Source organism: Rattus norvegicus, chromosome 9, assembly GCF_021556685.1.
Source record: "Rattus norvegicus strain SHRSP/BbbUtx chromosome 9, alternate assembly SHRSP_T2T, whole genome shotgun sequence".
Taxonomy (NCBI): domain Eukaryota; kingdom Metazoa; phylum Chordata; class Mammalia; order Rodentia; family Muridae; genus Rattus; species Rattus norvegicus.
In genome coordinates this window covers 69,118,019-69,190,107 of record NC_141542.1, presented here as the reverse complement: position 1 = coordinate 69,190,107, position 72,089 = coordinate 69,118,019, and the positions used below count along the sequence as shown (strand labels likewise).

The 72,089-nt window shown below is 36.5% G+C and overlaps 1 long non-coding RNA gene across 5 annotated transcripts; it reads right to left on the bottom strand.

Moving 5' to 3' along the window:
• Positions 1-12,450: 12,450 nt before the first annotated feature.
• On the bottom strand, positions 12,451-68,781 carry LOC120094847 (uncharacterized). 5 transcript variants are annotated; one of them, XR_015629965.1, is made up of 6 exons: positions 68,708-68,754; positions 68,333-68,514; positions 47,667-47,741; positions 17,405-17,501; positions 15,017-15,297; positions 12,451-12,632 (listed from the first exon to the last, which is right to left on the bottom strand). It is a non-coding gene; the product is annotated as an uncharacterized LOC120094847 (long non-coding RNA). The 5 variants fall into 5 exon arrangements; XR_015629963.1 differs by lacking the exon at positions 15,017-15,297 and having other exon boundaries at positions 68,708-68,781; XR_015629964.1 differs by lacking the exon at positions 47,667-47,741 and having other exon boundaries at positions 68,708-68,760.
• Positions 68,782-72,089: the final 3,308 nt, after the last annotated feature.

The following is a 72,089-nucleotide window of genomic DNA, read 5'->3' as shown; positions in this document are numbered from 1 at the left end:
TTTAATCTTAGTTATTGAGAATGAAAGGTACTGAAGTGCATCAACATCTGAAAAAGTTTGTTCTGGATGTCACTTCCCCACTTCTTATCTTTCATCCTTGGTAACAGTTGTGCGGAAGGTATCTTGTGGTAATTTTGTTCTACGTTAGTTAACATTGGGTGTTTCACATATCATGTCTTCATCTATCCTAATTATTTGTTCTGTTTTAAATCAGAATATTTATTTTTCCCCTTATTTAGTTGTCTGAGTTGCTGTATATTTTGGATAATAACCTATTGTTAGATACAGTGTTTCTAAGTATTTTTCCACATGCAGTCTTTTCAGTTCATTGCTTGCTTCCTATCTCACACAGAAGCTTCTTAGTTTGATGGGATTCTGTTTATTTACATTTAATTTTGTTTCCTGTCCTTTTGTAGCTATGTCCCAAGCCCTTTTGCACATTAATGTAATGAAGATTTTCTTGGAGTAGCTGGCTATTATTCAAACAGAAAGTGCATGCTTTCTTTTTTTATCTTGCCTGTGACAATATTTCTTCCAAATTATATTTGTGCAAATGTATTAGAGAAGTTCCCGAGTGTTCTTTGTATGCAGCCTTCAGATGGATTAATTCCAGAGATATTGCCTTCTAGTTGTGGTAAAGATATGCACCAGCTGCTGTCATTAAACTTTTCAACTGCTTGTAACACTCCGCCATAGTATAGAGTCATAGCAATTTAATAACATTTCTAGGTCTTTTATCCTTAGAACTCACAGTAAAAATGATTAAGTGCCAACACAGAGAATCTGGGAGACAATAGAATCCATTAATTATATAGTACTACTCAAGGGGAAAAAACAAACCCCAGCAACAAATAGACTTAATAGCAAGAATCCAGAAGGTATAGACTGCAGTACAGAGAAGCTAGACAGAGGAATTAGATTACACTGAGCATTAGTGATATAAAACACTCTGCTTAACTGATAGATTGTAGGACTTAGCCAGACAGGTAAGCCCTCCAGCTTTCTGGGCTTCTTTCCAGGTCTGCACCAGAGGATGTTCAGAAGCCTTTATTCTAATAGCTCAGTAAGTGATAGTTACCTGGTGTCTTAGGAACACAGTTGAGAGCTGCTATGGAGCTAAAGATGATTATAATGGCACCTCAGAGAAGATTGGGCTAGTACACTGATGCCCTATGGGCCATATACAAATTTGCCCTATGGGACCAGGCTTTACAGAAGTCTTAAAAATAGAATCAAAAGAAAGCAGATAGAGCTAAATTCACCTAACTTGAAAAGTTTGGAAATTCTTTGATTGCCAGTACATTCTTTGATTTGAAAACACTAAAAAATACACGGTACATTTATGTATTTGTGTCTCTGTTATAGACATAGCCTATGTGAAATTTCAAATCATGATTTGATTAAGAAAAATAGCTACTGAAATTATGATATGCTTTTGTGCCTCTTTTACTTTCCTTAAATCAGTGCTGCAATTTTATGTTAGAAAAATGATTAAACATGACTCATAGAAAAACTTTAACATATTTAAGTGTGTAATTATGATAGAAAACCATTCATATATATATATACATATATATACATGTATATTGAATTCAATTTATATAAAATCACTACATGATCATTAAATAAACTTGGTTATTACCAACGATCTGAGCAAACAAAATAAGTGTTTTGTTATCCCAAGGGTTATGCTGTCTGAGTGATCATTTTCAGTGTATTTAAAGAGTGAGATTTGCAGGAAGAAATATTAAGAACACTTAGTTGGTTCAGCTAGAAAATGGGACTTGGACTGAGACAGAGATCCCCTGGTCACACATCACAGGGTTTTCTCTGCTCTAAGTTAGAACACATAAGATACGAGTTTTTAGTACGTTCAAGAAATATATTTACAGACTGAACACTCAGTGTAAAGTTAGGGAGGGACTTTGAAATCTATGCATTTAGTATTGAGCATATATATGTTAGTGTATGCTCTTAACTATACATTTCTATATTGGGTGTCTGTCATTAGGAGAAAGTTTAAAGAGAAAGAATATTAATTTAGTATATGATACATTTAGTACCAGATACTTTAGACAAATTACATTATATCACTGAGTTTAACTAGAGGAGAAGTTTTGTGGGTAATGTGGTTTAAAGACTTAGAAGTGTGTTTATATTCCTTCAGCTGGCGTAACACAATTCTGTGTGTCCCAGGCAGAGGCAACATATACTGTATTCTCTATTTTTATAAGCAACAGTCATGCAAATTATTGATGTTACACTAGCTATAGAAGTAAAGTGGAAATCTATTGATGTGAATGTGAATACCAAAAGAAGGAAGGCAATACAAGGGTAAGGGTGGGGAGGAGGCCATTGAAGAGATTGGTGTTCTTCCTTGTCAATAAAATGGTCTGAAAGTCTTGCTACAGTGGTCCTTGAGATTTGTTTCTCCCTGGATTGGTTTAAGAACAAGACAGGGTGAACTGATTTCATATATTATTATCAGTGTCCAATATTTGGTACACACTTGTTTCAGGGTACAGTAAAAGGTATTTGTGGCATCTGAAAGTCATGAAATGAAATTATTACCTAAACCACAGGAAAAGTTAGGAATAAGTGAGTGAATTACCTATATACTACACTTTCCAGTTATCAATTTCAGATTGGTTAGTTGAGAGAGAGAGAGAGAGAGAGAGAGAGAGAGAGAGAGAGAGAGAGAGAGAGAAAGCTCCCTTATAGGTAATTACCAGCAGTATATCATTTCCTTTCAGTTTCCTAGACTCTTAAGATTTATGAGCACAGCTGAATAAGCCATCACATATGCATGGCTATTGCAGATATAATGCTTTAAACATAATGTTTTAAGCTAAAACTCTTCCAACTGGTTTATTTTCCTTGCTTTATTTTTATTAAATTGCTCAATAAACTTACAATGGATTCTGAAGCATATGCTTCTAAATATGTTGAAAAGTACTGAGGACATTCGAAATTGCTCAGGTGGAAAGAATCCATTAAGTTGTCTTTAAAATCAGTTAAAGCAAGGAAAACCCAACATTTTAAAGCAAATGACTGTCAAGTATTTTGTTATATATAGCAATTATAAATATGCTTACCTTAATCCAATATCTTAAAAATGCTTCCCCTTTTTCTTAAAACATAAACTCACTATGCAGATAGTCTCAAACACAATATATTCCTCCTGCCTTCATGGGCTCTGTTTTTACAAGTCAACATTTTTTTAGCCCAGTTCTGTTAGCAGAGCTTGTAAGGATCCAAAAAATAGGTACAATACTTCTACTGATTTCAAGCTGCTCAGTTAAGACCAGCATATCATGGGGACATGTTCTTATGAACAATCCTTTTGTCCTCACTTTCTCTTAAGAAATATCATCAAGGCCTTGTGGGGAATTAAATGACAGCAAACTGGCATACATTGGAGAGAGTCACAAACTGATGATGTGTATTGGTGAGAGTCAACCTTGATTCAGTACAGGAGTCTTTGGATGTTAAACTCCAATCAACTGTTTCAGCAAATATTGATGATGAAGCATCTTAGGAGTTGTCCATGCTCACAACTTAGTCACCTGCACTCCACAAAGGGTGTGCACATGTGTGTGACAGTGGAAAGGATTCTCAAGGCATGACAAATAGAGATTTTTAGGACTATCAGCACCAAGAAAAACCCCAGAGGGCTCCAAGCATCTTCATGCCTTTTCTCCTAGTCTTGTTTAGTTTATAGAGGTCATCTGATGTTATCCATGAAATTAATTAAAAATGAACTATCAGGAAAGAATAGTTGTAAGAATTCAGCATGCCTCTGTAAGCATTTAAGAAACAGACAAACAAACAAAAAGAAACAACAACAACAAAAAGATGGCCTTGAATACAAAACAATTCTCAGGTCACAAACCTGTGAACCCACTTACCTTCCCACACAGCTAGGATGCCTGGCCGGGGTTTATCAGGTTTGACTTGCAACATGATTTTAACTTCTTGGTTATGTTCTGTACATGGGTAAATAAAGACTAATAAATTTCATGTAATATTTGATAGAGGAACTGAGACATATGGCTTGTCCAGATCTCTTTCCTAATTCTACATTAACAGAAAATCCATACAAATATTTGTCATTTGAAAAAAAACACCCAACCTTGTTCAAAATGTAAACTATGGTAATATTTTAAATGTTTACATGCAATATTTTCTTTCAGTAACCTCAACTAGGCACACTGGCACTATTCTTGGTTCCCAGCGTAGGTGAACGAATACCACACAGAAGAATGATTTTTCTAAGGTCAGAGAAGAACAGAGCCTTTGGATAAAGCAGAACACCTGCTTTTACACACTGCTGTGATCCAACTTCCTGCTGTTTGAACTGCCTCCTGGGTGGATGAACTCCTAGACTCCTTTCATGCCTTTAATGGTCTGGGTCTCACATTAGGCTAACCTGTGTGCATATGTCATCTTCCTGAGTGCAGGAAGAATAACTCAGGTGTGTTTTTAACTCCTGTGGTATCATCTGTATGTCATTCATTTTGCACTTGATGAATGAATAATGAAGGATTGGATTTGTGGGAAAGTTTCAGCAAAAAAGAAACTTAGGAGAAAACCATACTCAGAGTAAAAGCAGCTCTACGACTGTCAGATGGGCTATTGTCTCAGGCTATTGCTAAGGTAAGATGACTTCCCAAATGAAGATCATAAAGTTTGAATAAAATGTCAAAATAACTAATATTATATTGGATACACAAATAAAATCTATCCTAGATGTTCAGATATTGGCTAATAGAAGCTATTTTTGTTATATAATACACCAATTCATGATTTGATTTATAATATGAAAAAGTGGAAATCATTAAATTTTCTGAGTGATGTGGTTTGGAAATGAAAAAAGTAAAAATGAAAATAATTCATAAAGTATTAGTATTAGTAAAGAATTATACTATTTCTAAATGTTTTACTTTTGATAATTTCCCAAAGTAGATAAGCAAATTATATTTACATTTTCATTTATAGAGATAAGAAGTTGAATTCAAAAGGAGAGATTAATTCTTATGTTTCGATTCACCTTTCTCCTAGGTTCTGGGCATCTGAACCCAGGATCTAATGTATACACAACCATCACTTTGTGTAATACCTCCCTAGCCTTCCTTTACTTTTAAATGGTAATATTAATTCAATTTTTGAAAATATACTGTAAAGACAAAATAACTCTGCAAGCTAGTTTAAATTTTGCTGTAGGTTTTGAAGTGTGGTTTTGAAAGTATTTAATTGTTCATAACACAGTTATTTTCTTTGTTCCTACATATTCATTTTTAAATTATTATTATTTCCCTTCTGTTTTGACATCTTTTAAGGCTTATAGTATTTTTTAGAGCACTTAATGTTATATGTTTGCATTTTATTTCCTTTGGTTGGAGTTCTCCATGTTCTGATGCCGTCAGTTTGGTGTCTTATGTTTGAGGATTATTTGGAAAACCAGCCCTAATATATCTTAACTAAAACTCTTGTGATATTAGATCATAAATTATACTTTCAGTGCCCAGCAGAATTTTGACTCTGGCCTTAACTTACCTGTGTATTTTATAACATTTTATCATTAAAAAACAGAAGTATAAACTCCTGAACAAAGATATCCAGTTATCCAGTTCCTCAGCCGTGCATAACAGTGCACTTAAGGATTCTATTTTCCTCGAAAACTACTACTACATAGAAAGCTCATCCATCATCTGTAATGAGAGCTGTCAAGAATATTTAGTGAGAAATAGCTGCTTGATATGCTAATAGCAGTCCCTTAGTGAATTCATTTTGTTCTGCTCCTTGACATTAATGGTTTTTATAATCTAATGAGTGATGTGTGCAGCAGGAGAAGGCCACAGTGAAAGACCACATAAAATTACAGTAGGGAAAGTCTTTATCAGTGTTTGCTCACATATAGCAGAATGCATCTGTGTGTGCCCACATGCTGCAGCTTTTATAGATTTTTATTTTAAGGAATCACTGGGCATTAGGTCTATTGTATACTCAATGCTCACTTATCTTCTATGCCACTGTGTTTACCTGGGCTCCTCAGTGGTTTTGCTTAGGGAAAAAAAACTGCGAGGAGACGTGTATATCTTCACAAGTGTATGATAATTCTGATTCCTTAACATAGTACTGATTTACAAGGAAGAAGCAGTTGGAGTCAGATTGGTTCTGTCAAGAGTGTCATCTTTAGTGCTCCACTTTCTAGAGCTACGTTTGTCATTGATTTATGAGAACTTCCTTTCTGGCATGGTTTTGAAAGTAGAATGCATGCATTTTTGCTGGGGACAGTGAAGGTAGATGCTGAGATGGATGCTTGAATGACTTCTCAAGGTCCCTTTCTAGTGTTGCAATGTTAGTAATATAAATGATGTCAACTAAGTCAGTAGTTAGGATTTGTAAGCTGTGTAAGAGTTCAAAATCTTAAACACACAATCAAACCTCACCATGGGATGGGGGCCCTAACATTTCTCAACAGCTTCACTTAAAATAAGTATTATGTGTTTTATAATAAAATTAGAAAAAATGTCAGACTTGTTTGGAGAATCAAACTGACATATTTGAAAACCCTAAATATGCTGTACATTGTGTGGGAATAGAATATTTTAAAATAAGTACACGATACATTTATTATTGAATTAGAGAAAAGGGGGATTGTTTTTTAAGCATCTGAAAAGAAAATTCAAATTCTGTCTAACAGATATTTCTATTTTTCAAATCATTTGTTATATTTAGGTAGGATCTTACTGTATGTCATAGGCTGGATTTGAACTACTGATCTACCTGCATTATATTCTAGTGTGCTGGAGTTATAGGGAGGTACCACCATTCATTGCTTGCTTCAAGATTTAAATTAACTAAATCAGTTCACTTTATAGGAACCAGTAGTCTAGTAAATTGGATAATGTATGATTTTTTTTGCAACCAATCATTTTTTCTACAGCAGATTTTGTATTTTTGTTTGGTTGGTTATATTTTATGGAGAGATTCCTGTGTGTATTAGTATTCATATGTAAGCACACATGCCATGGTACTTATATAGAAATCAGAGGACTGTTTTTTTAGGGATTTGTTTTTTCCTCCACCCTGTGGATTCTGGAAACCATATGTAGGCCATCAGGTTTGGAGGCTTCTATCTTTATTCACTAGATCACCTTGTCTGTTAGTTCATCACTTATATTTTTCCATGGTAACAGCGTAGGCAGGACAATGCAGTAATGGTATTTTCATTTACCTTTTATGAATTCCCCCAACCTCTTGTGCAGCACACTTGTCATAAATGGTCACAAGGCTAAACACAAAGCAGTTTATAGCATTTCTGAATAGCTACCAGTCATAGTCCTCAGCCTAAAACCAAAATTGTCAGCTCAATGGCACTGGGCAGTGTTTTTTTCTTTTTTATTATTTTAGGTTCTTACATAAACTGGATAGAAAAATGACAGTTCTATCAAGGAATTTATTAAATTAAAAAAGGAATTTCCTTGAACAAACCTTGCATATTTGTGCCTACTGCGTTCTGTCAGGTTTTAAACCACTTAACAAGTATTCTCTAAATGCTTAGGAAAGGGCCTTTTTGAGTTAAGTGTGGATATTTGCTAAATAAAATCCCTGATCTCAGAAATTTGCATTCTCATGGTGATAGAATATTTATTTGTCATATACATCCCCATACATGGGGCACCTTTCCGTTTTTAAAGAATTTTTAAATTTCTTTAAACAATGTTTTGTAGTTTCATGTACATTTATTTTAACCTTTTAATTCTTATTCTTAACTACTTTATGAGTTTCAATGCTATTGTGATCTTATTTTTTTTTCTTGTTTACTGTAAAAAAATAGAACAGTTAAACTATTGAATTGGAGTTGTATTTTCCATACTCATTTAATAATTCCGAAGTGCTGGTGAGAATGTGTATCTTGGATCCTAAGTACATAAATACAAACTTCTCCTTCTGTGTAACATAACTTGTGTTTATACATTTTCATGGATGATTAGTATTGAAAACGAATTGCTTTGCTCTTCCATGGAAAAGGCTATTTTCTGAGTCTCAGCATCCATGGATTGCTACAGTCCTTCTGAAAATGTACTATCTATGGTTTCAGTAACATGAAGTCAACCTAAAATTATTAGGGTTGAAGCTTTGGGAACTTTCCCCAGTCTACATTAGCCTTTCTATTGGAGTCATCTTTGCTCAGCTTATGTTCTGGGAGTCATGAGATTATATGGATGTAGATTCTAACATTCCTAGTGGACAAAAATCTGAAACGAAGTCTCTAATCCTCTGGATCTTACAGTCTTCTCATCTTCTCTTTCAAAGTTATCCTTTTCCCTTTGGCCCGGTAGCTTACCTGCACTTGTACTATTGGGACTGAGATCCACAATTCTAACTCTGTAGTTTGGTTGTGTAGCCCTTACTCTGTTACAAGGAAACTTTTCCTTAAATAGAAAATGTTGACCTTATACGTGAGTATAAGGACAAACATCTACAAATGTAGTTACGGATTGTGCTGGTTTAATGAATTGGTGACTTTAGCTTCTTCTCCAAGACACCCTGGGTATTTGGCTAGGTTTCCAGTACCACAACAGTAAGGGCACAATAAATCATATGATTAACCATGTGCCTAAAAATACCTAAAATATTTGTAAATTACTGTATAAATATCTATACATTGTTTAAATGAAAATTTCCCTTCTGGGCTTAAAATGCTTCTTCCAAGAGCAATAAATAGTCTACCAAAAACTCAAACAGCGGTCATGAGAAACATACTTTCGAGTTGTTTGCCAGGGTTGTCCAAAAGATTCCCAAGCAGGGACTAATGGTTTCTCCCCAGAGGTTGAAGGTAAATTCTTATAATTGAAGATACCATGCACTTCAGACACGGGACCCAAAGGCCCCTAAGCTGGAACTAACTTGAGAGCCTCCTTTATGACAGATACTTTTCAGGGTATTAGACATTTCCACATAGATTTCCAAAGGAGGAAGGAAACCTACACCCATATCCAGCTACAGCATGTATGAACCTCAAAGGCTACTTGCATAATAACAAGTATTAAGGGGGCAGTGGTAGCACACACTTTCCAACTTAGCACTTTCCAACTGTTCTGCAATGGAGTTTAAGACCTCCTCAACAAGAGGGAAATAATGCCTGACACAGGAGTCATTCTTCTGAAAATTTATTATCTATGGTTTCTGTAACATGAAGTCAGCCATGTTCTAAAATTATTGTGTATATTCCAGAAAGAAACAATTCATAACCAGGCAGTGATAGCACATGTCTTGAATCCCAGCATTCAGGAGGTAGAGGCTCCGAGTTTGAGTTCAGCCTGTTTTACAGAGTGAGTTTCAGCACAGTTATGACTACACAGAAAATCCTGTCTTTAAAAAACAGAAACGAAGCAAACCAACCAACTAACCAACCAACCAAACAAGCAAAAACAAAAACAAAAACAAAAACAAAGCAAGCCCAAACAACAACAAAAAAGCAATTCATAAGAATTAAATTCAATACTATTATGAGAAGCTTGATAAAATAGACTACATTCACTTCCTTTTATTACTAAATATTTTTTATTAGATATGTTTCTTTACTTAAATTTCAAATGGTATTCCCTTTGCCGGTTTCCTGTCCATAAGCCTGCATCCCCACCGCCTCCCCCATATGGGTGTTCTCCCCATTCACCTCCCTTAATCCCCCCTCCCCCTATACTGGCTTTCCAACCTTGGCAGAACCAAGGACTTCCCCTTCCCCTGGTGCCCCAACAAGGCTATTCTCTGCTGCATACTCAGTTGGAGCCTTGGCTCAGTCCATGTATACTTTTTCAGTAGTGGTTTAGTCCCTGGAAGCTCTGGTTGTTTGGCATTGTTCTTATGGGGTTGCCAGCCACTTCAGCTCCTTCAAACCTTCCTCTAATGCCCCTAAACGGGGTCCTGTTCTCAGTTCAGTGATTTGCTGCTAGCATTGACTTCTGTATTGGACATGCACTGGTTGTGTCTCTTAGGAAAGATCCATACCCAGTCCCTTTCCGCATGCATTTTTTAGCTTCATCAATCTTATCTAGTTTTGGTGGCTGTGTATACATGGGCTACATGTGGGGCAGGCTCTGAATGGCCATTTAGAGTTGCTGCTCTAAACTTTGCTTCCATATCCCCTCCTATGGATATTTTCCCCCTTTTAAGAAGGAGTGGGAGGATCCCCATTTTGGCCATCCTTTTTCTTGAGCTTCCTGTGGTCTGTGGATTACATCTAGGGCAATTCGAGCTCTTGGGCTAATATCCACTTATCAATGAGTGCATACCAATTGTGTTTTTCTGTGATTGGGTGACCTCACACAGAATGAAATTTTCTAATTCATTTCATTTGCCTATGAATTTCATGAAGTCATTGTTTTTGATAGCTGAGTAGTACTCCATTGTGTAGATGTACTACATTTTTTGAATCCATTCCTCTGTTGAAGGGCATCTGGGTTCTTTCTACCTTCTGGCTATCATAATTTAGGCTGCTATGAACATAGTGGAGCATGTGTCTTTGTTGTATGTGGGAGCATCTTTTGGGTATATGCCCAGGAGAGGTATAGCTGGGTCCTCAGGTAGTGCAATGTTCTTTAACACTAAGGTAAGTGGTTACTTTGTTTAGTGTGCTGTACTACCTCATTCTATACTATACTACATCACTTAGTGATCAATTTAGTTACTATAAACATTATCCTAATGTTGCAATCCTTGTGTTATTTTATCCAATACTAGCCTCAAACTGATATTGTTAATTTAAATATGCAAAAGAGAAGCTATTAATATCTTCCTTTCAGAAAATAAGAAAAAGTACTTCACCTAAGGAAAGAAAATGGAGACCTATACTCAGCTTGCTACATTCATAAATCTGTATGAAGAATTGTGAATTAGAAAGATGAAAGTTGTGCTAAGTTTCTATCACACTGCAGAAGGCATAACTGATTATATATATACATACATATGTATACATATGTACATATATACATATATGTGTGTGTGTGTGTGTGTGTGTATTCTTAGTTCAGATGGAAAAGGAATAAATTACCCTGTTTGAACTGTTTCTGGTGACTAGTAGAGATCTCAACACATACTCTCCTTGATAAAGTACCACTCTATTTTCAAATTATAGATTATAGGACAGAAATAATCAGAGAAAGGAGATTCTAGAGTTCAGGGAGTTAGCATAATTTTATTCTTCTATGTGGCATACGTCAATTTGGCTGATTGCTTGGTTCTGTCTGCAGAAGCTGAGCACTGTCTGTCAATATTTATTGAAAGTTCATAAAAGAAGAAATTTATGAATCTCTTTGATTGCTAATTTGTAGATCTTATCCGTTGTATCGAGATTTAATTGGTTATTTCACTTTCAATAAGAAATGTTAGGGGGTTGGGGACTTAGCTCAGTGGTAGAGTGCTTGCCTAGCAAGGGCAAGGCCCTGGGTTCAGTCCTCAGCTCAGGAAGAAAAAAAAAGACTGTAAAAAAAGAAATATTAGTTCAAAATTTAATCCATTTTTTCAAATATAAATTCTTAGTCGTTATTTCAACTCTATAAAATACAAATCTATAGCTTCTAGTTTATTCACTTAGACCATGAATTATCTAATTCAATGGAGAAAGTAATTAAGATTATGTGACATGGCTACTTTTCCACAAATGAATCGGGATTATTACTCATGTTTCTATGGTATTTCAATCATTGTTTTTTGGTTAGTCGATTATGAATGATGTCATATGCAAAAGAAATATGGATTTTATGCAGTCTAGGAATTTCCAGATAGTTACTTCTGAGCTCCTTTTGCTCATTGTAATTCCTTAATTTACTTGTTTTGAAAGCAACAAATAACGTATCACATATGAAAATTACAGTAAGTTATTTTTAAAGGTTTTTAGATTTATGTGTATATGTGTGACTGTGAGCATGTAGAGAACACGTTTGTAATGCTCTCACTGGCCAGAATTGAATTTTAGAACCACTTAAGCTGGATTTTGATATCATTTTCAGAGGCTGATGTGGGCACAGGAAAATGAATTCAGGCCCTGTGGAAAAGCATTAAACAGTCTTAACTGTTAAATCATTTCTCTAACCGCACTGCTTTTATCTTAAGGATTGGAAATTATTTGAAACCCATTGTTGTATAAATATTACCTCTTTATATCAAAACAAAGTCAATTAATGAAAGTGAAATATTGAGTGAGTATCATAGCCAAGAGTCGTGAGACCTACAAAGGTGGGGATGTTACTTCTGCCTCTGATCTTGTTAAATGTCCATGTTATTTTTAGAAATCTTTAATATATTTTATATCTTTATTTTAACTAATGGTCAGTATTGAATGTCTTACAGTAACTATGAATTTTGATAGTATAATGCACTTCTAATCACAATCAATATTGCCATTATAAACACATCAATTAATTGTATTATGTTATATTATTCCCCATTTTAAAGATTTATTCATTCAATTTTATAGGTATAATATTTTATCTGAAGGTATGTGCATCTATTACATCCATGATTGGTGACAACGGAAGTCAGAGGAGGGCATCAGACTTTTTTAAACTGGACTTATAGACAGCTGCGAGCCAAGATGTGGGTACCAGGAACTGATCTTGAATCCTCTGCAAGAAAAGACAGTGCTCTTAATTGCTGAGTCATCTCGCCTGTCCATATTATTCTTTTTAAAGGCACAAATCCTTGCATAATTATTTATACTTGTAAGAATTTCATGTGAAATATTCAAATTCTATTTCTACTGATTTGTTAGATTACTTTATACACAAATTTATATGTAAAACACATATACACCCAGTTATATTAATGACAGAATAAAGCAAGAAAGACAATGAGAAATGATTTCTCATTCTTAAGTTTAGATAAGTGTGACACACGTGTAATCTAAGTGTGGACCCTAATTCTGCATAAGGAAGTATAGTTATTGGCTATGGTGAACACATTAACCTCTCCTATGATTATTTTTACCTCTCATATCTCATAAGTATTAGGAAGAGATGATCCTCAATGATCGGGGTTTGATTTATCTCATTTTGTAGGGCTACTATATTCTTACTTTATAGCTAATTTAAAAAAATGAACCTAGTCTGTCACATTGACTTGTGTTTGAGGGTATATTTGTCTCCATCACCTTAGTTGGCCACATTTCCTAGAAATTTATTCAACATATTCTATGTATAAAAATTTCCTTAAGATTAAGTATTTTTGAATTTGTGAACATATGATAGAATATAAATATACTTTTCTTTAAACAGTTCTATACATACATTACTCCTACTGACTTTAAACAAATGTGAGTGAACACTGAAACAATTCAATAGCCTGTATTTTGACATACCTAATTTAATAAACATTCATACTATATGATAGATTGAAATAATTAGGTACCAGTATGTATATATATATATATGTATATATATATTCATAGTCAAAAACTGAGATGAAAACCTTCTATCTTACTTTGAGAATGTCTTTTAGCTATTGGATTTTTAACTTGTACATTTGTGCTGGGGATCCAATCTCAGCTAATTATGCTTATGTAGAGAACACTTCACCTTTGCTGACTGAGCCATGACCCCATCATCTTACATTTAGTGTTCCCAAAATGCTAAATTCTAATTTCCAAGTTAGAATTCAGTATTGGTACATTTTTGCAGTGAGTGGTCTCAGTTCTAAATAGCTCCTATTAGATAATGAAGTCCAGATCACGTGGATATACTACCTCTTCTGTAGATACTGATCCTGTTACATTGACTGTTAACACATTTCTTGTTCCAGGACTTTAGGACTCTTTAAATTTTCAAAATGATAGTCTGTGAAGGAGTCATTTACATTGAAATTGGATATTTATTATAGCAGACAGCTAATTTTTAAAGTTCAATAGCTCTCTAGAGGGTCTCATAGGAGATGTAACTATCCCTAAGTTATTACTTTGTAATAAATATGGAAATGAATGCTCTTATATCTTTTTCTTCTTTCCTGACAAGAAGTAATATTGTAGATTTCTCTACATCATCAGCATCTGGGATTAGATGAGGTAGATGTGCTATTTCACAGATTCTTCTGTAGGACCATAGGATACATATTCAGTAGCTCACTTACTGACTTGTTTGCCAGATAAAGGAAGATTAATTCATTTTCTTCACTAATGATAAAAATATAGCATGGCATTAAATTAAAAATATATTTGTGCTAGGAAGCGCAAGGCCCGGGGTTCGGTCCCCAGCTCCGAAAAAAAGAACCAAAAATATATATATATATATATATTTGTGTTTAGGTTATAAACCAACCCACCATGTTATATTGTAAAACTCATTTGTGTAACATGCAGAGTTCGAGTTTAAATCCCAGAATATGTGTGTGTGTGTGTGTGTGCGTTTCTGTATGTTTGTATATGAAATATATGTATATGTACATGTATATGTAAAGGTGTAGACACTGCAAATGTGTGTATGAAACAAAAATAAACATAGTTGGAGCCTTGGGACCTGTGGAGATGGAGTAAGTGGATAAAGTGTTTGCTGTGTTAACCTGAGGATTTGAGTTCAGATTCCTAGATCCCATCTACAAGATGAGTGTAGCATTGTAGTTCTATAAACCTAGTGCTAGAGCATTTCTCTGGAGCTCACAACCCAGCCAGCCTCAACAAATTGGTAAGCTGCAAGTTCAATGAGAGACCCTATCTTACAAAATACAGCACAGAATGATAAGCAGAAAGATCAAATCTCTGACTCTGGATTATATATCTGCACATACATTATATTCTTGCACATACATGTACACACAAAACAAAAATAAAACCTGGTTTTAAAGAGCCAAACAGAGTCATTAAGAAGTAGCCAAGATGTGACAAAGCACAATCAACCAAAGAGAACATAACAGTCAAGCATCTCCCTTTGGGTGTTCCTCATAACTTAGCTTATTTATGTCTGTGGCATATGTCATGGTTTCCTGTGCTTTATGACTAATATCCACTTAGCTGAATACTCACCATGTTTTCTCTCTGGGCTTAGGTTACCTCACTCAGGACAATCTTTTCTAGTTCATCATTTGCTTCTAAATTTCATGATGTCATTGGTTTTTGTAGCTGAGTAGTACTCCATGTGTAAATGTGCCATATTGTCTTTATCAATCCTTTGGCTGAGGGACATCTAGGTTGTTTCCAGTTTCTGACTATTATAAATAAAGCTGATATGATCATAGATGAGCATAGACAAGCTTCTTTTGGGTATATGCTCAGGAGTGGTATAGCTGTTTTTTGAGGTAGATCTACTGAGAAGAGGAAACATATTAGACAGGGGTTTGCTGGAGGTGACTGTATGGAGAGGGCATGGGGATGGGAACAGGAGAGATGAGGTAACCGAGGGAGAGAGTACTGGGTGTGGGCATTTCTGGGAGGAGCTAGCAACCTAGGACAATGAAAACTAGGAATCTATTAGGGTAAACTTAGCTAAGAGTCCTAGCCATGGGGGATCTAGACTCTGAACTGACCATACCCTGCAAGCAGGCAAATGAGACTTAGACCTACAGTTTACTCAGCTTAAAAGATATGCAGGGGTAAAGATAGAGCAGGAATCTAGGGAACAGGCCAACCAATGACTCGTCCACTTGAGACTCATGCCATGAGAGGGAGCTTACCTCTGACACTATACTTTCTATTCTTGCAAATAGGGACCTATCTTAACTGTTATCAGAAAGGTTTCACTCATAACTGACAGACACTGTGGCAAAGACACCCAGCCAAACATTCAGTGGAAGACACTGAATCATATGGAAGACGGAGACTATAGGGTCATGGGGTCCCATGACTGCTCTGACACAGGGCTTAGCCGCTCAGGGAGGCAGGACACAGGAAGTTTGACCACTCTTACCCCAACAAGTTCTCACCAGGCAGGTGTCAGGTTATAGGGAAGCTTCAGGACACTGCTCTGGGAGTGCTGAAGTGTGGTCTGAGGCACAGACTGCCTGAGCTGCCTAAGCAGTCCCTGGGGCTTGCAGCAAGGCCAGGCTGTCAGATTTTCAGGTTCTAGGGCATCTAGGTACCACTGAAAGGCTCGGAAGAACTGAGAATGACAGAATTGGGGCTGTGGACTTCATCTAGCCTGGACCTCAGGGGAAAAAGAAGGGAGACTCTAGCTGGTCCTGTGGGGAGTCCTTGACATTTTGAGTATAGGTTGAAGGCTTGGTGAATGCGTGGTGGTGGCTTGGTGGCTGCTGTGGCTGGGAGCACAGATAGGCCTTCTACAGCAGATTAGACAGCAGCTCTGTAGGTGAAGCCCTTCTTTGTGGTTTCCCATGGCTGATCGCAATGAAAGGAGGCAGTCCATGGTTTTAAGACATTTACTGTCATGGCAGAAGGTGGATGAATAAAACTGTACTCCACTTCTCAACGTGGGCCTGAGATTAAATACTTTTGTAGAGAGGAGTGTCTGGGAAGGAACGTTTATTGGCTATGTCTCCATGCTTTTAGGTACCTGTGGTTACATCCTCTACCTGTGGAGGGGCTCGGGGAGTTGCCCTTACAAGACTGATGGCCATAAATCTATGGAGGGCTGTGACTTATGACAGGGCCTGGTTCCCCGTGAGTCAGGTGAAATGCCTACCATCCTGTCTCTTCTGAGTCACCATAGTCTGTAGTCTTAGCTCAATCAGGAACCAGGCTACCTTTTACTATCCCACAGGGGAGGAAGAATTGAAGGAGCCAGAGGGGTCAAGGACACCATAAGCAACCCTATAGAGTGAAATATTTGGGCCCAAAGGAGCTCATAGAGGCTAAACTACCAACCAGAAAACATGCTTGGGATAGACCTAGGCCCTCTGTGCGTAAGTAACATTTTGGGCAGCTGGGTTTTCATGTGGGACTCCTAAGGTGGGAGCAGGGGTCTCGGACTACATTGCCTGCTTTTGGATCCCTTTCTTCTAACTATACTGACACTTTCACAATCTTTTCCTATTATGTGTTTTTCTAAAATATTTGTTCAGAATATAATGTAATTAATATACAATATATGATACATATATGTACATATATTTAGGAGTATATATTCATTTAGAACTTTATATATTCATATGTGTGAATATATATTACTAAATAAATAAATAAGTAATTTTCAACCTGTGAGTCATGGCCCTTTTGGAGGGTTGAATGAGCCTCTTACTCTCCTGCTGTCTTTTGACATCCGATACCATCTTCTCTCAAACCGAGAAATACCCAATAAATCTCTACTCCTTAACTTCTTCTTAGATATATTATTTTCATTATGTAAACGCTAATTATATACAAATCAAAAATAATTTTCATTATTCTGTCTCAAAGCCCTAGTGTACTATGACCCAGGATAAAATATGAAAGTGCCTTTCTCAGACTGGAAGCACTTACGTGAATCTTCTACTGCAACACTAGTGATGTCCACACCCAAGCGTCTACAAATGGTGGTCCTGCTGTCCCGAATAGATGATCTTTCCCATCACATTTCCTAAGTGGAAAGAAAGAATGATAGAAAGAAGGAGAGAAAGAAATGGAATGAAATTTTATATTTTCCAGGAAGCTTTTTATTTATCCTTTTAATCATTGCTTAATTTTTCTTTTCGGAGTATATTTATTAATTTGTATTTATAAGCACCTGGCACAAACCTTGGAAAGATCTGTCATAATGAAAATGTGTCACCAAAGTTGCACCCCCAGGATGGCATACAATAGTTTACATAGAACATAATTAGGAAGGAACTGTTGAATAAACAAAATCTCCCTAAGAGAGAAAAGAGATAAGTTTGGGAGGCAAGGAGCAGGTTTGATTCTTTGTAATAGGGTGCTTTAGAGAAATGATTATGACCAAAAAAAATATCGTTTTCAGGTTAGAAAGATTCGAGGAATATGTTTTATTAATTTATTTTATTTATTTACATTCCAAATGTTGCCCCCTTCCAAGTCTCCTTCTCTATGAGTTCTTCATCCCATTCCCCTCCTCTTTGCTCAAGAAATATTTTTAAGAAATTTTTGTCATATAGAACTTGAATTTCTGGGAATAAATAAATAAAAAGAAGGAAAGAGAAAGAGAGAGAGAGGGAGAGAGAGAGAGAGAAGAAGAAAAGAGCAGAGAATAAAGAGCTAGGCATTGTGGTGCTTGAATCTACTGGGAAAGATCAACGACTTAGGCTCAATTCAAATTTAGATTAAATAAATTTATTCTTAACTACCAGCAGGATAGCAGCCTTAGAGCCAGACAGCAGACCAGTGCTGAAAAGACTAAAGGAAGGTTTATAAAGGTGAACATCAAAGGTGAACATTATAATTATCTATGAAATTTGCTGCAGAGCAAGAAAATTGTTTTATTTCCCTAAGTTGTTTCTCTTTGGATAGCAATAAAAAGACCATTCCTCCTCAGTCCACAGCAATAAGCAGGTCTTTCAAAGCAGAAAGAAAATGATTAAATATTTCAGACTAAGAACATCACTATCTTATTTTTATCTCACTTCAAGCCATAGGGATCTTACAGGCATTCCACAACAAAGGTCAACAGTACTTTAGGGATGCCTGATACCTTATTAACTTTCTTTAGCCATCATGGGGGGAGTTGTGGTAAGTTATCACACTGGTCTCAGCACTCTGAACACAGCACCATCAGCTTACGGCTGACTGCTACAACCCCACTCAGGATGCATAAGTTTCTAGATGTTTATATTGAAATCAGGTAAAATAAAAATCAGATTACTAATAAAACAATACTACATGGAATTTCTTACCAGATTATACTTTTTAAGAAAACTTAAATTTTAGCAAAATCATTTAGAAAGTTAACACACAAACTAATTCTAAAAAGGTAAGAACAAGATAAGGTTAACTAAATAAAAATATTTACTGTGAAGAATTCATGATAGAAATTTTCTCACTGAAGGAGAATTATACTGCTAGCTTACTCACTCCAATAAGTTTGCATTGATTGGAATTTTATTGGAAAAGTGGTTCACAGAACACAAAATTTTATTTTATAAACATGCAATCATTGTATATAGAGTGTGATTAATTTTAGCATTGGTAAAGCATTAAAGCCATAGTGATAATAATGAATGATTTTTAAAAAGGACCTAGTTTGGAAATTACTTTTCTCATTGTATCAATGTTCCCTTCTCTTTTGAACATCATAAAGATTTGTGAATAAAAATATCAAAATAAAAGAAACTAGTTAAGTTTAATTAGATATTATTCTGGTTTGAAAGTCATACATATTTTGTGTCTACAACAGCAAACTTACGTTTCCATACTATGTGTCTATTCTACCTTCATAGTTCTAATTCCAAAGAGGTCATATTTTCAGTAGAAGCTACAGAAATAACAGAGTAGAATTAGTCTGCTCTTTAGCAAATTATGCTATCTCTGAGTAAAGAAATTATCTACTTCAAATTAAAGAGGTGTCATATATGGTTTCAGAAAACAAAATCAAACCTAGTGGTATGGGCGATAGGTGAGTGACTGGGTACCAGTCAGATCACAACTCTCAAAATGTAGTATGAATTCCTAAATTAATTTGAAGCCTGATGTTGTGGTTTGACTATGTTTGGCCCATGAATGGCACTATTTGGAGTTATGGCCTTGCTGGTAGAAGTATGTTTATAGGGAGTAGTTCTGATGCTTTGATAAGAATCTGTCTGTGAACATTGAATGTCCTGTTCCCCAATTGGTTCTTGATCAATCAAAAAGATGAGAGTGGCCAATGGCTAGGATATTTTAAGAATCTTATGGCTAGCATTTTCTTTACTCCTATCTCAACACTCAAAATCTGCCCTTAACTTAGTTGCCCAGCTACCTTCCCTTTGTTCAATATCCTACATCTGGCCTCACCTTTGTTGCACTTCTAATCCCACACCTGGGGAAACAGCCAGTGGCCACTCCACCTGAGATCTCACATAGATGGTGACTTTCCCTCTGATGCATGGTGAATTTTCTTTCCCCTTCTGCATCCCCTAGCTAGCTGGAACCTGGAAGTCCCACCTCTTCCACCTATCCATTAGCCACTAGCATCTTTACTGATCAAACAAGAACCAATTGGAAAACAGAACCCTTGGTGTTCACATGCAGATTCCTGATCAAACCATCAGAACTACCTCCTACATCTCACTTTTTATGTCCAATTAAAAGAAAATAAAACATAAAAACAAACTCTTCTCTCACACACAAATTGAACAAAACTATAACAATCATGGAAATTACAAAGTATGATATACAATTGACATCCAGTCCATCATATTTTTCAATTAGATAAAGTACTTTTCCATCATTCCTAACTTAAAGAGTTATAATTCTATCCCTGAATTTTGTTTAGATTTTAGCCTGTAACACCATCTGAATACCATGTCTTTTACTCTATAAAATGTCTTTCAATGGTAAACAACTTGAGCTTGATTATGGAACTATAGTCTTCAACCCCATCAGAAATCTAATAATGATTTACATATTGCCTGAGTATATAGGCACCTCCAAACATAGTTTCCAAAACTTAAACAGTTATAGAGACAGCTGACTAGCTGGAAAGCCCTTAATTTCTTATAATACTGGGATATCTGTCTTCAGCCTTCTGGCCGAGAACCACCTGGCAGACTTTTTATAGGGCAAGAAATATGAAGGACTAGCCTACCCTGTGTTGGCAGAGCTTAGTAGTAAACTATCCCACCAATGAGTTTGTTGTTTTTGTTGTTGTTGTTGTTGTTGTTGTTGTCATTTTGGACAGTATATTGTCTGCAGATGATATAAGCAATTTCTTTCTAGAGGCTACCAAGCCACAATAAGAGCAACCTTGTCCAGAGGTAAAGGTGCTCTTTTCTTTTTTGAAGAGGAATGATAAGTTGCTAAGAGATAGGCATGTCTCATGGTCAAAAGATCCATAATAATGAAATAAAATTAAATGCTACATTCTGTAGATTTCTGATGCTTTTGAAGACTAACTTATCTCTGAACTGTTAAACCCTAACATTCTTAGCCATTTCTATTGAGTAAACTGGAAACACTTTACTATAATTTAATCAAATCTATCATAACCATGATTTTGTTATCTGGCCCTTACACCTGTGTTACTTAATCATCTTAAATTATTTGTAAAGCAGCTACTAGAAGGACTGAGCCAAAGCCCTTTATTCCTAAATAAGTTGCATAGGCACAATGCCTACCTAGGAGTAGCAATGTTAATTTCAAATTTTGTATCAATATATAGATTTATACCAATGAAAACTTTAATTTTATCAGTATATAATTTCTATACCAATATAAGAAATTTTAACTTCAATTTTGCACCAATTTCAAAGATTTTGATCAATATAAGGCTATGGTTACACAATGCTTTGTTCAGGATAAAATTTAGTAATCCTTCCCTTCTTTTTCCTCCATGTTCAAACTTATGATTATTTCCAGATTATTCTTTAACATGACAACCTTCTTTAATTGGTAAAATAACTGTTTATAGACAGCCAAACCCAGGTAATTGGGCTGATGTCTCTCCATAGCTTCTTCCTGCTGAATAGGTGTGACAAGAAATTCTCTAAAGCGGAGGGTAAGCGTGGGAATATTAGAAAATTTGGTTAGACTTGAGAAAGCTAGCTTTAGCATCTGTTATCCAGTCTCTGCATGTTTGGAAGATTCAGAGCTTGACTGAAGTTTTTGCCAGATCTGTCTGCCAGGTTGGATGAAGCAAGATGACTTGTAAACAGTTGCAGTGTTCCAAAATGTTTTGGGCAATTATTGGAAGCAGGGGGCTAATCAGATCTGTTCAGCATCTCTAAAAACAATGACTTCATAAATTTTTTAGGCAAATGGATGGAACTAGATAAAATCATACTAAGTGAGCTAACCCAATCACAAAAGACCACACATAGTAGGCACTCAAGTGGATACTAGATTAAATGCTTGGGATACCCAAGACATAATTCACAGGCCACATGAAGCACATGAAGAAATAAGCCCAACATGTGAATGCTTTCAGTCCTTCTTAGAAGGGGAAAAATATAGTCATGGGAGGAATTATGGAGACAAAGTGTGGGGCAGGGACGGAAGGAAACGCCATCCAAAGACTGACCCACCTGGGGTCCATCCCATTTACAGTTACAAAACCCAGACACTATTATGGATGCCAAGAAGTACATGCTGATAGGAACCTGAAATAATTTTCTCCTGAGAGGCTCTTCCAGAGCCTGACAAATACAGAGCTGTGTGCTGGCCGCCAACAAATGGACTGAGAATGGGGTCCCCAATGGAGTAATTAGAGAAAGGACTGAAGGAACTGAAGGGTTTTGCAATCCTATAGGAAGAAAACAACAATATCAACTAACCAGATCCCTCAGAGCTCCCAGGAACTAAACAACCAACCAAAGAGTTTATATAGAGTGACCCATGGCTCCAGCTGCATATGTAGCACCCTTGTGTATCAAAGGCCTGTGAAGTCTGGATGCTCCAGTGTAGGTTAATACCAGGGTGGGGAGACTAGAAGGAATGACTGGATGGGTGGGGGAGCATTCTCATGAAGCAGGGGGAAGGGGGGTGCAATAGAGGGTTTCTGGAGGGGAAACCAGGAAAGTGGATAAAATTTGAAATGTAAATAAAGAAAATATCGAATAAAAAATGGATAAAAGATATTCGTATGGATTGTGTAGGGTTCACATTTTAGTTAAGGATGAAATTTTGCTCTTTGTTTGAGCAGGTAAAAGATAGCATTTTTTTATGAGTTAGTTTCATCAATAACTCATTTTAATAAGTCTTAATTCATATCATGTGAAGAATGACATGATTAATCTTAAACTGCCTTGTTGGATTTTCTTGAAGTTTTCTACTTTTTTGTGGGGGTCTCTCCATGGCATATCTGATCCACATGACTGCAATGCCCTCTCTCTTATTCTGTTAGCATAAACACAGAGTCACTCCCCCAAAATAACCTATCCTTGGTCCAGTAACTGAAAATCATTAAATGCTTACCTTGAGGAATTCCTAGATGAATTTTAATATAACCACCAAACTCATAATCATACTCATTTTGATACCTAAAACAATTCAAAGTAATAAATCAGTCTAAACAAATACTAACTGATGAGACAGTGCTTCTGCTTTCCCCTGTCCTGACCTTCATGAGATCATGGACTAAATTAAATTATTTATAAATTTAAATTTAAATTCCCTTCTGATTATGGTATAAGCCCATTTCCAGTCTCTCTCTTTATATAATTCTCGAGGCCTAAATTTTTATTGTCTGAGATAGGCTAGACTTCCTACCCCCTGTCTTCAATTTAATGTTTTTAAGATTGAATGTGTCAATATTTCTATTTCTCTGTAATTAACTTATTTAAATTTCCTCCTCCTTACTGTATCACTCTCCCTTAACTTCCCTCTTCTGCAAATCTTAACATCTGCATATTTAAGAACATTTAAACAATTAGCATTATACTTACTACTGTCCTTAAAAACAGTTACATCAAAATTTAAAACCTATCCTTTGGTATTTTGCTGGCTAGAGACAGGTAGCTTTATTATTTGTTTCTTATGGCCTCCCTCCTAGCATAAAGGGAAATAGTCAGCCTGCTGCTCAGCAGAAGTTCCCAGTCTCTTGGCTTAAGCACTTGCTAGCAGTGTTCCTATTACTTTGCTCTAGCTTTCAGGAGCTGGAGTCATGTGACTCTCAATAGACTGAGAACAAACTTCACCCCCACCCCCAGACTTTTACCATTTTTGTGTGTATATATATACCATCCATGAATTACTAAATTAATAGCCTTGCACTCTGTGTGTGTGTGTGTGTGTGTGTGTGTGTGTATGTGTGTGTGTCTTTCATCTGCATATCCAAGGATCCAAGGGAACCAGGGTGGAATATGGTAGTGTGGTGTGCCTGGACCTTAAAATGGGGTAATATACATTACATGTTATATATGTCACTGAGGACGTGGGCTTTAAGACCTTCATCCTGAGATAGGCTACGTTTCCTACTCCCTGTCTTCAATTTAATGTTTTTAAGATTGAATGTGTCAATATTTCTATATCTGCCTGAAAGCCAGTCTTCTCCTAGTTGCCTTTAGATAAAAATATAGAACTCTTAACTCCTCCAGCACTATGCCTGCCTAAGAGGTACCATGCTCCTGCCTTCATGATATTGGTTTGAACCTCTGAACCTCTAAGCAGCCCCAATTAAATGTCTTTATAAGAGTTGTCATGGTCATGGTGTCTGTTCACAGCAGTAAAACCCTAACTAAGACACCTGATAAGAAGAAATAAAATAAAAGAAAGGATCTCTGATGTGCTAAAGTTGTACTCATACAAGAGTTGGTTATTTGAAACTGCCTAACAGAAATAATATTTCAATTTGTCACATTTTAAGTTCTGGGTAGCTGAAAATCCTGGGTCCATCCCAGCCTCTGCACAGGTGCAAGAGTTGGCATCAGCATACAAGCCTTGGCAATATGAATGATGACAAGGAAATTTATTGATATTTCAAATCTGTTCTGTAAAATGTCAATCATGTGTTGTTAAAATGACAGAAATATTTTCTGAGAAATGTATATTTCATCTTTAAGTAAATATTACAGAACATACATACACAAACCTAGACAGTGTAGCCTGCTGAATGCCTAGGGTACATTGTACGTTTTAATGCTTCAAGGCTACAACCATTCTATGGTGTCATATTAAGTATTATAGAGAAATGTATTACAAATGGTATTTGTGTATATAAATATAGAAAGGTGTGGTTAAACAGATACATAGAACATGAAATGTTTATGTCCATATAAATAACAAGACCAAAAAATGGTTTCATTTTTCTAGTATTGGAGATCAAACTCGCACACACTAAACAAGCATCCTACATATTTGCATCCTCAACCCATTTTTATGGGAACCCAAATGTACATGGCATATTTGCATATGTGATAAATTTGAGGTCTTTCAGTGACCAAAATATTATGTGTACATGACTAAACTTCCTGCCTTATATTCCTATAGAAGTCATAATTGTATAATTGTTAATGTTATGGATATGTGTATGTGTTCACGTCTAGAACCTGTATACAAACACCTTCAGAGACTAGACATGGGCTATGGATTCAGTACAGCTGGTATAACAAGCAGGAGTGAGCTGCCCAACATGGGTGCTGGATTCGGACTTGGGCTCCGTGGAAGAGCCGCAAGTGTTCTTACCCAATGGCCCATCACTCTGGCCCAAAGAATTTCAATTTTTCTTGTCAGAAGAATTTTTCAAAAATGTAAAAGGGCACAACAGCAGATATGAGATATGAGATTCTCTAATGAAAGAAAATATCAATTTGTGTCTGTCTCCCTTTGAATTAAATTAAATATTTTATTTGTACCCCTCCAGTTGTTGCTGTACTATTGTGTAATCATTTCAGATATGTTGACTGTATTAATTAGGAATGGTTGGGCTTTCTGAGAAGCTTCCAGTCCTTCAACAAGAAAAATATTATATATATATGTATATATATATACATATATATATATGTATATATATATGTATATATATACATATATATATATATATATTGAGAGTTTACAATTCATGTCATCAGGATAGTGGATAGTAATTATAAAATCAAGCATTTAGTTCCCAGTTAATACATTTAAATATGTGAATTTTTCATCTCATACTCTACATTTTCTTTATGGTGAGTGTGTGGCAAAGCTAGTTGAACCTTGGGTAGACGGGAAATAATGTTAAATCATTTCAGATTATTTTCTTCTGCTTCAAAATACCCTTATCTGTTCATTATTCTTTTGACAATGTCATAGTCCCAAATGATACATGTAGCAAGTGGTATTCCAACGTAATAAGTATTATGGATGGGTGAGAATGTAGGACATGCTAGTATGCTAGAACAACTCTCTATATTTTTCTTGATTTTAACTTATTGATTTTTGGATGTTTAAACTTCAGTTTTTCACTTTCACTGTTTGTATTTCTTAACAATAAGTATACTATAACTTACTTTTTGTTACTTTTTGAGGCAGACAAAAGCAAAATAAATCACAGTCAACATTTGCTTTTAGAAAGGGCCTCTTATACCTAGCATCACTCAGCTTGAAAAGAGTGACTTGCAGAACAATTGCTATGAACTTGAAGCTTTCAAGGCATTGACACAAGATTGAAGGACTTGAAAGGAAGAGAAAATTGGACCCTGAGAACCTGCCCTGCTTATTTTCAAACAATCAATGAGAAGAACAGTGATCTTACCAGTTGTCAGCACTCTCTTTTGAACAATATTGGCTGACATGCTTTTAGATTTTTTTGTTAGTTTGTTGTCTTTTCCCATTGTACAAAAATTATGAGATAAGAAAACAAATCAGAGAAAATTCTCAAAGATTGACTAAGATACTGTAGCCATTAATGCAACAGGGACAGTACTATGGATGTGTGAGTTTAATATCTCAGAAGAAAAATAAGGAAAGTCCTGGGATATGAAAAACCTCAATAAACACAGTGAGGTCCAAAGTTTACTTGAATTTTTTAAAGTAATATTAGTGTGTAGTTAGTTAATTAGAAGTATTAAGAGTAATACATAATAACATAATGTAACATAAATATAATATATAATTTGTTGCACATGCTTACATGAGGGCATTTATATTCATCTACTCTTTCTTTACTCTTAACTGAATTTAACCTCCTCTTAAAAAATGTAAAAATACTGTGCCAGACCACTAAACTTTATTCCATTAAAATGTTGAATATTATAGCTTGTATATTAAATTAACTGTGTGGTTCAGTTTTCTTTTGATATTGGATATTAAGCAAACACCATCACATCAAAGTTGGACAAGACAAAGAAACACAAGAAAATAGAGCCCCCCAAAAAGATATGAGAATCAGAGGTTCACTTATGTGTACACTCAGGAATTTCATATAAACACTGAACTGGCAGCCATCATATATTTGCATTGGACATGGCGCAGACATATACAGGCCCCATGGTTGCTTCTCCAGTCTCTGTGAGTGCATATGAACTTTTTTCAGGTTGATGTAGAAGATGTTGGTTTTGGTGTCCTCTACCCCCTCTGGTTCTTACTCCTTGTCTCCCACCTCTTTCAATTGATTCACTGAGCTCTGAGAGGAGGGATTGAATGAAGATTTTCCATTTAGGACTGAGTGCTCCTAAGTTTCTTACTCTCTACCTATTTTCTGAATTTGCATCATATAATTACCAGTCACTTTATTTCTACATTATTTTTATGTTTTTAAGACCAGTATTATTTGGTTTTACCCTAGGTTCCTGGGCTATCTAGGCTCAGGTTCTTGGTCACAAAAGCAGTGTTGGGTGTGGGTTCTATGCTGTGGAGTGGGTCTCAAGTCTAATCAGTTACTGACTGATTCCCATAAGCTTTTTGCCATTATGGGCATAGTGTATCTTGGGGGTAGTACACAATTTCAGATAAAGTGTTACTTGCTAGTTGGTGTTTGTGTTTCTTTTCTGATAAAGTGCAAATCTATGTTGACAAGAAAATTAGTCAGTAATTCTCTTTCTTTGTTCGGTCTTTATGTGGTTTGGTTTTTAGGGTATAGAACCATTAAGTGAATTAGGCACTGTTCCTTCTGTTTCTGTTTTGTGAAAAAAATTAAATAGTATTGGCATCAACATTCTTTGAAATGTTAGTAGAATTCTGCACTAAAAGCATCTAGTCCTGTTCTTTTGTGGTTGTGAGAGTTTTAATGACTATTTTCAATTCATTTCAATGTTTAAATTGCTTATCATGTACTGATTCAACTTTTGTAACTAGTGCTTATTAATAAAAATTATTATTATTATTATTATTATTATTTAGATCTTCCCATTTTGCGAACTTCAGTTTTTATAGTACGTGTTTATGATTCTCTGCATTTCCTCAGTATCTGCTGTTATGTCCTCCTTTTTATTTCTGACTTTGTTAATATGGATATTCTCTGTGCTTTTTAGTTGGATTAGATAGACTGTGTCTAGTTCATTGATTTTCCTCAAAAAAAATCAACTTTTTGTTTCATTTATACTTTGTATTGTTTTATTATTTTTTTCAGAGTGCTCTTATATTCCAATTAAGATTTCTACTCTTCTATTCTTTTTTCTTCTCTCTCTCTCTCTCTCTTTCTCTCTCTCTCTCTCACACTGTGTGTGTGTGTGTGTGTGTGTGTGTGTGTGTGTGTGTGTCTATGTGTGTGCTATGAACTTGCCTTATAGAGTAGCCTTTATTGTGTTTGGATAAAATGTTCTGTAAATATCTGTCATGTCCATTTGGTTCAAACATCAGTTAGCTTCAATACTGCTTCATTAAATTTTTGTCTGGACAGCTTGTCTATTGGTGAGAGTTGGGTATTGACATTTCTCACTATTAGTTTCTGAAGGTCAATATTATTTAACCAACACCATTTAAAAACTCATTAAGTGAATAAATACTTATTTATTTTATTTTATTTTTACTTTATTTTATTTGTTTGCCTTTGTGATTTAAGGCAAAAAAAGTGATTTTAAAGAAATGATAAACAGGTAGGAGATATGGCTCAGTGTTTAAGAACATTGGTTATTCTTCCTTAAGACATATGTTCAGTGTAACAACTGTGGGTTCCTGTTCTAAGAGATCAGAAGACATTTTCTAATCTGTGTAGGCACCAGATACATATGTGGTACATGGCTAAAACATGATGCACACAAAATATTACTATACAAAAAGTTAAAAAAAGAAATGTTGAAAATGTATATAGCATATATAAAGAATATATACAAATTTCTGTATTTTTCATTTTTATTGGATTTTTAAAAAAATATACATTTCAAATATTATCAGCTTGCTTGAATTCCCTCTGGAAACACTCTATCCCATTACCCCATCCCCTGCCTCAATGTGGGTGCTACCCCACCCACCCACCCATTCCCTCATGTCTCCCTGCCTTGACATTTCCCTACACCAGGGAATCAAGCCTTCATAGGACAAAGGGGCTCTCCTATCATTGATGCCCGACATGGCCATCATCTGGTACATATGTGGCTGGAGCTAGGGGTCACTCCATGTATACTGTTTGGTTGGTGGTTTATTCCATGGGAGCTCTGGGGCGCCTAGGTAGTTGATATTGTTTTTCTTCCTGTGGGGTTACAAACTCCCTAAGCTACCTCAGTCCTTTGTCAAACTACTTCATTGGAGAGCCTGTTCTCAGTCCAATGGTGGGATGTAAGCATCCAGCTCTGTATTTGTCAGAATCTAGCAAAGTCTGTCAGGAGAAAAAAAATATCAGGCTTCTGTCAGCAGGAGCCAATAATGTCTAGGTTTGGTGAATGCATGTGGGATGGATACCCAAGTGTGGCAGTCTCTGGATGGCCTTTCCTTCAGTCTCTGCTCTACACTTTGTCTCCTTATTTCCTCGTGTGAGTATTTTGTTTCCCCTTCTAAAATGGACTGAAGCATTCACACTTTGGACTTCCTTCTTCCTGAGCTTCACGTAGCCAGTAAATTGTATCCTGAGTATTCCAAGCTTTTAATCTAACATCTACTTATCAGTGAGTGCATACCGTGTGTTTTCTTTTGTGATCGGGTTACCTCACTCACGATATATTCTAGTTCCATACATTTGCCTAAAATATTTAAGAAGTCATTTTTTAATAGATGAGTAGTACTCCGTTGTGTAAATGTACCACATTTTCTGTATCCATTCCTCTGTTGAAGGGCATCTGTGTTAGTTCTAGCTTCCGTCTCTTATAAACAAGGCTGCTATGAACATAGTGGAGCATGTTTCCTTGTTATACATTGGAGCATCTTTTGGGTATATGCCCAGGAGTGGAATAGTGGGGTCCTCAAGTAGTACTATGTCCAATTTTCTGAGGAACCACCAGACTATTTTCCAGAGTGGCTGTACCAGCCTACAATCCCACTAACAATGGAGGAGTGATTCTCTTTCTCCATATCTGCACTGGCATCTGCGATCACCTGAGTTTTTAATCTTAGTGATTCTAACTGGTGTGAGGTAGAATATCAGGTTGTTTGATTTGCATTTCACAGATGACTAAGGATGTTGAACATTTCTTTAAGTACTTCCCAGTCATTTGATATTCCTCAGTTGAGAATTGTTTAATTCTGTACCCCATTTTTAAATAGGATTATTTGGTTCTCTGGAGTCTAACTCTTGAGTTCTTTCTATATATTAGATATTAGTCCTCTATTGAATGTAGGATTGATAAAGATCTTTTCCCAATCTGTTGGTTGCCATTTTGAACTAATGACAGTATCCTTTGCCTTATAGAAGCCAAGGCTGGTCTTCAATAACAAACAAACAAACAAAAAACCCCGCACAAAGCCCACATAAAAAATGGAAACTGAGCAATTCTCTATTCAATGATAACTCAATTCTCTACTCAAAGAAAAAATAGAGAAAGAAATTAATGACTTTCTAGAATTTAATGAAAGCAAAGGTACAACATACCAAAACTCATGGGGCCCAATGAGAGCAGTGCTATGAGGATAACTCATAACCCTGAATGCCTCCAAAAAGAAACTGGAGAGATCACACACTAGCAACTTGACAGCACACCTGAAAGGTCTAGAACAAAAAGAAGCAAATACACAAAAAAGGAGTAGACAGCAGGAAATAATCAAACTCCAGGTTTAACTCAACCAAATAGAAACAAAAAGACTAAACAAAGAATCAACAAAACCAGGTGTTAATTCTTTGAGAAATCAACAAGATAGATAAACCCTTAGTCAGACTAGCCAGAGGGCACAGAGAGACTAACCAAATTAACAAAATCAGAAATGAAAATGGAAACATAACAACAGAAACTGAGGAAACTCAAAATAAATATCAGATCCTACTACAAAAGCCGATACTCAACAAAACCTATATCTACTTTTAAGGCATTTGTATATAATTTAATGATGTTATAAAAACTCATCTTTGAGCAGCATTAAGATTGTAGAGTGAGCATACATCTGTCCTAACACAGTGGTAAGTGAGTTATATGGCGCTTTGATTGATTGATTGATTATTTTATTGGCTATTTTATGTATTTACATTTAAAATGTTATTCCCTTTCTGCCCTTTCCTAACCCTCTTCCCCCTTTCCCTGTTTCTATGAAGATGCTTCCACTCCCATCCATACATTCCAACCTCAACACCCTGGCAACCCTATACTGGGGACAATAGCCTTCACATGACCAAGGGTTTCTTGTCCTATTGATACCAGACAAACTGTTCTCTGCTACATATGAGGTTGTAGCCATTGGTCTGTCCATGTGTACTCTTTGGTTCGTGGTTTAGTCCTGGGAGCTCTGGGGGGTCTGGTTTGTTGATAATGTTGTTCTTCCTATGGCGTTGCAAACACCTTCAGCTTTTTTAGTCCTTTCTTTAACTCCTCCCTTGGTGTCTCCGTGCTCAGTCCAGTTAGCTGTAAGCCTCCTCATCTGTATCAGTAAGGCGCTGGCAGAGTTTCTCAGGGAACCTCCATGTCCAGCTCTGGTCAGCAAGTACTTCTTGGTATCAGCAATAGTAACTGGGTTTGGTAGATGCATATGGGATGCCTCCCCAGGTGGGAACAGTCTGTGGATGATGTCCCTAATAGATGTGTTTATATATTTGAACATTTGTTTTTCTGTAGGTGGAAAATTGGAGGAAGGACCAAGAGGTTTGCTTTTTAGGATGAGGGGTGTGTGTGAGTGTGTGTGTGTGTGTGTGTGTGTGTGTGTGTGTGTATTCCCTTCGAGTTTCAAAAGCCCATGTCATTCCCAGTGTTTCTTTCTCTTTGAATTCTACTGTGGATCAAGATGTAAGATCCTTGCTGTTCTCGCCCCAATACCTTTGTCCCACCATATGAACTCTATTCTTCTGAAACTGATAGAGCAAATTAAACACCTTCTTTTACTTATTATTTTAGTCATAGTGTATTATCACAGCAATGGAAAAATAACTAAGACAGGTAACCCAAACTAGCCCATTGCAAAACATGGAAGCTCCCATGGATTCTGGCGTCCAGGAGTTGCTTCATTACAGAGGCATACATCACTGAATCATTAGCTATTCTATTAGACTTTATCCCCAGCCACTATTTGTTCCTAAAGGTCAGAGTAGGATAATGTGTCTCAGGATCTCAGCATTTTAATTGCAGCATGGTCTTTCTGCCAAGATCAGTAGTTGTCCTGAATCATCTAATTAATAGGGACTTTCAGGATCCTCCTTGAATAACAAATATAATCCTGTCACATGAGGAACATTTAGGATTTATTAGCTATTTTCCAGAAACCAAGGACAAAGGCTACCCAAAGTCTTTACTTCATACAAATTAGCTATCAAGATGATGGAAGGATTCCCAGTTAAATATTATTATTATTATTATTATTGGATGAATATTTATAAAATATATATTTAACAATATTTGTAGAACATATTTATATTTCCATGTATTTATGAGCACATATAGCATGTGTTATGTTATATTTAAAAAGTAACATCTGATAACGTACATAAAGCTGAAAATCATAATAAATTTAGAAAAATGAGAAACTGCAATAGAATAAATCTATTTTAATTTATATACTTACATATATTTTCCTATCTATGGTGGCAACAGTGTAATGAATAATGTAATTTAGAGAATTTTCTGACAATAATAGCTCTTGATAATTGAAATTGAGATTTGAGATGTTTTAATTTTTTAAATCTATAATCCCTAATATATTAGAGGGTGCACAATTAGAGATATTGTTTATAACGAATAAGAGGATCCTACAAACCTATGAAATTGAAGTGTTATAGTTAATAAAGCAAGGCCTTGGGACATTCAAGTTAGCTATCATGAAGATGTATGAAACTCAGATACTCAGAAAATGCAAATGTTAGTTGTACTAAAGCAAAGGTACACCTGAAACAGAATGCACAACCACAGATACGTCACTCCCACTAGAAGGCAGATGAGTTCTCAGTAAAATAATTTGATAGAAGGCAGAGTGGCTTGTTCTATTAGAAAAATACATACAAATAAATATTTGCAAGATAAAACAGAGGAACAGAAAACAACTACATCTCAAACCCCACATAACTTAGTACTGATGAGGACTTATTGAAAATTTTAGCAAAAACAGAAAAACCTGGTCTTGATGAGAAGCCCTTTGTCATAAAGAGACAGCAACACTACACTAGAAGGCAGCCTACCTGGAAGGGAAAATCTATTTAGGTAAAATTTGAGAAATAGTATGTTCCTCTTATATCTTTGGTGATATAATTTCAGTGTGTATAGCAAGATTGTAGAAGAATGATGGTGGACATATAAATACTGTAGATTAAAAAATCAATAGAACTTCTAAACAAAGAAGAAAAGAAGTAAGCTAGTTGATGGGAAAGTACAAAACTGCAAGTTCATTAATTTCAATTTTTAAGGCAGATTGTTTCCCAGAAATATAGCACTGAGCAATTGCTTTTAATATGTATTTGCAAATGTGTAATTTCTACAATGTAGTCTGATAGTGCCATCTTCTGCGTTGACACTATGACTTGTTTTCCGCTGAGATCAGAAAAGTGCTACTTCTTTGGGAAAATATACTTTACTTCACAAAATGGGTGTCTTGGCCACAGTGCCCATGCAGTATCTTTAACACATTATGTATCACTTTGACCTGCATCTTGATTCATTGTTGTTTAGCAAAAGCAAAGCAAAATTTGTTGTTGTATAACTTAGGATGTGATGGATAATAGAGCTTATTTTTATACAGAATTTTATGTAACCTGACAGCAAGGCAATTAATAAATAAAAAGCTGTTAGGCAAATACATCATCAACAAGCCCTAAGTACATTTGATACTTCATTGGTATCCTTTTCTGTGCTAGTTTCTTTGATTTGGTTCACATAGTATAATTCGGTTCTAATGCAATTGGGAACTGTGCACCAGGTTCTAACTCTCCATGAATTTTGTGAACCGTGCACCAGATTTAACCACCCATGCACTGTTGTAAGCTGTGCACCAGGCTCTAAACACCCATGCACTATCATGAAGTCACTATAATGAACTTTATACCAGGTCTGAACTATCTGTACTCTATTATGAACTTTGCAGTGGAGTTATTCAGAATCTTTCTATCAAAATGTGGGAGTCGGCTTTTCAGTATTACAAGGGAATAGCTGAGTTTTATAGCTCTCTAATTTTTTAAAATGTAATTTTGCTCATGTTTTGAATCAATGTGGCTGAAGTTCTGTGTGCCTTAGTTCATGCTTGAATTGTACCTGACCAGTAACAATGGTTGGAATTTTAGGAGGTGATTGGTTATAACTTAGGAGCAGGGAGAAAGAATGTAGGCAGAGCCTCGCATTCCTTTCTTTCTATGACTTTCTTATGAAAACTACCAGTGGATTAAATGTGAATTGCTAAGGAAATGAGAGAGACAGATTTCACACCATCAACCTCTGGAGGGCAGCCTGCATAGTAAAGTAGTCTATACTCTGTACTTTACTTTGTAAAGACTCACTTCTCTACAAGTACTACCTTGAGTTCAGGTATGCCCTGGGGATCACAATCCACATTCAAAACAAAGCAACACACTTCATTTTGAACTGAGGAAAAAACATGCCTCCAAATGTATTGGATTTAATTGTAAAGCCTTTACAATTAAAAACCAGATTCATAGTCTGTGACTTTTAGTCCTTTGCCCTTCAACAAGAAGACAATGCAATGCAGAAAGACTGACTAGAAGACTGGTATCATCCAGGTGTAAAGCAGTTGCACCTCTGTGTTTTTTGAAGTTAGTCTACTGGTAGAAAAAAATACCTCAAATTTTATCAGAAATATGAGTAAAGTAACAAATGTAACAGCTAGCCAAGGACTTTTGATGAGTAAAACCCTAACTAGGAAGTAGAGGTGGAAAGGACAGATGAGAGCAGACAATGAGGATAACTGGTATTTATTTCCTGATTTTATCACTTATATAGATGATCAATAATTGATTTCTCTCTGAAATCTTGCTCTACACTACAACCAACATGACAGCATTCTATAAATTATTTACAAAACATGAACCATATATTGTATTAATATCAGACTCAAGTTGCCGAGATTTACTTTGATCTGCTTCTGTAGGTTTCACAGACCATAATGCAGCAACTAACGAACATTTCTGTCTGTTTCTGAGAGAAAGGATAGTACCAAATTCATCCCGTCAGGTTAGAGCTAAGCCATTTTCATAATTGAAGAAATAAAAAGTTGTGTCTGAGACTTCCCCTCTCCCAGCCCCGTACTCCTTTGTATATTTAACTCACATACAAAGCTTTATAACTGCCATTTAGTTTCCAAATGTCATTTAAACATCTGATTTTTTTTACTGTCCTTCAATGCAATTTGTGATTTATTAAGATGTTACCAGCCCTAGTGCATTCATATTTTTGATATCTGTTCACAAAATCAGTTTCTCTAAGTATGATAGGAATATCCAAAAACAGGAAGGAATGGGGTCCTGGTGTTACATAGCAGTTCTCCCGATCCAATCCAGAGTGAAATGACTGATCCCAAATGAAGCGGACCACAGAGTGTTTACATGGCTGAAACATTTTTTTTAATGCCTAGATTTATCAGGGTTACAATTTTATCTGAAAAGAAATTTTTGAGTCTAGAATTCATGTACAAAATTTTGATTGCTATTCTTTAGCAGAAATAATTTTATACTAGTGTTAAATGAATCTCATCACTTAGTGCCTTTGGGAAACTGAAGCACATGGGAATAAAATGAAAAGACTATGAACACATTTTTAAAATAATACAAGGAATAGCTCTAAAGGCTTTTTTAATTCTATTAAAAGACTGTTTAGGGGACTACTTAAAACTTTTATGAATTATGCATTTACATTGCTTTTGACAGACTATTAAACAGGTAGTTTTATCCAAGTGAATAAGTTATATGCATCAAATCACTGTACTAATTTTAGAGAAATAAAGTAGTTCTAGAGTCATCCAATGGACTTTATATTACAAAGATTGTTAGCTTCTTATAAAAAAATTTGGAAGAAACATCTGAACACAAAAAAGTTGTTTAAAGACAGATAATTCAAGACAATTTGTTGCATATGTTTGTATCACCAAGTATACTATAATATACAGAACAAATTACTATAAAAAGTAGTGGTACCAGAATATGATATTGAAGTTTAATTATAATAAATCTCAAGCTTATTATTATTAGATATGTCTGTGTTTACACACAATTGATAAAATAGTATATACATTTAATTAAAATAGTAATAATTATAAATTATAACTATGTAGCAAGAAAACCTATACAAATCAACCAAAGTTTAATATTAGTTTAAGATATGTAATAATTATATTATATTTGAGGAGAAAAATATAACACATGTTATAAATGCATTATAAATTGATATAACATAAAGTTAAAATTCAGAATTGGGAGAAGAAAGAATTCCAAAGTGAAATTTGCTTTGAAAAAATTAAAAATTCATTTTAATATCTTATTTGTAGACTTCATTCAAAGCATAGAATTTCAATAAGTTTGATATTGCTTTCCTGATTGGATCTTGAATTCATCAGTAACCATTAAATAAGCAATCATTCAACATTATGCTCCTAAATAAATAAAATAAATCATATCAAAACTATCATATTCAACTTGTGCTCATATAAACAAATCCTTTGTGTAAAAATAGATACCTGAATTTAAATCTCAGCTACTAGATAAAAAGTGTTATATGTTAATTGCATTAGAATATTGAAATAGTTTAAGTACTAGACATTTAACAAGACATGTTTTAAAGTTATTCATATATGCACATGTTTATCTAATAGTAGTTTTACTTGTATCATCTTCTTTGCAGAACTGGTGTTGACTGTCACTAATAATAAACTCCGAGGCTCAGTAGCATAACCTAATACAAATTTATATTTTATATCTATAGAATCAGTGTGAAAGCTAAGGAAACTATCATCTTCTGCTGTGTGAGTTAACAATCTTCTGGGGTCTCAGGGTCCTGGGGGTTTCTAACATAATTATTGTGGATGGAAGTGCATGAGAAGCTATGACTGATTATCAATCATCTCAGCCTAGAAAAACCCAATTATTTTCTTTCACATTTTTCTAATGAGGGTTAAGGAAAGTATATCTTGTCTGGACAGCTGCTTCCTAGAAAGTTCTATGAGTGTTATTCTCTGAATATCTTCACTCAACCTCCATTTGCACAATGAATTCTACCCCTTATTGATGGGATTAGGTCATTATGTTCTTTGGGAGATATCAGGTAATAATGTCATGGTTCTCCTAAAGGGAATGAATGGCCTTATTTAAGAAGCCCATGGGCCTTAAAGCTTCTATCTTGTGAAGGCCTGGAAAAGTTACTATCCATGAACCAGGATATGCTAAGTATCCCATATGCTTGAGACCTGGTCTTGTACATCTCAGACTCCAGAGCAGTGAGAAATAAGACTCTGTTGCTTATGAGATACTCAATTTTTGCCATTTTTGTATCTGTATACAGTCAGAGAAAACAAATGTTTCCGGAAGAGTTATCCCTTCCATCATAATATAAACACTAGCAGTAGTTAATATTTGACAAAACAAACATGAACACACATATGTGCATATAGATAGAGTGTGTGTGTGTGTGTGTGTGTGTGTGTGTGTGTGTGTGTGTGTGTGTTAGTCTTAGCCGAATACAAACTGAAATTAGAAATGGAGGACAGCTTTTTAATGGTTACTCTTAGGGCATAAAAAGAAAATAATCTACTCAAGGTAGTATTGCTTAGAAGCTGTGGATTACAGCAGCTTTAAGATATTTTGAATTTACCAGAATTGTTGACCAACTGAAGTGAATGTTGTGTGTTGCACACTGTCATTGTGAGAGACATGAGGCTTCTCACCTAGGGAACAGTTTTGGAAGAAAACTGCCCCAAGAGCTTTGTAGGATTCGAGAATTGCTATTTCATACTCTGACTTGTTCTGCCTGGTTCTGAGGTGGTTTTTATCTGAAAGAAAACTGGAAAGACTATTGAAGATTTTCACTGACTTTTATATTTTTTGAATTTTGATTGAAAAGAAAATCCTGTGATTAAAATTCCCATTCAAACTTTAATGATCTTGCTGTGTGTTATCCTTTTCTGAAAGTAAGTTGTAAAAAATTGGTATTTGCAAATGTCTACTGTTCTGAACAGACACCATGACCAAGGCAAGTTATAGAAAAGACAATATTTAATTGGGACTGGCTTACAGGTTCAGAAGATCAGTCCAGTATCATCAAGGTAGGAGCATGGCAGCATCCAGGCAGGCATGGTGCAGGAGGAGCTGAGAGTTCTGCATCTTCATCTGAAGGCTGCTAGTGGAAGAATGACTTCTAGACAGATAGGGTGAGGGTTTTAACCCCACACGTACAGTGACATAACTACTCCAACAAGGCCACACATTATAATAGAGTCACTCCCTGGGCCAAGCATATAAAACCATCACATTTCACTCCATGGCCCCTATAGACTTTTCAAACACATGAGTCTATGGGGGCCATACCTAGCCATAGCATAAGAAAGTACATTTAGTCCAACTTCCAAAGTCCCCACAGTCTATAGCAGTCTCAACAACATTAAAACTCTCTTCTGAAATACATCCGATCACTTAATTGTAATCCCCAAATCAAGACAGGATACCAGCTGGGCAAACTCCAAACTCTGCATCTCCATGTCTGATGTCAAAGTGGTCCTCAGATCTCCAACTCTTTTTTCACCCTTGTTGACTCCAGCAAAGTTCTTTTTCCTGGGCTGGTTCCCCTCCCTCTTAGCAGAATTCCTCAGCAGATGTCCTATGTCTCTGGCATCTCAAACATCTTGGGTCTCTAAGGCAACTTCAGTTTTACAGCTTCTTGTTTCAATGTCTTGGATTCACACATGATCTTCTGGGCTCTTCCAAAGTGCTGGTGTCACTTCTCCAGCCCTGCCCACTTTAGCACTCTAAGCTCAGATGGATCCACTTCACTGTTGCTGCTGCTCTTGATGATCATCCCTTGGTGCTGGCATCTCCAATACACTAAGTCTTCAGTTGCAACTAGGCTTCATCAATAGCTTCTCAAGCACTGTCTTTTTAGTGCCAAACCTCAACTCCTTTGCATGACTTCTTCAGTCCTGGGCCATCAACTGCAACTGAGATCAACTGCAACTGAGATTAAACCTTCACCAATGTCCTTCCATGGCCTCTCACAGTGCCAAGCGTCAGCTGCATTTCATGACTCCTTCATGCCTTCAAAACCAGTGCCACCTGGGTGACTCTTACACATTATCAAGTACAGCTGCAGCACAAGTACAACCTTGGCTATCTCTGGAACACAACTTGTTTGTGCTTTCAGAAAACACTTCTCAGAAGGTTTCACCTCAGTGATGCTGGTCTCTTCTTAATCATCACTAATTTCTTAGCTTGAGCTAAGAAACATCAATTATGCCAGTAGTCCCTTCTATTTTTCACTCTAAAGCCACAGCTACATGGCCAAATTTGCTGAGCTCTGACGTTTGCAGGAGCTGGAATATGGTCCCCTTGTTCTATCATGTCATCAGTACCATTTTTTTCCAACTCTTTCACTGCCTAAGCTTGGCTGTCTTAGATCTTGCTTTGTAAATTGACCTTTAACTCAGAGTTCTGCATGCCTGTCTCCTTGCAATAAAGGTGTGTACCATCACACGTGGACTTAAGCTTTTCCTTACCTAGAACTTGTTCTTCTCTTTCAGGATGGCCTTGAACTTGGGGATCTGTTTGACTTTATCTCCTGGGATTAACAGGTGTGTAGGATCCTGCCCCAAAGTCCCATTCTCTTAATCTGCAATCTCCTAGAACACAAGATTCAGCTCCATTTCACTTCAGGGTGTCCCTTTAATACCCGAACCATATATTTTATGTTTTTCTTTTCGAAGCTTACTATGCTTGTTCAAAATGCTCTTCATGAGTTTTGACCAGAGAACAAAATCTATGACAGACATTTCTGACACTTACTTCATCAATGCAATTAATCTGTATCTCTTCACCTTAGCCTCAGGCAGACTCTCCAGGGAAAGTCAAAGAAAAGCTACATTATTCACCAAAATACCACAAAACCAAGTCTCTAGGCCACATTCTGAAATTTTTCTCCACTGAAACCTCTTGGGCCAGGTCTTTACAATTCAAATCACTCTCAGTAACAAAGTCTTGCATATTCCTATTAGGATAGCCCATTAAGCCCCATTTTAAAGCATTCCACTGCTCTCTAAATCCAACATTCCCAAATCCGCATTCTTTTAAACAAAAGCATGGCCAAGCTTATCACAGTAATACCCCAATCCTGGTACCAACTTCTGTCTTAATTAGGGTTTTACTTCTGTGAACAGACACTATGACCAAGGCAAATCTTATACAAGAAAATATTTAATTGGGGCTGGCTTACAGGTTCAGAGACTCAGTCCTGTATCATCAAGGCAGAAATATGGAAGCATCTAATAAAGCATGAGAATCCTACATCTTCATCTAAAGGTTCTAACTGAAGACAAACTTCCTGGCAGCTAGAGTGAGGGTCTTGACTCCACACCCACAGCGACATACCTACTGCAACAAGGCCACACATTCTAATAGAATAGAGTCACTCCCTGGGCCAAGCATATAAAAATCACTAGAACTAAATTTTTGCACACGATCAACACTGCTTGATCTGTTCTACAGAGCTATTATACTTCCAGTCACCACAGAATAAATGAATGAATAAATTGCAAATAGAAATTTTTAAAAGATTATTGCCAATTTTCAGACATGGTGAGTGAAAACATATTTGCAAAAAGTGACAAAACTCTGCATGTTTGTAATCTCAGCATCTAGAGAGATTGAGTATGTGGTCAGAAAGCTGCAGTCCTGCCTGGACAATAGAGTGAGGCATTTCCAATTGGCAAAAATTTAAAGGCTTCAGATACAGCTTAATGGATGAGTAGATGCTTACCTTGCATGAGGCATTGGCTCAAGTAAATAAATAAATAAATTAGATGAATGCATGAAGGAAATTAAATAGCAATATAAGGACCATGTTAATGGATATGGAAACAGCTATCAGAGACAATGACTGTATAAGTAATGTGTGTAAGATGTTACAAAATTAAAATTAAGAGAAAATTGTTTTTTTTACTTGTTTTTCAGTCTTTTTTTTTTATTAACTTGAGTATTTCTTATATACATTTCGAGTGTTATTCCCTTTCCCAGTATCCAGGCAAACATCTCCCTCCCCCCTCCCCTTCCTTATGGGTGTTCCCCTCCCAACCCACCACCCATTGCCGCCCTCCCCCCAACAGTCTAGTTCACTGGGGGTTCAGTCTTAGCAGGACACAGGGTTTCCCCTTCCACTGATGCTTTTACTAGGATATTCATTGCTACCTATGAGGTCAGAGTCCAGGGTCAGACCATGTATAGTCTTTAGGTAGTGGATTAGTCCCTGGAAGCTCTGGTTGCTTGGCATTGTTGTACATATGGGGTCTCGAGCCCCTTCAAGCTCTTCCAGTTCTTTCTCTGATTCCTTCAACGGGGGTCCTATTCTCAGTTCAGTGGTTTGCTGCTGGCATTCGCCTCTGTATTTGCTGTATTCTGGCTGTGTCTCTCAGGAGCGATCTACATCCGGCTCCTGTCAGTCTGCACTTCTTTGCTGCATCCATCTTGTCTAATTGGGTGGCCGTATATGTATGGGCCACATGTGGGGAAGGCTCTGAATGGGTGTTCCATCAGTCTCTGTTTTAATCTTTGCCTCTCCCTTCCCTGCCAAGGGTATTCTTTTTCCTCATTTAAAGAAGGAGTGAAGCATTCACATTTTGATCATCCGTCTTGAGTTTCATTTGTTCTAGGGATCTAGGGTAATTCAAGCATTTGGGCTAATAGCCACTCAGGATGATATTTTCCAGTTCCAACCATTTGCCTACGAATTTCATAAAGCCGTTGTTTTTGATAGCTGAGTAATATTCCATTGTATAGATGTACCAAATTTTCTGTATCCATTCCTCTGTTGAAGGGCATCTGGGTTCTTTCCAGTTTCTGGCTATTATAAATAAGGCTGCGATGAACATAGTGGAGCACGTGTCTCTTTTATATGTTGAGGCATCTTTTGGGTATATGCCCAAGAGAGGTATAGCTGGATCCTCAGGCAGTTCAATGTCCAACTTTCTGAGGAACCTCCAGACTGATTTCCAGAATGGTTTTACCAGTCTGCAATCCCACCAACAATGGAGGAGTGTTCCTCTTTCTCCACATCCTCGCCAGCATCTGCTGTCACCTGAGTTTTTGATCTTAGCCATTCTCACTGGTGTGAGGTGAAATCTCAGGGTTGTTTTGATTTGCATTTCCCTTATGACTAAAGATGTTGAACATTTCTTTAGGTGTTTCTCAGCCATTCGGCATTCCTCAGCTGTGAATTCTTTGTTTAGCTCTGAACCCAATTTTTAATAGGGTTATTTGTTTCCCTGCGGTCTAACTTCTTGAGTTCTTTGTATATTTTGGATATAAGGCCCCTATCTGTTGTAGGATTGGTAAAGATCTTTTCCCAATCTGTTGGTTGCCGTTTTGTCCTAACCACGGTGTCCTTTGCCTTACAGAAGCTTTGCAGTTTTATGAGATCCCATTTGTCAATTCTTGATCTTAGAGCATAAGCCATTGTTGTTTTGTTCAGGAAATTTTTTCCAGTGCCCATGTGTTCCAGATGCTTCCCTAGTTTTTCTTCTATTAATTTGAGTGTGTCTGGTTTGATGTGGAGGTCCTTGATCCACTTGGACTTAAGCTTTGTACAGGGTGATAAGGATGGATCAATCTGCATTCTTCTACATGTTGACCTCCAGTTGAACCAGCACCATTTGCTGAAAATGCTATCTTTTTTCCATTGGATGGTTTTGGCTCCTTTGTCAAAAATCAAGTTACCATAAGTGTGTGGGTTCATTTCTGGGTCTTCAATTCTATTCCACTGGTCTATCTGTCTGTCTCTGTACCAATACCATGCAGTTTTTATCACTATTGCTCTGTAATACTGCTTGAGTTGAGGGATAGTGATTCCCCCTGAAGTCATTTTATTGTTGAGGATAGCTTTAGCTATCCTGGGTTTTTTGTTATTCCAGATGAATTTTCAAATTGTTCTGTCTAACTCTTTGAAGAATTGGATTGGTATTTTGATGGGGATTGCATTGAATCTGTAGATTGCTTTTGGTAAAATGGCCATTTTTACTATATTAATCCTGCCAATCCATGAGCATAAGAGATCTTTCCATCTTCTGAGGTCTTCTTCAATTTCTTTCCTCAGTGTCTTGAATTTCTTATTGTATTGATCTTTTACTTGCTTGGTTAAAGTCACACCGAGGTACTTTATATTATTTGGGTCTATTATGAAGGGTGTCGTTTCCCTAATTTCTTTCTCGGCTTGTTTCTCTTTTGTATAGAGGAAGGCAACTGATTTATTTGAGTTAATTTTATACCCAGCCACATTGCTGAAGTTGTTTATCAGCTTTAGTAGTTCTCTGGTGGAACTTTTGGGATCACTTAAATATACTATCATGTCATCTGCAAATAGTGATATTTTGACCTCTTCTTTTCCGATCTGTATCCCCTTGATCTCCTTTTGTTGTCTGATTGCTCTGGCTAGAACTTCAAGAACTATATTGAATAAGTAGGGAGAGAGTGGGCAGCCTTGTCTAGTCCCTGATTTTGGTGGGATTGCTTCAAGTTTCTCTCCATTCATTTTAATGTTAGCAACTGGTTTGCTGTATATGGCTTTTACTATGTTCAGGTATGGGCCTTGAATTCCTATTCTTTCCAGGACTTTTATCATGAAGGGGTGTTGAATTTTGTCAAATGCTTTCTCAGCATCTAATGAAATGATCATGTGATTCTGTTCTTTCAGTTTGTTTATATAATGGATCACGTTGATGGTTTTCCGTATATTAAACCATCCCTGCATGCCTGGGATGAAGCTTACTTGATCATGGTGGATGATTGTTTTGATGTGCTCTTGAATTCGGTTTGCCAGAATTTTATTGAGTATTTTTGCGTCGATATTCATAAGGGAAATTGGTCTGAAGTTCTCTTTCTTTGTTGGGTCTTTGTGTGGTTTAGGTATAAGAGTAATTGTGGCTTCGTAGAAGGAATTCGGTAGGGCTCCATCTGTTTCAATTTTATGGAATAGTTTGGATAATATTGGTATGAGGTCTTCTATGAAGGTTTGATAGAATTCTGCACTAAACCCGTCTGGACCTGGGCTGTTTTTGCTTGGGAGACCTTTAATGACTGCTTCTATTTCCTTAGGAGGTATGGGGTTGTTTAACTGGTTTATCTGTTCCTGATTTAACTTCGATACCTGGTATCTGTCTAGGAAATTGTCCATTTCCTGAAGATTTTCAAGTTTTGTTGAATATAGGTTTTTATAGTAAGATCTGATGATTTTTTGAATTTCCTCTGAATCTGTAGTTATGTCTCCCTTTTCATTTCTGATTTTGTTAATTTTGACGCACTCTCTGTGTCCTCTCGTTAGTCTGGCTAAGGGTTTATCTATCTTGTTGATTTTCTCAAAGAACCAACTTTTGGTTCTGTTGATTCTTTCTATGGTCCTTTTTGTTTCTACTTGGTTGATTTCAGCTCTGAGTTTGATTATTTCCTGCCTTCTCCTCCTCCTGGGTGTATTTGCTTCTTTTTGTTCTAGAGCTTTTAGGTGTGCTGTCAAGCTGCTGACATATGCTCTTTCCTGTTTCTTTCTGCAGGCACTCAGCGCTATGAGTTTTCCTCTTAGCACAGCTTTCATTGTGTCCCATAAGTTTGGGTTGTACCTTCATTTTCATTCTAAAAAGTTTTTAATGTCTTTCTTTATTTCTTCCTTGACCAGGTTATCATTGAGTAGAGCATTGTTCAATTTCCACGTATATGTGGGCATTCTTCCTTTATTGTTATTGAAGACCAGTTTTAGGCCGTGGTGGTCCGATAGCACGTATGGGATTATTTCTATCTTTCTGTACCTGTTGAGGCCCGTTTTTTGACCAATTATATGGTCAATTTTGGAGAAAGTACCATGAGGAGCTGAGAAGAAGGTATATCCTTTTGCTTTAGGATAAAATGTTCTATAAATATCTGTTAAGTCCATTTGGCTCATGACTTCTCTTAGTCTGTCAACATCACTGTTTATTTTCTGTTTCCATGATCTGTCCATTGATGAGAGTGGGGTGTTGAAATCTCCCACTATTATTGTGTGAGGTGCAATGTGTGTTTTGAGCTTTAGTAAGGTTTCTTTTACGTATGTAGGTGCCCTTGTATTTGGGGCGTAGATATTTAGGATTGAGAGTTCATCTTGGTGGATTTTTCATTTGATGAATATGAAGTGTTCTTCCTTATCTTTTTTGATGAATTTTAGTTGAAAATTGATTTTATTTGATATTAGAATGGGCTACTCCAGCTTGCTTCTTCTGACCATTTGCTTGGAAAGTTGTTTTCCAGCCTTTCACTCTGAGGTAGTGTCTGTCTTTGTGTCTGAGGTGTATTTCCTGTAGGCAGCAGAATGCAGGGTCCTCGTTGCATATCCAGTTTGTTAATCTATGTCTTTTTATTGGGGAGTTGAGGCCATTGATGTTGAGAGATATTAAGGAATAGTGATTATTGCTTCCCGTTATATTCATATTTGGATGTGAGATTATGTTTGTGTGCTTTCATTCTCTTTGTTTTGTTGCCAAGACGATTAGTTTCTTGCTTCTTCTAGGGTATAGCTTGCCTCCTTATGTTGGGCTTTACCATGTATTATCCTTTGTAGTGCTGGATTTATAGAAAGATATTGTGTAAATTTGGTTTTGTCATGGAATATCTTGGTTTCTCCGTCTATGTTAATTGAGAGTTTTGCAGGATACAGTAACCTGGGCTGGCATTTGTGTTCTCTTAGGGTCTGTATGACATCAGTCCAGGATCTTCTGGCCTTCATAGTTTCTGGCGAGAAGTCTGGTGTGATTCTGATAGATCTGCCTTTATATGTTACTTGACCTTTTTCCCTTACTGCTTTTAATATTCTTTCTTTATTTTGTGCGTTTGGTGTTTTGACTATTATGTGACAGGAGGTGTTTCTTTTCTGGTCCAATCTATTTGGAGTTCTGTAGGCTTCTTGTATGCCAATGGCTATCTCTTTTTTTTAGGTTAGGGAAGTTTTCTTCTATGATTTTGTTGAAGATATTTACTGGTCCTTTGAGCTGGGAGTCTTCACTGTCTTCTATACCTATTATCCTTAGGTTTGATCTTCTCATTGAGTCCTGGATTTCCTGTATGTTTTGGACCAGTAGCTTTTTCTGCTTTACATTATCTTTGACAGTTGAGTCAATGATTTCTATGGAATCTTCTGCTCCTGAGATTCTCTCTTCCATCTCTTGTATTCTGTTGGTGAAGCTTGTATCTACAGCTCCTTGTCACTTCTTTTGGTTCTCTATATCCAGGGTTGTTTCCATGTGTTCTTTCTTGATTGCTTCTATTTCCATTTTTAATTGCTTCAACTGTTTGATTGTGTTTTCCTGGAATTCTTTCAGGGATTTTTGTGTCTCCTCTCTATGGGCTTCTACTTGTTTATTTATGTTTTCCTGGAATTCTTTCAGGGATTTTTGCGATTCCTTTCTGTAGGCTTCTATTTGTTTATTAATGTTTTCCTGTGTTTTTCTAAGGGAGTTCTTCACGTCTTTCTTTAAGTCCTCCAGCATCATGATCAAATAATATTTTGAAACTAGATCTTGCTTTTCTGGTGTGTTTGGATATTCCATGTTTGTTTTGGTGGGAGAATTGGGCTCCGATGATGCCATGTAGTCTTGGTTTCTGTTGCTTAGGTTCCTGCGCTTGCCTCTCGCCATCAGATTATCTCTAGTGTTACTTTGTTCTGCTATTTCTGACAGTGGCTAGACTGTCCTATAAGCCTGTGTGTCAGGAGTGCTGTAGACCTGTTTTCCTCTCTTTCAGTCAGTTATGGGGACAGAGTGTTCTGCTTTCGGGCGTGTAGTTTTTCCTCTCTACAGGTCTTCAGCTGTTCCTGTGTGCTTGTGTCTTGAGTTCACCAGGCAGTTCACTTGCAGCAGAAAAGTTGGTCTTACCTGTGGTCCTGAGGCTCAAGTTCGCTCGTGGGGTGCTGCCCTCGGGCTCTCTGTGGCGGCAGCAACCAGGAAGATCTGTGCTGCCCTTTCCGGGAGCTTCAGTGCACCAGGGTTCCAGATCGTCTTTGGCTTTTTCCTCTGGCGTCCGAGATGTGTGTGCAGAGAGCAGTCTCTTCTGGTTTCCCAGGCTTGTCTGCCTCTCTGAAGGTTTAGCTCTCCCTCCTACGGGATTTGGGTGCAGAGAACTGTTTATCCGGTCTGTTTCCTTCAGGTTCTGGCGGTGTCTCAGGCAGGAGTCCTGCCGCTCCTGGGCCCTCCCCCACGGGAGCCCAGAGGCCTTATACAGTTTCCTCTTGGGCCAGGGATGTGGCAGGGGTGGGCAGTGTTGGTGGTCTCTTCTGCTCTGCATCCTCAGGAGTGCCCACCTGACCAGGCGGTGAGGTCTCTCTTGGTGTCTGGGAGCAGAGAGCTGCTGCGGGCAGGGATCCGCCGGTGTGGGACTCCCAGTAAACACAGGAAGTGCCCGGTCCTAGAGGATTTCTGCCTCCGTGTGTCCTGAGCTCACCAGGCAGCTTTCTTGCAGCAGAAAAGTTGGTCTTACCTGTGGTCCCGAGGCTCAAGTTCGCTCTCGGGGTGCTGCCCTCGGGCTCTCTGTGGCGGCAGCAACCAGGAAGATCTGCCGAGAAAATTGTTTTAATTTTACTTCCCTCATGGGTATCAATATAAAGGTATATGCCTTTCTCCCATTACGGAAAAAATATAGTTCTAAGTAACACAACTTTCCCATTGTTTACTCATCGCCAAAATAAAAATATACTTTTAATGATATGGTCGGCTTGACTGGAGATTATTTGACTAAGGTTCAGGGAACATCATAGAAGAGCAGAAGAGTCAGAAGCACAAGGATACCTGCTTCTAAAAAATATCTTCTTGACCATACAGAAAATGTCATGGGCCCATGAAATCTCAGCAATATGACCTTTTTTTTTTTTTTTTTTTTTTTTTTTTTTTTTTTTTTAGAAGCAAGACCTGCATAATGACAAAGCAGTTGACATGACAATGTAATAGGGTACATTCCACAGGGTCTTAGTCCTAAGAGAAACTTAAACGAAATCAGTGGCTATTGAGATATCAAAAAAATCAGTCTTCCCCAAAGACTAGACCTCTGAGAAAAAATCCAATTCCAAAGGCTCAGCCATGACACTTGTACATTACAAAAATGCAGATGAGCTCTGTGTCTGGGTGTGTGAGTATATGCAATAAAAATAATTGTAGAAGACAGCATCATGAATTTAAGAATGGGTGCATGGACCTAGTTAGAGGTGGGAGAAGGAAGGAAGAAATGGTGATATAAATATAGTACTTACATAAAATTATTTCTATGTTTATCTCTGAGATTACAACTTAATTACATTTTTGCCTCTATCTTCTCCCTTCAAATCCTCTCATATAACCACGCCAACTCTCCTTCAATTTCATGTCCTCTCTTTTCATCAATTGTTACTGCATACACACACACACACACACACACACACACACACACACACATTTGTAAATAATACCTGCTGAGTTCATATAATGCAACTCATAGACATAGTTTCAAAATTCACCATTTGGCACTGGATAGCCCATTGGTGTGCCCTTCCTTCCAGAAGACCACCTCTACTACTCATCACTTTACTCCTTTACCTGTCATACCTTGTTAGGGGTTAAGATGTCATGACATGGGTATTAATTTCTGAGCTTACTGAATATAATTATAAACTGAAGTTGTGTTCTGATGTACCTTATACCTTATACCACTTTAAAAAAATTTTACTAAAACTGGCAAGACAAAGAACATATGGGATTAATGAAGTGCTTCCTCTGTTCTGCTTTGTATTACCATTCTCCACTAGCATTAGATTCCTGAAAGCCATATTTTGCAGGATAACCATTTTATCTGTTTTACTAGAAGACAGCAACATACAACTAACAGTTGTCAGTTATCTTCCGACACCCCAGAAGATTGTTAATATTGTTTTAATAATTATGAATCATAGAGGGCAACTATTAAAATAATTGAGAGTAGGAGAGAGTATAAATGAAGAAAACAGCACCCATGGTGCTCTCTGTGAAACAATAAATTATATCCTGTGTCCAGCCCACTGGCAATCACTAAGTCCAAACTCTCAATGAGCAATCGAAATCTAGTTTGAGATCTTTGTAAGACATAGACTAAGGTCTTGGAAGCTAATCACTAGTTATAATATATTGAATTATTAAATATAAATTTCTAAAACTTAAATTGTTGCCACTGCTAGGATTTATTCAGAAGCCAGGAATAAAATACAAAGACAGAATGACTAGGAAGGTAGCTCTGTCAGTAAAATGTTTGCCTTATAAGCCTGAGGAATGGAGTTTTATTCTCAACACGTATGCAAAGAACCAGCAAGTCTTTTACATCATATCCTCATAGGAAAGATTTGGTTATTTAAAAATTTTTGATAACATAACTGTTTGAAGTAAAATGTTGTTTTTTCTCCAAAGTTTATATATGCTTAGGCAACACAGGCTTTGGGAAGGATACACATTTTTCATATTTCTGGGTATTATTCTGAGTTAAAGAGTTTTCAGGATATTTTGTTTAACTAACTTTTTCTCCCTCCCCCCTTAATGGTGGAGGTCTAGAGAATAAAACCAGGTTCTCCTTCCTTTTAGGAACAAAGAAGGTCTTCTAAGAAGTCAATTAATTTGATCAAAGAATATAGATGACAAAACATGTTTACCTTCCATTTTTCTTTTCATATATATTTGTCTATTTTTGCTTTTGCAAGATGTTTTAATTAACCATCTCTGAAGTGTAGTAACAAATCTGATTTAACTTCTTTGTATGAAAATGGAGAAGAGGATGAAAACATGATTCTTATTCTAAAAATGTCAAGAGATATTTCTATTGTTTTAATTGCTTATAATTGTTCTTCACATTTTGTTTGTGAAGCTTTATTATTATTAATATAACTTTAACAGCACACATGGCAGTATTATACTAAAATACTGATGAAAGCTATTCATTTGCTGATGGCAAAAATTAGATATTAAGAAAAATTTGAGGAGTGCCCTTGATTTTGTGTATCTTCTCATTTAAACTCATATTGATTTCTCACAGGAGTAGTTAATAAAAGGATGGTTAGTGTCCCTTAGTCTTCTCTCATGTCATTGTTTATGTAATCACTCAGGTAGATGAAGTTCTAACATTTAAATATTTAAATCATTTTTCTATTTTTATTGTTTTGGAAAAATAGTTTTTTTTTCAGAAAAATATTCTGATTATGGATTCATCTCCCAAACTGCTCCAAGATCCTCTCTTTCTCCCCTCATATCTCGATCCACACCCCTGTTGTCACTCAATAAAAAAACCAAACAGACATCTAAGGAATAATTATGAAATAAGATAAATAAAAAAGCAAAGCAAATCAGAATAAGACAAACACATACAAAACAGAACAAAAGGATTCCCCCACAAAAGCCCAAGAAACATATATAGATATGGAGTCTTACACGTTCATACGTAGAAATACAATAAAAACACAAAAATACAGGCTATAATCTGTATGTAACAGAAGTGTAAGGTTAAAAAAATGCCCTGGGCAAACATTATGAGACAAAGGACTTCTAAAGAGGTCATTGAGTTTGGTTTGTGTTCACTATTTATTCCTGGGCATGAGTCCTGCCCTTAAGTGTGATTTGCATCCTCAGTGAGAATATGCTGGAGAGAAATAATTATTTTGTGAGTGGTTATCAACTGGAGATAACTTCAGAGTTAGAGTTGGGAGTGTGTGTTCATATCTCTCAGCACTGAGACCTCATCTGTCACAGACCTGAGTGGGCCCTATGCATGCTGCTGCCACAGTCTCTGTGAGTCCTGCTGTGTTTAAAAGACCGCATTTCCTTGGTGTTCTTCATCCCCTATGAATCTTACAGTATTTTCTCACCCTCATCTACAGGGTTACCTAAGTGATGAGAGGAAGGATTTGATGGAGACATTCCATTTAGTTTTGAGTGCTCCAAAGTTACTCACATTCTCCACAGTGTTCAGCTGTGTGTCTGTATTTGTTCCCATCTGTTGCAGGAGAGAAGTCTGATGATGGCTGAGCAAGGCACTGATGAGTATTGTAGAGTATCATTAGGAATAATTCTGTTGCTAATTGCCTTTAGCAGAACAGCAGCATTTGTTTTCCCCTAGGTCCTTGGCTTATTTGGTCTCAAGTTTTTGGCCACCCAAGCAGTATTGGGTATGAGTTCCATCTCATGAAGTGGGCCTCAGTCAAATCAGATCATGGTTAGGTAGACACACCATCTCTGTGGCACTATTACACTAGTACGTCTTGCAGATGGCGGCCATCATTGTAGATTGAAGAGTCTGCAGTTGGGTCAGTATTTATCTTTAATGGCTGAAAGCATACAGTGTACTGTCCATTACCAGGAACATTAGTCCATAGAGGAAAAGACTCTACGTAAGCACTAGTCAAGTTCTCTTTGTCAATGAGTTGCACAGATGTTATCTTCAACAATAAGGTCTTACACATTTTTGGAGAAGAACTAACACCATTGGCTTTGTTTGTTTGGGTGAGGAAGGATCATGAAACCACTTTGGCAACAACTCCTTTAGATGTAATTGTAGGAAGCTTCATTTGGAGATGAGAGATGTCCAGGTGGAGATCTACCGCCCCTCTTTTTTTTTTTTATTAACTTGAGTATTTCTTATTTACATACTGCCCCTCTTATTAGGTGATTTCATTTAGATTAACTTAAGATAGGCATCTATTTTAGAAAGTTTCTACTGATTTATGTTTCAACAAAACCTCTTAAATGGCCTTTAGTTTCATTCATGTGCTCCACTCTTTCCCACTCTGATTTGATCTTCCCATACCTGTAGCCCTCACACCCATCCATTCTTAACTGTCTATTCAACCCTTCCTAGGGATATCCATCCCTCTCCACAAAGTCATCTCTTACTCTATATTAATCTCTGGCTTTGTGGATTATATCTTGCTTATCTGTGAAATATATGCATTATATAATACATATATATTGTATATAATACATATATATTATATATGATACATATATATTAGCTGCCTATCAAATATATAATTGTCAGAAATCTTTTCTCATTCTGTAGCATTCCACTTTGTATTAATGATGGTATTCTTTGCCTTACAGAAGCTTTTCAGTTTAATGAAATTCCATTTATTAGTAGGTAATATTTGTACCTACACTATTAGTATTTTGTTCATGTACCAATGTAATGGAGACTGTTGTCCAATTTCTCTTTTATCTGGTTCAGTATCTCTAGTTTTTTGTTTAGGCCTTTGATCCATTTGGAGTTTGTGTGGGGTGATGGATAGGTATTAATCTATTTACATATTTCTACATGAAGTCATCCAGTTTGACAAGCACCATTTGTTGATGATGCTGTATTTTTCCAGCGTGTTTGTCTGATTTCTTTATTAAAATTTATTGTCCATAGGTGAGTAGACTTATGTCCAGGTTTCAGTTGGATTCCACTATTAAATATGTCTGTTCTTGTGTCAATACCTCACTGTTTTTAATTATTATTTCTCCGTAGTATAATTTACTAGCAGGGACAGTGATACCTCCTGCTGTTTTTTTATTTTTTAAATATTTATTTATTTATTCATTTTATATATGTGAGTACACTGTCTCTTGTCTTCAGACACACCAGAATAGGGCTTCAAATCCCATTAATGATGGTTGTGAGCCACCATGTGGTTGCTGGGAATTGAACTCAGGACCTCTGGAAGAGCAGTCAGTACTTTTAATTGCTGAGCTATCTCTCCAGCCCCTCTTTTTATTATTTAAGCATGTTTTATCTACCCAGGTGTGTGTGTGTCTATGTGTGTGTGTGTGTGTGTGTGTGTGTGTGTGTCCTTATATGAAATGGAAAATTGTTTTCTCAAATTCTGTGATTAATTGTGTTGGAATTTTGATAGGGATTTCATTGATTTGTATATTGCTTTTGGTAGTATGGCCATTTTTCCTATATTAATTCAAATAATCCATGTGTATGGGAAAACTTTCCACGGGAAAACTTTTCATCTTCTGATATATTCTTGAATTCAATGTCTTTTAATTTCTATCATGCAAGAGGTTTATTTGTTTGATTTGAGTTACCCCCAAGATATTTTATAATAAGCAAGACTATTTTAAAATGTGTTGTTGCTCTTATTTTTAATTTAGTCATTTGACTGTACTATAGGAAGGCTATCAATATTGTTTGTTGACTTTTTTTCTGGTACAATGCTGAACATTTATCAGCTGTAGATATTTCCAAGTAGAAATGTTAGAGTCACATATGTATACAATCACATCCTCTTTAAATAAGGTATGTTGACTTTTTCCCTCTCTATTTCTATACACTTTATCTCCTTTTGTTGTCTTATTGCTCCAGCTAAGACTTCAAATACTATATGGATTAAGTATGGAGCAAGAGCACAACCTTGCCTTTTTTTCTGATTTTAGGGTTAATGTTTTGAGTTTCTCTCCATAACGTTAGATATGTTCTTGCTATAAATTGCCTTTATTATACAATTCACCTATATGCCTAATCTCTCCTAGACTTTTATATGTAGTGCATTGGAGTTTTTCAAAATCCTGTTGTGCTTTTCTTGAGATGATCATGTGTTTTTCTATTTCAGTCTTTTTATATGATAGGTTATATTTATTGTTTTTATTTATTTTTACATCTATGTTCACAAGGGAAATTGATCTGTAATTCTCTTTCTTATGGGGGTCTTTATGTGGTTGAACTATCAGTGTAGTTCTGTCCTTACAAAAAGTATTTGAGAAGATTCCTTCTGTTTATATTTTATTGAATGCTTTGTGAAGTATTGATGTTAACTATTTGTTGAAAGTCTGGTAGAATTCTGTGTTAAAACAGCTAGCACTGGAATTTTATTTTGATAGGGAGATTTTTAATTACTGCTTCTGTTTCACTGGGAGTCATAAGTGTAATGTGTTTCTAGGCATTAGGAGCTGACACTAAGGAGTGGAGTTGTCTAGAACAGAGCTTGAGATGTCTTCAAGAGGGAAGAAAGCTAGGTATGCCACCAGGATATTTAATAACCCCTAGGAATGTGAATAGAGAGAAAGGAGCAGCTACAGCAAGTTCTTTCATACATAATTGGGGATAATACTCATGGATTGGTATTGGAAGGAGAAGATTAAAGGTTACTTGACCTTCTACTGGAGAAAACTGATTTTTCCTTTGCAAACAGTTGTCAGTTGCAAATATATTTGAATCTCTGCAAGTCTTGTTTATGCTGCCATAGTGTTTGTGAGTTTATATATGCATCAGTTTTATTGTATTTAGGAGACACTGCTCCAAGTCATCTGTCCCTCACTCCTAGCTCTTATGATCTTTCTGCCTTCTTCTCTATGGAGATAACTGATCCTTAAGAGTTTTGATAAAGACATCCCATTTGGTATGGAGAATTCCTAGTTGATCATTCCCTGTACATTGGCATGTTGCGGGTTTTTGTGTAATTCTTAACCTACTGCAAGAAGAATCTTTTCTAATGAGGGTTAAGTGAAATACTGATCAATAAATATTGCAAAATGCCATCATTTTCTTGCTATATTCCTTTATCAGTAAAATAGTAATAAGATTCCCTTAGGTCAATCATGTGCCTAATTTTAAGATCTTGGTCACTTTTGCAGTGTCACATGATGTAGACCTTAAATTCAACTGTAGTGATTAGTTACTACCATTGCATCTGTGTCACTATTGTACTGGAAAATCTACTATTATATCTTAGGAAGGTCATTATCATAGGTTATAGTGCTTGCAGCTGGATGATATTGATAAGGATCTTCCAATATCATGAATGCTTGTCAAGGTCTTAAAGTTAGGCACCTGATTGGCCTGAAGGAAATACTATTACTGTTTTAGTGATAAAGGAGTATAGCAAGAAAAATGATGGTATATTCCAATATCTATTGATCAGCATTTCACTCAACCCTCATCTGTTATTGTAGTTAGGCATTAGTTTAACTTCTTTGTATTTGGTGACATAAGTAAGTGTTGCCTTTGTCATTGAGCCCAACCTTAGGATGTGAAAAGCAATCAGTAGCCTTGAAAATAGCCTATGATCTTTGACAGAAACTTTCCATGAGACCCCTTGTCCAATGATTCAACAAGCTTATTCTTTACACTGGAGGTTTTAGTGGATGGCATGACATATCTGTAGTTGAGTTATTGTATCTCTCATTAGCTAATAAGAGAAATATTAAGAAATGAAGTTTTCCTTTCATACTTTGAGCTCTACATTTTTTCTAGAAAATTTATAGTTAAACGTGACTCTGTATACTATGAGTCCATGTTCTTTGATATGTTTAGAGGATTTGCATTTAAAGTGATTGACTTACCCTGTATTTATAATTCTAAGTTATGTAGATGAATGAGAATAGTTTTGCCATGTGAAGCTTTCCTTTATTTGGGTAGAAATGACTCTGCTGATTACTGCAGGTTTTCTGTAACAGCCTATGATTTTGTGTGTGTGTGTGTGTGTGTGTGTGTGTGTGTGTGTGTGTTTGTGACTATACTGCTATACTGCTGTCTTGGGGTTTTCCTCAAGTGTCTCTGCATCTTTAACCCCAAAGTTGTGTTACTATCCTGGTGCTCTCCTGATATGCTGTTAGTGTATGGAGATGAGGGTGGACTCTGGTCTTTAAGGTTAATTTAAAATGAGTTCAAATTGTACATTTTCTATTTTTTAGTTTGCTTAGTCTGTGGGAAAAAAACACCCTCAATAGGTTAGTTTCTAATCAAATTGTTTCCCTGAGGCTAGTTGTGCTAGAGAGAAGAGACAGCCCTGGATACTGTTTTTAATGATCATATTTCCTTCCCATACACCAGAGAGTGAAAGTATTCTTCTCTATTATTGCTGTAGAAAGCACATTAAATTTTCTGATGTGAAAAGTAAGAACATTATGCGTTCCCCATACTCTGGATCTTTTCAGAATTTTATTCCACTTTTCCCTGAATCCACAGTAATACATTATTTTGTGTTTTGGATGTGGGTTTTTTCCAATACCAACTCTTCCATAATTTTCATTAGCTTCTGCTCCAGATAAAAGCTGGGTCTCTGCCTACATTTCTCTGTCTAGTTTTGGCTAGTTTGCTCCATGACATTAATTTTCTGTAGCTGAAGGATAGCTTGCTCAGATTGTTTTCCTTGTTAGAACAATGGGTAATGTTAGCTAAGATTTTTTTTCCCTTTGTACCAGAACTGAGAAGTCTTCAACCATCTATATGTTCACTAAATGATTTTCTCCCAATGTCTTTTATAATCTATAAAATTTATTTCTACTCCTAATAACTTTCATGGACCAATTCATAACATTAAATTAAGCTTGGTTTTGTATGAGTCTGAAATATAAACAAATTTAATAATTAATAATGATACCTTTGTTTTCCTCAGTATTCATATATACAGAGAAGCAAGCTTTATAGAAGACGGAGCTGCACTGATTTGGGGTTTGTACAGTAACTACTCAACACGAGGAATAAAATCAGTGCAGCACAATTTAAAATCTCTTATTCTTCCTACCTCATTACAAGGTCTGATCCTTCAAAGTGTCATATGATGTCATGGATTTATAGATTCATTACTATCTAATTAAGTCATCCTTTTGATGTCCGTTTCAATATCTAAGCCATGAAAGTTTTTTTCTGAATTTTTAATTTATTTTTTATTGGTTATCTTATTTATTTACATATTTTCCTTCCACAAACTCCCTATCCCATCTCACCTGCCCTTTGAGGGAATTCCCCCGTCCACTCACCAACTCCTGCCTCAACACCCTAGCACTCCCCTACAATGGGGCATGGAGTCTTCACAGGACCAAAGGCCATCCCTTGCATTGATTCTAGATAAAGCCATCCTTAGCTACATATGAAGCTAGTGCCATTCGTCATTCCATATGCACTCTTTGGTTGGTGGTTTAGTCCCTGGGAGCTCTGTGGGGTCTGGGTAGTTGCTGTTGTCATTCTTCTTAAAGGGTTTCAAACCCCTTCAGTTCCTTCAGTGTTTCCACTAATTCATCTATTGGGGTCCCTGGTCTCAGTCCAATGGTTGACTGTGAGCATTGGAATTTGTATTGGTCAGGCTCTGATAACCTCTGAGAAAGCTCTATCGGGATTCTGTCAGCAAGTACTTTTGGCATCAGCAATAGTGTCAGGGTTTGATGTCTACATATGGGATAGGTCCCCAGCTGGGGCAGTCTCTAGATGGAAATTCCTTCAGTCTCTGCTCCATTCTTTGTCCCTGTATTTCCTTTAGAATGGAGCAATTCTGGGTTAAAATTTTTGAGATGGGTGGGTGGCCCCATCACTCAATCATTGCTATGACTAACTTTTGGATATAGTCTCTTCAGGTTCTTCCTCTCCTTTGTTGGATATTTCAGATAATGTCATGCACATTGGGTCCTGAAAAACTCTTGCTTTCCTGGCATATTGGACTATCTGGAGGCTACCATCAGTTCTCCATACATCATTGATATAATCATCTGTTCAGTTTCCTGACCCTCTGTAGATCTCCCCTGTCTCCTCCCACACATGATCCTGCCTCTCTTTTTCCCCTCCCCCTCTTTTCATCTTCCCAAGCCTACCTCTTGAAATTGTTTTGACCCCCCTACTAAGTAGGACTGAAACAGCGACACTTTGGTCTTCCCTTTTCTTGAACTTCATATGGTCTGTGAATTTTATCATAGGTATTCAGAGCTTTTTGCTTAATATCTATTTATCAGTGAGTACATACCATGTGTGTTCTTTTGTGACTGGGTTACCTCAGTCAGAATGACATTTTCTAGTTCCATCCATTTGTCTGCAAATTTCATGAAGCCACTGTTTTTAATATCTGAGTACTACTCTATTGTCTAAATGTAGGACATTTTCTGTGTCCAGTCTTCTGTTGGGGAACATCTGGGCTGTTTCTATGGTCTGGCTATTATAAACAAGACTGATATTAGCATATCATGTTCAGGAGCATCTGTCCTTGATATATGTTGGTACATCATTTGGGTATATGACCAAGAGTAGAAAAGCTAGGCCCTCAGATAGAACTATGTCCAATAATCTGAGGAACTGCCAGATTGATTTCTATAGTGGTTCTTCATTTTTAAATTTTAGTTTCCTTGGATATTTTATGTATTTACATTTCAAATGCTATCCCCTTTTCCTCCTCTCCCATACTGCCTCCCCCTTCTTCTATGACAATGCTCCTACTCCCACCCACCCACTCCTACCTCAATGCCCTGGCATTCCCCTACATTGGGGAAATGAGCCTTCACAGGACAAAGGGCTTTTCCTCCTATCGATGCTGGACAATGCCATCCTCTGCTACGTATGTCACTGAAGTCATGGGACCATCCATGCAAACACCTTCAGCTCCTTGAGTATTTTATCTAACTCCTCCATTGGGATCCCCTTGTTCAGTCAAAGGTTAGCAGCAAACATCCTTCTCTGTATCATTAGCGACCTGGCAGAGCTTCTCAGGGGACACCCATATCTGGCTAGTGTCAGCAAGCATTTCTTGGCATCAGCAGTAGTGACTAGGTTTGGTGACTGCGTACTCAGGTAGGCAGTCTCTGGAAGACCTTTTCTTCAGTCCCTGCTCCACTCTTTGTCCTTGTATTTCCTCCCATGAATATTTTGTTCTCCTTTCTATGAAGGAATGAAGCATCCACATTTTGGTCTTCTGTCATTTTGGGCTTCGTATGATCTGTGAATTATTTCTTAGGTATTCCAAGCTTTTAAGCTAATACCCACTTAATACATACCATGTGTGTTCTTTTGTGACTGGGTTACCTCACTCACAATGATATTTTCTAGTTCCATACATTTGCTTAAGAATTTCACGTAGTCATTGTTTTTAATAGCTGAGTAATATTCCATGTGTAAATGTACCACATTTTCTGTATCATTCCTCAGTTAAAGGACATCTGGGTTCTTTCCAGCTTCTGGCTATTATAAATAAGGCTGCTATGAACATAGAGGAGCAGGTGTTATATGTTGGAGAATCTTTGGGTATATGTCCAGGAGTGGTGTAGCTGGGTTCTCAAGTAGTACTATGTCCAATTTTCTGAGGAACCTCCAGACTGATTTCCAGAATGGTTGTACCAGTCTGCAATTCCACCAACAATGGAGGAGTGTTTCTCTTTCTCCACATCCTTGCCAAAATCTTCTGTCACCTGTGGTATTGATCTTAGCCATTCTGACTTGTATGATGTGGAATCTCAGGGTTGTTTTGATTTGTATTTCCCTGATGACAAAGGATGTTGAACATTTCTTTAGGTGCTTCTCAACCATTCAATATTCCTCAGCTGATAATTCTTTATTAGCTCTGTAGCCCATATTTTATATAGGGTTGTTTGATTCTTTGGAGTTTAACTTCTTGAGTTCTTTGTATATATTGGATATTAGCCCTCCATCTGTAGTAGGATTGGTAATGATCTTTTCCCAGTCTTCTGGTTACCATTTTGTCCTATTGACTGTGTCTTTTGCCTTACAGAAGCTTTGCAAATTTATGAGGTCCCAATTTGCCTATTGTTGATCTTAAAGCATAAAGTATATGTGTTCTGTTCAGGAAATTTTCCCCAGTGCTCATGTGTTTCAGGCTCTTCCCCACTTTTTTTCCCATTAGTTTCAGAATATCTGGTTTTATGTGGAGGTTTTTGATCCACTTGGATTTGAGCTTTCTACAAGGAGGTAAGAATGGATCAATCTGCATTTCTCTACATACTGTCTACCAGTTGAATCAGCACCATTTGTTGAAAATGTGATCTTTTTTCCACTTTTTAACTCCTTTGTCAAAGATCAAGTGACCATAGGTGTGTGGGTTCGTTTCTGGATCTTCAATTTTATTTTATTAATCTACCTGCCTGTCTCTGTGCCAATACCATACAGTTTTTATCACTGTTGCTCTGTTACACAGCTTGGGGTTAGGATACCCCATGAAGTTCTTTTACTGTTGAGGCTAGCGTTTGCTTTCCTGTGTTTTTTACTATTCCAAATGAATTTGCAAATTTCTCTTTCAAGCTCTTTGAAGAATTGATTTGGAATCTTGATGGGTATTGCACTGAGTCTGTAGATTGCTTTCAGCAAGATGGTCACTTTTACTATAATAATCCTGCCAATCAGTGAACATGAGAGATCTTTTCATCTTCTGAGACCTTCTTCAATTTTTTTCTTCAGAGAACTGAAGTTCTTGTCATACAGATATTTCACTTTCTTGCTTAGGGTCACACCAAGGTGTTTTATGATATTTGTGACTATTATGAAGGGTGTCATTTCCCTAATTTATTTCTCAGCCTGTTTATCCTTTGAGTAGAGGAAGGCTACTGATTTGTGTGAGTTAATTTTATATCCAGCCACTTTTCAGTAGTTCTTTATCAGATTTAGGGTTTCTACAGTGGAATTTTGGGGGTATTTTTAGTATCATATCATTTACAAATAGTGATATTTTGACTTCTCCCTTTCCAATTTATATCCATTTGGCCTCCTTTTGTTATCAAATTGATTTGGATAGGACTTTGAGTACTATAATGAATAGTTCTGGAAAGAGTGGGCAGCATTTTCTAGTCCCTGATTTTAGTGGGATTGTTTCAAGTTTCTCTCCATTTGGTTTGATGTTGGCTACTAGTTTGCTGTAAATTGCTTTTATTATATTTAAGTATGGGCCTTGAATTCCTAATTTTTTCAAGACTTTCACCATGAAGGGGTGAAAAAATTTCTTGAAATGCTTTCTGAGCATCTAATGAGATGAACATGTACTTTTCTTCTTTCTTCTTTCTTTTTCTTTTCTTTTTTTTTTCCGGAGCTGGGGACAGAACCCAGGGCCTTGCGCTTGCTAGGCAAGCGCTCTACCACTGAGCTAAATCCCCAACCCCTTTCTTTTTCTTTTTTTGAGTTTTTTTATACAGTGGACTATGTTAATGGATTTCCTTTTATTAAACCATCTGGACATTGCTGAGATGAAGTCTACTTGATTATGACAGATGATACTTTTGAGGTGTTCTTGAATTTGGTTTGTGACACTTTTATTGAGTATTTTTACATCAATATTCATAAGGGAAATTGGTCTGAAATTCTCTTTCTTTGTAGGGTCTTTGTGTGGTTTAGGAAGAAGCTTAATTGAGGGTGCATATAACACATTGGGTAGTGTTCCTTCTGTTTCTATTTTGTGGAATAGTTTACAAGAATATTGTTGTTAGGTCTCCTTTGAATGTCTCATAGAATTCTCCACTAAACCCATCTAGTCTTGGGCTATTTTTGGTTGGGAGACTTTTAATGACTGCTTCTATTTCTTTAGGGGTTATGGGACTATTTAGATGGCTTATATGATCCTGATTTAACTTTAGTACCAGGTATCTGTCTAGAAAGTGATCCATTTCCTCCAGATTTTACAGTTTTGTTGAGTTAAGCCTTTTGTAGTAGGATCTGGTAACTTTTTGAATTTCCCCAGTTTCTCTTTTTATGTCTCCATTTTCATTTCTGATTTTGTTAATTTTGAAACTTTCAATGTCCCCTCTGGTTAATCTGGCTAAGTGTTTATCTATTTTGTTGACTTTTTTCAAAGAACATGCTCTATGTTTTGTTGATTCTTTGTATAGTTCTTTTTGTTTCGACCTGGTTGATTTCACCCCTCAGCTTGATTATTTCCTGACTTTTGTTCCTCTTGGGTGTGTATTTGTTTCTTTTTGTTCTTGAGCTTTCAGGGTTTCTGTCAACCTGTTAGTGTATGTTCTCTCCAGTTTCTTCTGGGGGCACTCAGAGCTATGAGTTTTCCTCTTATCATTGCTTTCATTGTGTCCCATAAGTTTGGTTATATTTTACCTTCATTTTCATTAAATTCTAAAAGTTTCTTTTTTTTCTTTATTTCTTCCTTGAGAAAATTATCATTGAGTAGAGCATTGTTCAGCTTCCATGTATATGAGGGCTTTCTGTTGTTTTTATTGTTATTGAAGACCAGCCTTAGTCTGTGGTGATCTGATAGCATACATGGGATTATTTGTATCACCTTGTATCTGTTATGGCCAGTTTTGTGACCAATTTTATGTCAATTTTGAAGATGGTGCATGTGGTGCTGAGAAAAATGTATATTCTTTTGTTTTAGGATGAATTTTTGTATAGATATCTGTTAAATCCATTGGGTTCATAACTTCTGTTAGTTTCACTGTATCTCTGTTTAATTCGTGTTTCATTGGTCTGTCCATCAGAGAGAGTGATGTGTTGAAGTTTCCCATTATTGTTGTGTGAGGTGCAATGTGTGCTGTGAACCGTAGTGAAGTTTTTTTAATGAATGTGAGTGCCCTTGCATTTGGAGCATAGATGTCCCAAATTGAGAGTTCTTCTTTGTAGATTTTTCCTTTGTTGAGCATTGTGTTCTTCTTTATCTTTTTTAAAATAACTTTCGCTTAAAAGTCGATTTTATTCAGTATTAGAATGGATTCTCTGGCTCGTTTCTTAGCATCATTTGCTTGGAAAATTTTTCCAGCCTTTTACTCTGAGGTAATGTCTGTCTTTGTCACTGTGGTACATTTCCTGTATGCAGCAAAATGCTTGGTCCTGTGTATGTATCCAGTCAGTTAAGCTATGTTTATTGGAGAGTTGAGTCTATTGATATTAAGAAATATTAAGGAAAAGTGATTGTTGCTTTTCGTTTTTTTGTTGTTAGACGTGAAATTATGCTTGCGTAGCTATATTTTTGGGGGGGGTTGTTGAAAGGAGATTACTTTTTTGCTTTCTCTTGTGTGTTGTTCCTCTCTTTGTGTTGGAGGTTTCTATCTATTACCCTCTGTGTGGCTGGATTTGTGGAAAGATATTGTGTAAATTTTTTTCATGTGATACCTTGGTTTGTCCATCTATGTTAGTTGAGAGTGTTGGAGGGTATAGTAGCCCTGGGCTGGCATTTGTGTTCTCGTAGGGTCTGTGTGACATCTGCTCAGGGTCTTATTTTAGAGTCTTTAGTGAGAAATCTCGTGTAATTCTGATAGGTCTGCCTTTTTATTTTACTTCATCATTTTTCCTTACTGCTTTTAATATTCTGTCTTTGTTTTGTGCATTTAGTGTTTTTATTATTATGTGATAGGAGGAGTTTCTTTTCTGTTCCAGTGTATTTGGAGTTCTATAGGCTTCTTGTATGTTTATAGTTATCTCTTTCTTAAGGTTAGTGAAATTTTCTTCTATAATTTTTTTTATTAACTTGAGTATTTCTTATATACATTTCCAGAGTTATTCCCTTTCCCGGATTCCGGGCAAACATCCCCCTCCCCCTCCCCTTCCTTATGGGTGTTCCCCTCCCCATCCTCCCCCCATTGCTGCCCTCTCCCCAACAATCTAGTTCACTGGGGGTTCAGTCTTAGCAGGACCTAGGGCTTCCCCTTCCACTGGTGCTCTTACTAGGATATTCATTGCTACCTATGAGGTCAGAGTCCAGGGTCAGTCCATGTATAGTCTTTGGGTAGTGGCTTAGTCCCTGGAAGCTCTGGTTGCTTGGCATTGTTGTACATATGGGGTCTCGAGCCCCTTCAAGCTCTTCCAGTTCTTTCTCTGATTCCTTCAACGGGGGTCCTATTCTCAGTTCAGTGGTTTGCTGCTGGCATTCACCACTGTGTTTGCTGTATTCTGGCTGTGTCTCTCAGGAGCGATCTATAATTTTGTTGAAGATATTTACTGGCACTTTAAGTTGGGAATCTTCCCTCTCTTCTGTACCAATCATCTTTAGGTTTAATCTTCTCATTGTGTCCTGGATTTCTTTAATATTTAAGGTTAGGATCGTTTGCATTTTTCATTTTTTTTGACTGCTGTGTCAATGTTTTCTATAGTATTTGCACATGAGATTCTCTCTTCTATCTCTTGTATTCTGTTGGTGATGCTTGCATCTATGACTCCTGATCTCTTCCCCAGATTTTCTGTCTCCAGTATTTTGTCTTCCTTTGAGTCCTTTATTGATTTTATTTGCATATTTAGATTGTGGATGGTTTTGTTCAATTCTTTCACTTGTCTTGTTGTGCTTTCCTGTAATTCTTTAAAGATGTTTGTGTTTCTTTAACGGCTTCTATCTATTTACCTATGTTCTCTGGTATTTCTTTAAGGGAGTTATTTATGTCCTTCCTAAAGTCCTCTATCTTCATCATGATATGTGATTTTAACACTGAATCTTGCTCTTCTGATGTGATGGTGTATCCAGGACTTGCTGTACTGGGAAAACTGGGTTTTGATGATGCCACATATCTGGTTATATCTAGTGCTACCTACCCTCACTGTCTCTCACTGGAGCCTGTCCCTCTTGTGATGCTGATTGTGTCAGAATACCTTCGAGTCCAGTTGTTTCTGTTATACTGTGATTCTGGTATCCTGTGATCCTGAGATTCTGTGTGTGTCTTAACTCCTAGGAGTCAAACTTTCTTTGTGTTTTACAGGACTGGATGGGGAGTCAGAGGCCTGCGTTTGCTCCTGGCAAAGGTGCAAGCTAGAAGGAACCTGTGCTCTGGCTTGGCAGATGGTGTTTCCCTGGTTCCTGTGGGGATCCCCATTACTCTGGGTGTTGGGAAATATGTTGTGACCTCAACTGTGATTTTGAATGTGTCAGAGCTCCAGTGCTCCTGGATGTGTCCAATCTTTTGGGAATTGAGCTTCCACTGTAAGCCTGTGGTCCTATGATTCTGGGCATTTTGGAGCACCTGGGAGTCTGGTTTTCTCTGGATGTTGTAAGAGTGGATGCAGAGGTTGCAGCCCAAGTCTGCTCAGGGTGCAGATTTAGACCAGAAGGAACCTATGCCCTTGACTTCCTGTATGCTGGGCCATCCAGTTACTCCAGGTGTTGGGGTAGATATTGTGGCCTCTCCTGTGATCCTTAGTATGTTAGAGCACGTGGGAGTCAGGCTCCCTCTGGTGTTATAGGACTGGATACAGAACCAGTACCCCAGGTCTGCTCTGAGTGCAGGTTCAAACTGGAAGGAACCCTTGTCACTGGCTGGGCAAGGGTTCCAGTGTCCCTGGATCCCAGGGGTCTCAGTTATTCTGGTTGTTGGGGCGGAAGTTGTGGCCTCCTCACCCGTGATTCTGGACATGTTAGAGGTTCAACTACTTGAGTTCTTTGTATATATAGTATATTGTCCTCTCTTGGATGTGGGGTTGTTAATGATCTTCTCCAAATCTGTAGGTTGCCATTTTGTCCTGTTGACAGTTTTGTCCTAGTTTTGTTGATTCTTTGTATAGTTCTTTGTTTCTACTTGATTGATTCCAGTCCTGAGTTGGATTATTTCCTGCCATCTACTCCTCTTGGGAGTATTTTCTTCCTTTTGTTCTAAAACTACCAGATGTGTTGGTAGTGTATGCTCTCTCCAGGTTTTTTGTTTGTTTGGTTGGTTGGTTGTTTTTTTTTTTTTTTTTTTGGAGGCATTCAGGAGTGTTGTGGTATCCAGGGGCTTGCTGTGATAGGTTCTGAGAATGTCAAGCAGCCTTGGCTTCTGTAGCTTATTTTTTTTCATCTTTATTTAATTGAGTACTTCTTATTTACATTTCAAATGTTATTCCCTTTCCTGGTTTCCAGGCCAACATCTCCCTAACTCCCCCTCTCCTTCAATATATGTGTTCCCCTCCCCATCCTCCCCCATTACCACCCTCCCCCCAAGAATCCCGTTCACTGGCGGTCCAGCCTTGGCAGGGTCAAGGGCTATCCCTTCCACTGGTGCCCTTACTAGGCTATTCATTGTTACCTATGCCGCTGGAGCCTAGGGTCAGTCCATGTATAGTCTTTGGGTAGTGGCTTAGTCCCTGGAAGCTCTGGTTGGTTGGCATTGTTGTTCATATGGGGTCTCAAGCCCCTTCAGCTCTCTCAGTCCTTTCTCTGATTCCTTCTTAAGCTTGCCCCTAGCCACCTGGTTATCTGTTGTTATCTGGTCTTGCTGTCTCTGACTGGAGCCTGTCCCTCTTGTGAGTCTATGAGCCTGTGAGCCTGTGATCTTAGGTGTGTCAGCAGTCCTGGGCATCAAGCTCTCTCTGGACTGGATTGGGGTGCAAAGAGTTGTGGCACAGGGTTAGCCCTGAGTGCAGATGAAAACCGGAAGAATCAGTCATGCAACTTTTCATCCTGTCAAATATTTAACCTTCTCTACTTTCAGGAGGTACATATTTCTGGAGAAAATAGGAATACAAAGACAACGATATATAAGATGCTTATTGTTTGCTTTTATCTTCTCATAACTAATAAGTTTATAATGGTTTCATGACAACCTAATGCTTAGAAAGCATTTATTTCCAAGTCTGAAGGGTGTGAATGACATCTCTTTTAATTTTCTCTGGAAGGTGCTAATATCAATATGATATAAATGTCTCATCCTAGATAGTATTTCCAGTCTTTTCTTTGGAAGTAGGAAAAGAAAATCAATTACTATAAAACAAGTCCAAATCTCTAATTTAGAAAAAACGTTTTTCCCATTGTCAAAATACAGGCTTTATAACTTCAGAAATACCTACCTAAGCAAATCTTCACATAGCAAACTTTTACAAAGCTACATAATAAATATATACTAATATAAACAGTAAATATAGTAAAAGGAGCTCTGCTTTCTTATCATCCTTCCATTCCTCTTTTTCACTGCTTCACATAGCTCATAAATCCCACATTCTGCACTAATTCTTCTTTAAACACACCAGAGTAAAACATATCCTATGTAGCTGTCAAATTATAATGATTTCTCACTCCCTACTGTATCCCATCATCCTCTCTCTTAACAACTATAAAGTGCAAATGTGATCATGTTCGTTTATTTACTTATTATGCATTCATTTTAACTCATTTTGAGTATGTCAGTGATACTCATTTCATAATCATCTGTTTCTGAGGTAGTGTTTCTGAGCTACATTACAAATAATGAAATAAATCCCAGGGCGGCCAGACATAGCTCATGGATCATGTTGATTATGGAAAAGGTATGACCAGAGTTCAGCAAAGGCTGGAGTATGAAGATGCTTCTAAATCAGGTTTGTAAATAGTAAGGCCAGTTGAACATTTGAGTCCTCTAAGCTTTCTAGCCAGACATCTAATCTTAGAAGGAGGAACACTAACACTGAAATGGCTGAAGCTGAAAACTGAAAAAGGTGGAGTGGGTGGAAAAAACAGCATCCTATAACTGGACTCTTGAAGTTGCTGCAGTTTTTCACTGTATATAACTGTGCAGCTCAGAGGAAGTCTAGGAGCAAAGATGTGGGTTATACACATCAACAACATGGTGGCTAACGGTACCACATGTCCAATACCATTACACATCTGGAGCTCGGTTTGAACAGAAAAAAATAAACCTGAAGACAATGCCAAAATTGATAAGCTGCAAGTTAGAAATTAGAAATATGAGAGCCAAAAGAGAAACAATCCTTTCAAACCAACAGTAAGATATTCTCTCAATATATTTAGACTTGTAATTATGTGATATATCTAAATATCAACAAAAATGACTTTATTAAATATAAATTTGTCCTAATAGAATATCCAAGTGAGCTTTTACATAAGGACCACTAAATATTACATTAAAAATCAAAAGCTAATAAGAATTATGAAATCAGTATAATACTTAGATGCAATATAATTATGTGTGATAGAATATATTATTTATGTGTATAAATGTGTATGAAAAAGTGGAGAAAGATGGAGGGGAGAAACTCCAATTTAAAACATCTATAACTGTGCTTTAATTAAATCCCATATTATTGAAGACCATTTGCTTTATTTTGCATGTATTTAAATATAGGTTAATCTTATCCCTTCCCTAATAAGATCTTAAATAACCTCCAATGTCAACATTATTGAGATAAATAACTTGGATATTATACAATATTTTGGATCAGTTACTTTTAAAATAAACAAAAATAAAGGATAAGAATACAAGAAATATAAAAAGAGCAAGTCAGAAAATATGAAAGTTAAATTTTATGCATATGTGTAGAATTATGCATATATCATATTTACATTCACATAGAAATAGAAATATATATTATATAATGATATATGTGACACATACCATATATACATTAACATATAATAATGGTTAGCATAAAGTTATAGTTGAAGTAAAATGTTAAAAATTACCTATCTTTTCAAATATATACATCTGAGCAGTACACACAGTCTGAGATTATGAAGAGATGATTCACACATGTAAAGAATATATTGCCAAATAAAATATGTAAACAAAACTTACAATTTAAACTTCATTCAGGCAATTTTTTAAAAATATTCACTTCTTGAACAGATATCTGCCTTCATCCAGTGAGAAAGGGTAACCTTTAACTCCCTAGTAAGTTTCTGTTTTCTAGCCACAGATGTCTCTGGGTCATGGCTGAGGAAGATTCAGTCCTCTGAAAATGTCATGTCTCTGGTGATCTGAAAAATAAAGAAGCATAATTGGTTCTTCTCATTGATGCCAGCAGAAGAACATCTATAATCAGTGTTTGCCATTGTGATCAATAAATGAGTGACTCTCTGTTAGCAGGTGTGCTATACAGAACCAACTGGTTCAGAGTCTCAGCTCTATGATGTTTTGTTGGTTGTGTTGAAGTCTTGATTCAGCATTTACTTGAGAGTGTTGGTAATGTCTCCCTTGATTCCAACCTGGTGTTCTACCTTCCAAAAGACCATCACTTGTCCTTTGTAGAATGTTTAGAATCCTCTGAGTGTGGCTACGGAACAGAGAGTTGAGAGCTTTCATTCTCTCCCTTTATAGCACAGGGCAAGTCCTGACTGGGCCAATGTTCTCTGTGGTTATTTAACGCAAGAGTCTACAAAGGAATTGAATTATAACTCACATGGAAAAATAAATATTTTTCTTAGAATACACATACACACCACACATGCACATGTGCAGGCACACACACACACACACACACACACACACACACACACACACACACACCAGCAAGACAAAAATGCAGCATACAAAGAAGAGAGTAGAACATGTGAATAAAACATCTTGCCTCATCTTACCAGTTTATGCTCTATCACTCAGATGAATCAAAAACTTCAATGGCAACTGTAAAACTATATCAAAAATAATGAAAGAATAAATATAAGCAAAGATAAACACAATATCCACAAAGTATAAATCGTTCAGTTTGTTCACAAGAAGCATTCAGGACAGAAATAAAGCAAAGCCAAGCAACAGGAGAGCACCTTCACTGTACGTGCCAATGGGACATTTCTTTCGAGAGGATGGGAAGTTTCTTTGAGTATGGAAAAGAAATTCAGCAGAAAAAAGAAGCAAAACAATTCTGAAAAATAAAATATAATACTTTACTTACGGAATGAATATTAAAACTCAAGGCTTTTCACAAGTGATACATGTAGTGTAACCATTAGGAAAACTCAGCAGTTTGATAGAGCCAGGAAGTTTGGAAAACTCATTCTTTGAAAAACATTTACTTTTAATTGAAATAAAAACACTTTGGCCAGTAAGGTGTGTCATTTCTCTATAGACTTTTAGCCTGTTTTTATTTATAAAGCATGATATTTATCAGCATCTGACTGTAAATTTCTCAAACAAGGCAGAAAAAGTAAAATACAAGGAAGTAAGTTTTTGTTACTGAAATAACACTCTTTCAATAAAATTATTTGGTATATGCTTTGAAAACATCAAGACAGTGTTAATATAGTCTAAATGGGGGCTCAATAAGACTGAAAACTTTTAAGAAGACAATGTTTAATAGCTAAAGTAAGAGATAAAATGTTCTGTTAACAAACTAATGTTTGTGCGCTTAAAATTTTCTCAAATGGCATCTCAGAGTGTTTTAAATGGTCAGATAAAACACAATGGCACATTTAGTACAGTAGAACATCTTCGGGATAATAGACAAAAAACTTAAAAAAAAACTCCAGGAGGAAATAAATTAAGAGTGCATTATATAAAACAATAATAATAGTTTGCAATATAGTAAGCTAGTTTCTCTTTCTTATCTTTGAGAAACTAGTGATGATTAAAGTAATACAAAAAGAATAAGACACAGTTTAATTACTATATATTTTGTGCACTTTAAAGAAGACGATGTAACAAATTGCCCCATTCTCAGCCCCTAATCAACATGTGAGAGAAAGTAAAGATACCAACTGCCTGCGTCACTGTTTAGCTTTTGAAGGGTTTTTCTAGGCAATGCAGATTTCAAAAAAGGCATTCAGAAGAATAAGAAGTTTTTAGCAAAGAAAAAGAATATTTTCACATAGTAGGATTTTAAAACTTGAAAGCAAAGGGCAATCCACAGCAGACCTACCTTGTAGCGTGTAGTTTTTGCTACCCTGCTTTAAGTTCTGGACAGAGCTTGCTACAAGCTCCCACACAGATTCCCTTGGATCCACGGATAAAAAGCAACACACACACACACACACACACACACACACACACAGACAAAGACATACCAGCTAATCATAGAATGCCTTTTCATTCTCTTCCCAGGTAAAGGAAGATGCAAAGGATAGAGGGAAGGAAATAACCTTGAACTGAGGCTATTGCAATATGCATTTTACCAAACTAATTGGTCCCATCAGTTGCATCTAAGTTAGAGCCATATTTTCTTAAAATAAAGTGCAAGGTATATCTATCAGAAGTGAGTTGATTATCTTCCTGTGAGTGTTTTGTATTGTAAAAGTATTTAATTGAGGTATAATAAAGATTATTTTTCCCATAGGTAGCAACATTATAAATACTCAATAACAAAAGGAATATTCTCATAATTAAATATTTGACTCAATACAATAGTAATAATACACCACTTTATTCAAACTTGCAATGTTAAAACATGTCTTATTTAAACTAAGAAGGTTTGTTAAGGGTGGGGGGAAACTAAAATGCAATTAACGGTTAACGACTGTATCCTAGTTTTATAACACACCATAGGATTTTGCACTGTATAGCTTATAATACTAACTAATTATATTAACTTAATATTTATATTTGAAAGTGTCTTCCTTGATACTTGTTTATATTTTTATGAAATATCTTTTTATTTATTTTATATAAACTTGATACTGTATAAATTTTTATGAAATGTCTTTTTAATTAGTCTGATAAATCAAATTTTAAAATGTTTATTTTCTTTATGTAAATGGGTTGATTTTAATTAAAAATAAAATTTGGCCTGTCCCTAAATACTAAATACTTTCTAATATGTATTCAGTTCTGTAAATTTTGGAAATTAGTAGAAACTTCTGAAATTTGTAGAAAATATAGTAACATGTGCTATTAATGAAATATGTAACATAACATTTCAGTGTATGTGCCTACATATATGCACTTTAAAATTTTCCATTTTTCAGTTTGTTGTGCCCATGCATAAAATACAGGTTTTTATATGCTGTGTCTATTAGTAAAATGTTGAGTTAATTTGATTCAATTTATAGTTTTGTGTCTTATGAGGTTGTCTTTTATTGGAGAAATTTTCAGCTTGCCTGCAACAAGTTTATTCACAGAGAGACTGGTGAAATGGAAAATATTTGTTTTATGATAGAATTTCTCTTCCATCCATAAGTGCTTCCTAGGCATCCCAGGACCTGCCTCCATCCCACTCTTCACATTCCATTGACGATTACATCATGACAGTCAGAGGATGGCGAGGAGCAAAATGATTCCAAACTCAGTGAGATACTGATGCAGGAAAATAAATGTTGTGTTTGCTAAGAAAAAGAAAATTACATAAGCATATAATTTAGTCTGTGTATATGAAGGTGGAGAAAAAATGTCAGTTAACAGAATTCCCAGATTATTCCTCATAGTAGACTTACAATAGTTTGTTCCAATATAAACCAGAACAGATTATTTTGACAGAGCATATAAAGATTCATGAGTTTGAACATTGGACATATAAGAAAATTTAGAACTCATGTGTGCTGACCTCTCAAATCTCACCTATGACAAGTGAGTGAGGCTTCCTTCAGGGACCCTGTAGAAAGTCATTCTTCTGACTCATATAATC